The sequence below is a fragment of the Lampris incognitus genome, chromosome 5, assembly GCF_029633865.1.
Source record: "Lampris incognitus isolate fLamInc1 chromosome 5, fLamInc1.hap2, whole genome shotgun sequence".
Classification (NCBI taxonomy): Eukaryota; Metazoa; Chordata; class Actinopteri; order Lampriformes; family Lampridae; genus Lampris; species Lampris incognitus.
In genome coordinates this window covers 40505821-40577909 of record NC_079215.1, presented here as the reverse complement: position 1 = coordinate 40577909, position 72089 = coordinate 40505821, and the positions used below count along the sequence as shown (strand labels likewise).

The following is a 72089-nucleotide window of genomic DNA, read 5'->3' as shown; positions in this document are numbered from 1 at the left end:
AGTTGTTTATGGTCTTCTGTCGTCTCTCTTGGGTTACTAATGAGAGAAGATAACACACAAGACAATAAGAGGCCAATTATGGAGACACAAAAAATAATAAACACAATACACGGTTAAAAATTACAACAATTTCTCTTTAACTTTGTCTCTGTCTTTGTCATCCTCTCCCTTGAATTTATTTTTTTTTAATTTATTTACATTGCTTAGGTTTGTCTTGCTTTCTTTCTCTAACCAACTCAGCTTTAATGGGTGGGGGACATATGAAGGGAATCTTTGGCTGTTGCTGTATTGTTGCATCTTGAGTAATCAGAACAGTGATGGAGCTCTTTGATGGGTTCTCAGAAGTTGTGATATGTCATATGCCATGAGGCTATATTCTATATGGCGGAGAAGCACAGTTTTGATGGCCATACTAAATTTTGACCTTGCGAGCCTTGACCTCAGCTAATCTTACAGTCACTAATTCCATATCCAGTGACTTCCTGACTTCATGCTTGATGGAGAGAACAGCAAGTGCAGACAGCCTGTCCTGTGACATAGTGGACCTGGTGTATGTTTTAATGAGTTTTAGCGATGAGAAACTTCTCTCACCTGAAGCTACTGTCACAGGGAGAGTGAAGTAGTTTGACAGCTATACTCAATTTTGGATGGATGTCAAAGATATTCTCCTTATATACACTCACCGGCCACTTTATTAGGCACACCCGTCCAACTGCTCGTTAACGCAAATTTCTAATCAGCCAATCACATGGCAGCAACTCAATGCATTTAGGCATATAGACATGGTCACGACGATCTGCTGCAGTTCAAACCGAGCATCAGAATGGGGAAGAAAGGTGATTTAAGTGACTTTGAACGTGGCATGGTTGTTGGTGCCAGACGGGCTGGTCTGAGTATTTCAGAAACTGCTGATCTACTGGGATTTGCACGCACAACCATCTCTAGGGTTTACAGAGAATGGTCCGAAAAAGAGAAAATATCCAGTGAGCGGCAGTTCTGTGGGCGAAAATGCCTTGTTGATGCCAGAGGTCAGAGGAGAATGGCCAGACTGGTTCGAGCTGATAGAAAGGCAACCGTAACTCAAATAACCACTCATTACAACCGAGGTATGCAGAAGAGCATCTCTGAACGCACAACACGTCGAACCTTGAGGCAGATGGGCTACAGCAGCAGAAGACCACACCGGGGGCCACTCCTGTCAGCTAAGAACAGGAAACTGAGGCTACAATTCGCACAGGCTCACCAAAATCGGACAATAGAAGATTGGAAAAACGTTGCCTGGTCTGATGGGTCTCGATTTCTGCTGCGACATTTGGATGGTAGGGTCAGAATTTGGCGTCAACAACATGAAAACATGGATCCATCCTGCCTTGTATCAACGGTTCAGGCTGGTGGTGGTGGTGTAATGGTGTGGGGGATATTTTCTTGGCACACTTTGGGCCCCTTAGTACCAATTGAGCATCGTGTCAACGCCACAGCCTACCTGAGTATTGTTGCTGACCATGTCCATCCCTTTATGACCACAGCGTTCCCATCTTCTGATGGCTACTTCCAGCAGGATAACGCGCCATGTCATAAAGCTCGAATCATCTCAGACTGGTTTCTTGAACATGACAATGAGTTCACTGTACTCAAATGGCCTCCACAGTCACCAGATCTCAATCCAATAGAGCACCTTTGGGATGTGGTGGACCGGGAGATTCGCATCATGGATGTGCAGCCGACAAATCTGCAACAACTGCGTGATGTTATCATGTCAATATGGACCAAAGTCTCTGAGGAATGTTTCCAGTACCTTGTTGAATCTATGCCACGAAGGATTAAGGCAGTTCTGAAGGCAAAAGGGGGTCCAACCCGGTACTAGCAAGGTGTACCTAATAAAGTGGCCAGTGAGTGTATAAAATCAAGCATCCCAGATGGTGATGAAATATGTGTGGGGAAGGATCTAACTGCACCCTTTACCTCAAGCTTCAGGTCCTCTGCATCAATAACATCCATTCTCTGCTCCAATCTGTGGCAGCATTCATCTAGCTTCCGTCCTTTCTCAGTGCTTTCTCATTATGTCAGTGGAGTAGAGAAATCCGTACAGTGTCTTTACGTATGCTCAATAATCCAGGTAAAAAAAATCAAAGAAAGTTGAATCAGTTCATCTGGACACAACGTTTATTGAGAGAGAAACGTTTCATCACTCATCTAAGTGACCTCTTCAGTCTCATCTGACTGCAGGTATCCCCACCCTTATGAACAATACAGTGGCATAATGACCGAAACCGACGATTGGTTTCATATGCAAATTGACATGAGCATTAACCAGAGTTTTAATGGCAATGGATTTGGGAATGGTTGCAATCACAGCACAGAAGGACAACCGCTGCCTAGGTGTAAACCAGTGGGGATTCCATATGTGGCGAGAGTGTTGGAAGAGTTGAGATGTGTATTTTCCAAACACTGCATCTCAGTTGCTTTCAAACCCCAAAACACGCTGCACCAGAAATTTGTCTACCCCCAAGGATCGGGTCCCCCGGCACAAACGGAGCAACATAGTGTATGCTGTTAAGTGCCAGGAGGATTGCCGTAACTTGTACATCGGGGAAACCAGACAGATGCTAGCCAAGAGAGTGGTACAACACAGAAGAGCTAACATGTCAGGCAGGCCAGGACTCCACAGTCTACATTCATCTATAGGCCAGTGGCCACTCTTTCAAGGATGAGGATGTGCACATCTTTGATAGGGAGGAACCATGGTTTGAATGGGGAGTCAAAGAGGCCATCTATGTGAAGAGGTAATGACCACCCCTTCATCCAAGATAACAGATTTCATTCTTAAATAAGAAGGAGACTGAAGGGTGTCCGGGCAGCGTAGTGGTCTATTCCGTTATCTACCAACATGGGCATTGCTGGTTCGAATCCCCGTGTTAGCTCCGGCTTGGTTGGGCGTCCCTACAGACACAATTGGCCGTGTCTGCAGGTGGGCCGGATGTGGACATGTGTCCTGGTCACTGCACTAGCGCCTCCTCTGGTTGGTCAGGGCGCCTGTTTGGGGGGGAGAGGGGGAACTGGGGGAATAGCGTGATCCTTCCACATGCTACGTCCCCCTGGCAAAACTCCTCACTGTCAGGTGAAAAGAAGCGGCTGGCAACTCCACATGTATCGGAGGAGGCATGTGGTAGTCTGCAGCCCTCCCCGGATCGGCAGAGGGGGTGGGGCAGAGACCTAGACAGTTTGGAAGAGTGGGGTAATTGGCCAAGTACAACTGGGGAGAAAAAGAGAGAAAAACTCCAAAACAGAAAAAAAGAAGGAGACCAACTGTTCGTGAGGATACTGCGTGCTACAACAATGACCTCCACCATTCAGCTAAAAACAAGTACAGACTCAGAAAGCTGCAAGTTATCGGAAAGGCCCAAACCACCCCCTCAATCACTCCTTCACATCCTTGCCTACATTACCCCAAAATATGTGGCTCTAGGATCGGCCTCTACACCCACCTGAAGAACCAGAAGGACCCAGAAGGAGGACAGTCATACTCGATCGACCCCAACTGACCACCAACAATGATGGTGTGTGTGCGTGTGTGTGTGTGTGAGAGAGAGAGAGAGAGAGCGAGAGAGAGAGAGAGAGAGAGAGAGAGAGAGAGAGAGAGAGAGAGAGAGGGAGAGAGAGAGAATGAAAGAAAGAGAGAGAGAGAGAGATAAAGGGAGTTTTTTTTTTAGCATCAGGCCAGTCTTGTGGGTACTTTTCTATAGTATTGTTGTAGAGCACTTGCTAGAACAAGGTATACAGTGTTGTTGCTGTAACTTGGTATCTCAGATGTAATGCTGCTGTTGCTGCAGCGTGGACTATTGATGGGTATAATGCATTTTGTTGGTCCACCAACCCAGTATCACCTCAGTCCTCATTGTGTGCTATTTTAAGCAAATTGGAAGTTATTGATCTTGACCCTGATGGTGGCAGATCCCATCGATATAAGTACAGTGGCTTACCACACCCTAATTGTACATATAAACCTGGGAGCTTTGATACTCTAGTACATTTAATTCCTTCCTCTGTGCAATGCAATATTAAGCCCAACATACAAATTTAATGTCTGGCTGACAGATATACAGAGCAACATTTGGAAAAGAGGAAAGAGTGTTTTATTCTGTCACCAGCTTCCGTGACAACTGGCAATGGTGTGGTGTATAATTCTCTTACTTCAATGCCTGATGTTCCAACAGTGTTAACATATCTACCATTCAATTTTGGGGGAATTTGAAACTCGTTTTGTTTTATTACTGAAACTTTACCTCCGGAGTCAACTGGAAATGTATCGTTTTTCCCTGCCACTTCTAAAATAATTTCAGGTAAAAGCTCAAATCTGCTAATTTTTGTCGTGTTGAATGCATCTTGGCTGTCATATTTTGGTGTGCATGTGTGTGTAATGTTGGGGGTCCATCCACCAGACTCCGGCATCTCCCCCCTTCCCACCACCAGCCATGCTTCATCTTCAGTGTACATACCGTGTGTATTCCCAATGGGTCCCCGCTTCTTTCTTAGTTCAGTACAATCTTTTGCCCAATGGTCAGGGACCTCACAGTTCCAACATCCCCTGTCTTGAGGGCCTGCATTGCGGGTCCTCTACTCGGAGCTCGACCTCTGCTCTGAGGTGGGCCACCTCTTCTTCTCCTTCTGCCTCTGTTGGTGCTCTGCTGAGTCTGGAGCTGTGCCAACTGTGCCATTTGAAGCTTGTTAGTCAACCGACTGTTGGATCGTTGTGCTTTTGTCTCTGAGAGTTTCATATTCTTTTCAACATGGATGGCATGATCTTGAATGGCTGCCAAATGTCATCTGTCCCAGCCCACAGTGTTTGCATACCTGGTGGCTGATTTAATACCTATGCTATCCAGGAAACAGTTCTTGAGCTGCTGTTCATATGGTGAGTCTTTTTGTTCATCCGGTGGTGCCGGTGGTGCTAGATCACTGTTTCTCTGAAAACTTTGGTCAATATGACTAAAAAAGTCAGCCACAGTGTCTTCAGGCAGCTGTTTGCAGTCTTTTATTGTTCCCCATCTCATGTTGGCTGGGACGTTGTCTCTCATTCTGCCACAGAGTCCCTCCAGATGGTGCCGATAATCACCATTGTCTGCCCAGTTATAATGGTCATCCTTTTCTGGCCAGCCTCCTTGCATTCTGCTCCATTTCAATTTCATGCTTGTGGGGAGGAGGATATAGCCTTGGCTGTATCCACCTGGTATGGAGGTGGGGCAGTTGCTGGGCTCCATACAACGGGCTCTGCTGCTGCAGCCAGCTGTTCTCTGGCTTCTTGATATAGACGGGAAGGCTGCTGTCAGTCTGCGGCAGGTTGTTGCTGGTCTGCAAGTCTCTGATGAGCAGCTGAGACAGGAAGGGGATCCAGGTCTTTCTGTGAAAGCTGAGGACAGTGTTTAATTGTCCCCCTCCCCCTTATATGTCCTTTATTATTCTTTTTTCTATTTCTTTTCTCTGCCTCCTCTTTTCACATCATAACTCCTTTCTAATCTATCTCACCTTTCCATTTTCCCCTTAAAATTTCCACCTTATTCTGCAGTTTTCGTAGCTGATTTACACTAAAATTACCACTTTCAGGAAATCCGAATTTCTTTTCCCCCATTAGAAGCTGTTTACAGGAGTCATCACCATGTTTTTCCACACATAATTTTCACACAGCCTGTCAGACAAGACTTGTCAATGAAAGGTTTGCTTTTGTTTTTCCCCATTCTGTTATCTTGCAGTCACTATCCAACCCGGAAAATTCCTAATCATGACATTTGACATTATTCATTATTTCCCTTGTCAATGGATCATCATCTCCAAGTGAATGCCATTACCTTCAGACATCTTTCTGGGGTGTTTAATACCATATCCTCATTTAAATAAAATGCCATTCCCTTTCCCACAATCTCACAAACAGTCTCTTCTCACCCTGGAAGTCAATTACAAGCTGTCCTCAGGGTAACAGATCTTGCATATGGTTCAAAGAGTTCATAGGTCAAGTCTCCTCTTGTCCTTATCTTCCAGCTTGTAATTCTCCAGGGCCATTTCTCTAGACCTTGCTACACTCAGTGAGTATCCCATCCATTCCTGTACTATCAGCTAACAGTTAACAACAGGCCTTTATTTGTTCATATGGAGTAGACACTTTATAACACTCCCTTTATTCTGTTACACATGAGCTTTAAGCATCTATCTAAGTAATACTGACTAAAGTTAAACATAGTATAGGTCATACATGGTCAAATATTAAAAGGACGCAAACATCATATATGATTATATGGCAGACAAATTGCATTCACGCTGTCTGTGTCACTCACGCTTTGCGGATTGCATCTGTCAAGTCTGTTGAGGGTTCTCTGGTCCCAGGCAGGCCGACACCATCATGCACTTGCTGGGAGTGGTGTGGCCCAAAGTAGTGGTCCTGGGTCCCAGTCAGGGACATTCTTGATCTTCACCTTATAAAATACTTCCATCACCACCATCCAGAGAAGCCCAGAGGTCATCAGGAGCCACCCCTAGAAGGGTGGGATGGGTTCTTTTACGTAGGCACCCACACTGTTTCTTGTTTCTATGTGCTCAGTCAAAGTAGTGTATGTCTACTTAGTCAGCTGTGTCTACTTTCTAATCAGTATATCTTTCTAGAGTGCCAGTCTCTGTGATCTTTGTCAGTTTATATGAGATCTTGCCTCGCTACGTTTTGGCCAAGTAACTAAAGTTTTGAAACTATCCTGCTTTTGCTTTCCTTGGTTTGCTATTTTGGTCCTGCGTATTGCTACATGGTTATCACACATGTAACAATAAAGTATAGGTTACAGGTGAATTAAATGTGAAATCATCATTGCCAAAGCTACTGAAATCTGATTCTTCTAGCATGTGGCCATTCAATAGACATAAGTGACTGTTACAACACGGGTTTTGGGCTAAGGATGGAACATCTAGTCTGGTTTAGATCTAGAATTAGAGGTGGAGCTAGTAGTCAAGGAAAGGCTGATTGTACCACAGGGGTGTGTGTCACTTAGCCTTTTAAGTACACCAACTTGACAGCTGGGCAAGGGAAGGAACACCTGAGACACCACAGCACGGAGCAGCAGCTTGGGAAGCATGGTAACCACGACCACGCCAGGGACTACGTGAGACATCGAAGGTCTCTGGAGATGGTAAAACCATAGTCTGGACTTTGTGCTGCACATCTCACTATGCACAGGGATTTCACCTGCACTTCTGAACTAAGAGTCTGAGCTGGCTGTGCCTGGAACTAAGACAAAGGCAAACAGGGGACACCCTGAAAGCTAGCCGAAACCTCAGAGGCCACTAACTAAGAGAGGTGAGTGATCCAGATACCCCCTAGGCAGAAAAGTGTAAATACACATAAGTAAAAGAGGCTTACATACTAAAGTTCACCTGAGGGAAAGAACTAACTGTTGCAGATGGTAATGTGAAGGGACTAGCCAGAAAGAGGTTAGGCCTAGCTTCCAGGATTAGCGAGCCAAACGCATTCATTGTCGTGTAACAGTGACATTGCCATGTATGACAATAACCAATATTGTCATATATGCTATGCTTACATCACAGAGTACCAAGGCCAGCCTACCATGTTTTTAACCTTTACATGGTTTTTAACCTGTAGATGCCAGTAAAGTCACTAAAATTGTCTAGGGTTGAGTCACTCTTCAAAGAAAAAGCATATTTGTCCTATAGGTCGAGATAATTCTTTCTGTGTGGAATGCTGTATTGTGAGTGAAGAAATTGACATTTCAAATGTTTGAGTAAAACGTGCATTAACTTGTATTATTCAACCCCATTTTTCTTATACCATTCCTATTCTTGTTATGGTTCTACCTTTCCAGACCTTAAGACTGTCAAAACAAAAATTTCAGTGCTCAAATTCAATGAGCGAACATGAAGAGAAGCTTCTGAATGACCTGAAAAGTGAGAGGCTACTAAAAGAATAATAAAGAACAAACCTTGACATTGTTTTTATTGGTGGGAGATGATTACAAAGCAAGAGCAAACTTCATCATTCAGTCATTCTCAGATACCGCCTAGGCAGGAAAGTGTACATACACATAAGTAAGAGAGGCTTACATACTCAAGTTCGAATGCATTCACCTGAGGGAAAGAACTTACTGCAGCAGACGCTAACATGTATAGACTAGCTGGAAAAAGGTTAGGCCTAGTTTCCAGGATTAGCGAGCCGAACACGTTCACTGTCGTGTAACAGTGATGTTGCCATGTATGACAATATAATAATATTGTCATACATGCTATGCTTACATCACAGAGTACCAAGACCAGCCTACCATGCTTTTAACCTTTACATGGTTTTTAAACTGTAGATGTCAGCAAAGTCACTTAAAATGGTCTAGGGTTAAGTCACTGTTTAAAGACAAAGTATATTTGTCCTACAGGTCGGGAGAATTCTTTCTGTGTGGAAAGCTGTATTGTGAGTAAAGAAATTGTTAATTTAAATGTTTGAGTAAAACATGCATTAAATATTACTTGTATTATTCAACTCCCTTTTTGTTATGCTAGTCCTATTCTTTGTTTTATAGTTCTACCTTTCAAGACCTTAAGCTTGTCAAAACAAAAATTTCAGTGCTCAATTTAATTACTGAACACGAAGACAAGGCTCTGAACGACCTGAAAAGTGAGAAGCTACTAAGAGAATAAGGAACAAACCTTGACATTGTTTTTAATAGTGGGAGATGATGATTACAAAGCAAGAGCAGACTTCATTCAGTCATTCACAGATAAAATCCCTGATTAAACAATGATGCATTTTATGGCTTATTATTATGGCATGCTTTGTGAGCACAGATGTTACAGATTTTCCAGCCTTTCTTTGGGGTAAATTCTTCATGGAGATCAACGTGAACAACAATTTATTTTCACTGAAAACTGGGAATGCAGTACAGAAACTATATTAGATGTGATCATGGAGCGCAAAACATGTAAATAGTAAAACATGAAGAATAAAGTATACATAGAAATATTGTAATGAGTAGCTCTTAACTGATGAGTGGTGAATTTTTTTTTGGCTTAATTTAATTTCTCCAGTGAGCATGCATGTCCAATGAGTGTCAATTTGATCTCATTTAAAAGACATTCAAAGCGAAAAGGGCGCAATGCAACAGCATACCTACAATAATAAGCTCAAGGGGAAGTCTTCAAATAGTGACAGTGTTGTAATCCTCGTTGTGACAGGTTGTGTTTGTGGTTTTTTTTTTTTTTTGTCAATGAGTTCACCTCAATTCTAATGATTGGCTGTCCACCAATGATTGTTTCAGTTTGGATTGGTGGATATTCTCCGAGACACTCCCACAAATTGCCATTTAAAGACTGAGAAAGCATCAACAGGTAACACGTAGAATTTTGTGAAATTAATCAATATGTACAGTATTCCAGAGTTATCTGGCTAGCTCTACCCATAAGCAGTATACCTTTATTCATAAGACCATCCGGGAAAAGTGTCAATTTTATGTATTAATTTTAATTAAGAGTCCTTCTGCTGGAATGTCCTTCAAGTTCACACACGCACACGCACGCACGCGCGCGCGCACACACACACACACACACACACCCCAACTGTCTGCATTCAATAAACACGGACTTGGCTAGGAGTTGTTTGTTGTTGACTGACGTCCTGCAACCCAGAGATTTACTCCCAGTCCTCAGCAAACTAAGCAGCAGTCGAAGCAAATTATATTGCCTACTGACGATGTCCTAAATTGGCAGATGTCAGCAAACGTGTTAGGAAAAAACTACCTAGCAATTTGAATTTGTTTTTCTTGCTTGCTTTGATTTCATTGTCACTAGTCACATCATAAATGATAGAGATCAGGATTCAAGTGGAATAGCACATATTTCCTTTACAAAGAGATTGTAGGGATTGTGGGAGATGTATCCAATGCAAAACTGAACCAATGACTTTTGTTATTTAAAAATGTAACCCATATCTCCCTCTCACCCTTTTTTCGGGTGGTGTGTGTCTTCTTCAAGCTCGGATCCTCTACCAGAGGTCTGGGAGTTTGAGTGTTCTGCACAGTATCTTAGCTGTTCCTAGGACTGCACTCTTCTGAACAGACACCTAAGATGTTGTTCCTGGACTCTGCTGGAGCCACTCTCCCAGTCTGGGGGTCACAGCCCCTAGTGCTCCTATTACAACTGGGACTGCTGTGGATTTAATCTTCCACATCCGATCTAGTTCTTCCTTCAGCCCTATTTCTTTAGCTTCTCGTGCTCTTTCTTCCTGATGCTGCCATCATTCGGGATTGCTAGATCGATCACTACTGCTGTCTTCTGTTCCTTGTCGACCACCACAATGTCTGGTTGGTTAGCCAGCACCTGCTTGTCAGTCTGGAACTTGAATTCCCACAGGATCTTGTATATATATTTGCAGATATTTTCTTATGAAGAAGTCTTTGGATGGAGTAGCTTTGTAATACAAACAGAAAAAGATTAAAAGCAACAACAAAAAAAAACCAAAACAATGGTTGACAGCCATGTCATTATAAGATGGTGGTTTCATGAGGATGCAATGTTCAAACTGAGCAATGATCGGTGTAAGTGCTGAAAAACTAGCACTATAAAAAAAACAGTGAATGCCTTGCGTTTTCATAAACTGTACCAAATGCCTGTGCAAATCACAAGAAAAGCAGGACTATACCTCAGTGCTTTAGCTGTCGTTTCAGAAATGCATTAGTTGGGATTCTGTTTCTAGACTCTAGAGCTACAAAATAAAATGAACAGCTTCAGGCCTCTGTAATCTTTATACTATCTAATAAAATCAAGTCAAATCAAACAATATTTACTCTGTATTCTCAACTTTCCACACTATTAGTGTGTCAGAAATACATAAAAAATAGTCTTACTTGATTTGATAAACTCAATTCTCAAATCTCCTTTGCCTTTCTGGTTTTGTGCATGATTAATAACATTCAGATCACTCCTTGTTGTCGGCTTGGGGAATGTCTGGATGCACGAGAAAGACCAAAACATAGGGAATCAGTCATGTCTTATATCCGCAGATGTCAAGTGGTGCTATGATTTAAGTCAGCTTAGATTTTTTTAGCCATTCAAGCAACAGACCTAGCACAAAAACCCCAGGAAAATTAAAATACTAACACGCTGTATGTGTGCGCGTGTGTGTATGTGTATTTGTGAGGGCTTGTGACTCAAACACATCCCTTTAATCAGGTTAAAACTATGCCCGTAAACAACCCCAAATTCCTTCATTCCATGTTTTTACATTCCGCTCTTGCACGTGAACTGCCATAACAGTAAATCATCAAGCTCACATTTAAGAAATGATAAATAAAACAAAATAAATAACAATGAATACATTCAAGTACATAATTTCTTCCCGAAAACTGGATTGCAGGAAGGTTTGTTGTCAGTCTTAATGATTGTGAGGTTCCTCTTCTTTTGCAGCATGTGACATTATGCCATTTAACAGTCCAGTGGTTGCCTTCTTGAATGACCTGTGGGCTACAGTAAGTGTACAGCATACAGTAGGTAGCCACATGCACCCTTGCCATTCTTCGCCTAGCGACAGTACGTAAATTGTAACCTCACAAAAGACATTTGAAGTCTCTCTGGTGATCTATGACTCCATGGGTTTACTCTTTGATGGACACAAAAGAGTGATAATGTAAGCTATCATAGAGCGCTGTCACATAAGTGTCTCTCAGGCAATCTCACCTCATTGCCTCTCTAAACTGCTGTCTAAGGTGACACTATGTCCCTATCTCCAGCAGCTCGAGGCACACTGGCACTCCCATTGATCTGGGTTAATAAATCTAAGACCAGAGGTCAAACTAAGGGTTGTATGAAGGTCATTTGAAGAGTGTGTGGTCTACTCATAGTGCAGTGAGGGTGCGGAACAGCTGTGTGAGGCAGAAGACAGAGGCAGTTAGCGCTGTGCACTGTTTAGCCAGCAGCTTAATGCTCAGGTCCTGGCAGCTCCGTTTGCTGCTTGCTCGCTCTGCAGCAAGGCAGAAGTCCCTGAATGACCGTGCTACATCTGCCAAACCTGCAACTGCATCTGCATTCCTGCGATCGCACCGGTCACAACCAGAGAACCACAGGCACACACCAGCCAGCTCTACCAGGGTCCGGAAACTGTCAGCCAATGAGAGGAGCATCTCATCTGGGCTTTGCCCCACCCCAACCACCTTCTGGCAGCCTGCCATCAGTCGCCGTGCTCCTATATTGAGCACCCGTTTGTTCTCTGTGAAGTGAGCAGGGCAGGTGTCCCTGGAGTGGTGGCCTCCACGACCTCCCAAAGACCGGTCAGCCCCACTCCCTTCCAGGATGGAGAGGAGTTCGTCCACATCACCACGTAGTGTTTGGAAACCAGCAGGAGGTGCTGGGTAGCACTGTTGCTGTAGTCTGCTTATGGTGTCCTTGTGCGTTTGAGACAGGAAACATTCAGCGGCATTAGCCAGCGGGGACAGGAGTGGGCTGAGCTCTGAGGCAGAAGAGGTAACGAGGTCAGAGCGTGGGAAGGAAGGAGAGTGGGAAGAAGAGGAAAAGGATGGGGGAGAGGTAGAGAGGAAAGACGGGATAGGGGGTGTTGTCATGAGAGGAAGCCCTAACCCAGATGTTTGGGTCCCACCACTGCTCTGTGTGCGGCAAGAAAACTCATACACAGTCAGCTCATCATCGAAGCTGTCCCCCCCACTGAAGCAGTTTGCATACACCACTGGACAGCCACAAGCATCAAGTGGCATTTGCAACCCTTCCACAACTGACTCACACCCAGATGCCAGCACAGAGCTGCAGCCAAAATCAGGCTTCGGGGGAGGAGTGAAACTCAAATTGGCTGTGGTCTTTGTGTGTGATGTCTTTTCACAGAATGTAAACATCCCACAGTCTGAGGAAATAGTTTTTAATGAAACTGGCTTCTCTCCTGCAGGTCTACAGAGACCCACTAAGGGCCTGTCACTACTGGTCCTTTTTAGTTTCTCTGACTGGTTATGAAATGCGAGACCAGGCCCATTTAAATTCTGTGTGGTAACTACCATTGGCGGGGACAAAGAAGGCAAAGCGATGTCCATGTTTGCCCTGGGAAATTCTGTGCTTGAGGTTGTGGCATTTACCTTCAAATCAGCAGCCACTTGCATGACACCAGAAATATCTATCTTCAGGTGTGAAGTATCTATTTGGAAGTCTAGGGTGCTCATTGTAGAGATGGGAGGCTCAGTTATTGGTCCTGGTAACTCTGTGATAGTTCCAGGGGACAGAAAGTGAGTTCTCGGCTCAGGTTTGGGCTCAGTCCGAATAGGCAGTGGTGAGCTTTCATAGACCATCAACACTCGCTCCACCACTTCTTTCACCTCTGACACTGTATTACTAGTAATCTGACCTGAGGATGTTTCCATAACAACCTCACTGTCCACCTCTGACTCTGTAATGGTGGTATCTGAATCATCTGACTCTGTTGCTTCTATTGTTGTGATGTCCTCCATTGTTTTGGTAACATCATCAATATCTGTTATTTTCATGGTGATCTCAGGGTCATCCCTGCTGTCCAGAGTGGGTCCCTGAGCTATATTCTCCACTCCAGCTTCATTGATGAATTCCTGGGAGCGAGATAAATACATGGGCAGCCTTTGAATCTTTCCCCTGAGGGTGGAAGCCGATAAGCGACCCAGGATGCTGGGTGAGCAAGCCTGGAATAGGAAATGTGTTGGAGAAGAAGGTTCTTTGGAAAGATCATGATTTGTGGCAACATCAGTGTTTGTCAAACTAACTCTAGGACTAGAAACGTTACCTTTAGGTGTAGCGTCAAGTTCAGCCTTATCTGAACTTATCTTAAGACTATTTTCTATAGTTGGTAATTTGGTGGAATCGCCTCTGGTTTTATGTATTTTCTGACTGGTGCATGAGACAATTTCTCTTGTACCCTCTATCCGCATTTGAGTACCAGCATTAAATGTAGGAGATGTGATCGTTGTTGCAGCTCCGAGCTTTGCTGTGATAGAATTTATTGTACTTGCATGATCAGACGTCAAAGGACGGCTGCTTTTAACAGAATGTAAGCTGGTATGAGGTTCAGTATTTGTAGTTAAAGGAAATAGAATACTAGCTGGGGCCTCAACCTTTCCTACAATGTTTGCGCTAGCAACAAACCTGTTTGTAGCAGTGGTAAAAACACTGCTCTCTGGGATTCTGTTATCACAAAAACTAGGATATAAGGAACTACTACTATCATCATCTTCAAAAACATTGTCCGAATTTATGCTACCAGTAACATCATCGCTGTTTGTTGTGGCAGAACTAACAATGCTACAGACTTCATCCTCAGTAGCACTTGGTTTAACATTAAAATCTATTTTCTCTTTGTTGATATAGTGGTGCTTACTAATTAGCTGTTCATGACTGTGAACTTCAAGACCATCGCTGAGAGTGGAAGAAGACATTTTTGTTGAGGTTTCCATGTCTATGCTACCCCCCTCTGCCCACTCTGAGTAGTTATTTGGGGTTTTGTAAACAACTGGCAGTGAAGGTAAAGGAGAAGTGGGTGGAGGGGGTGGTGGTGCGTAAGATGGAGGCTTTAGGTCGTCACTCACACCTTCATCATAAATATAGTCATTTCCATATGAATTTTGATCTGTAAAACTCAATGTGGGTCTGAGAAAGGCATTACCCTCCTTGGCATCTAGATCCATCAAACATGTAGGTGATGCATTTAATTCTGTCCATCTTTCATCATCTATGAGTGGTCTCCCTGAACTGGGAGAGTCCCCTTTCACTGCCTCTCCTCTACTCATTTCATTCTCTCCTGTTTCGTCACCCTTTTCCTCCTCCTCGATGATTTCTGATAACATATGAGTGATGAGTAGTCCATTCCCAGTCACTCCTGTAAGTTCCTCTTTTTCTCCATCCTTCTCTCCATTCCCTTTTCTCTCTTCTATCTTCTCTTCACCTTCCTCTTCCTCCTTTCCATCTCCTCTCCGGTCAGCACTCTCCTTCCCATCTGGTTCCACTCTGCAGCGGACGACAATAATGGAAGGACTAGCTGTCTTCACCAGATCTGTGACTGATTTGGATTCCATGGTATCAGGCTCCATCTCCATCTCCTGCTTCTTGGTCCTGGAAGGGGCCCTTGGTTCTCCATCCTGGTCAGGAGACCCAGGCCCATGGGAGCATGACTTTGATGGGATGGGTTTGGACTCAAGCTGGGCTGGTTCTGCCTCAGAGTATGTCAAGGAAAAGACAGTAGGACAAGGGTTCTGGGATTGTTTTGAAGGTTCTGTATCCAAGCTCAGCATCTGGTCAACATTGGCTTTTGTGAGGAGGTTCTTCTGAATCCTGTTTGAGATATGGTCCTGGTTTGAATTTACATCTTGTTCTGGAAATGACACTGTGGAAGTAAAATTTGTTTCCATGAAAGAACGCCGCTTACGGGATCTCCTCCTGAGCTGGTGCAATGTTTCCCTTCCCCCTCCAGCCTCTTCTTCTCTGGCCTTCTCTCCCTCTTCTCCTCCTCCCCCTCCTTCTGCCTCTGTCAAAGAGATTCCAATGTCACTAAGGCTGAGGGTGCGTACTAACGCAGGCCTTATTTCTATGGAAAAATCTGTAAAATGAAATGAAAATGTCTTAGCCAAGCCTGTTTTAAATATATAATTATCAAAATTATTTTTTAACTATTTTAAGAAAATTAAGCAAAAACCACAAGAAGAAGTATGAGAGGTATTATATGACAATGAGAACAAGCCAGAAACAAACCTTCATTATGAATAGCCCATTGAACAATGCTAAATTGAAGAAGCTATCTCTTGAAGATCATGGTTTTCAATTCACCTACTGACACTTATGGTGTCACTGGTAACTGCTTTGGTGCTTGACCACTTGAAATGCCAGATATATATTCAAAATGAAACAGTGCTGCCAGTGCTAATCTGTCAGCACCTTCTCTACTGAGGGACAAAAAAACATGGTTGAACCTGAGATTTAGCTATGAACCATTTAGGCTATTTAAATGGTAAATTGATTGCATTTATATAGCATTTTTCTACCTGCAACAGCCATTCAAAGCACTTTACAATCAATAAATGCCTCAGCCCCCCCCCCCCTCCCACACACACACTCGTATACCGATAGCTGTGTCAGCCATGCAAAACACCACCACACTGCTACCAAGACACCTAACCAGCAGTTAGGGGTTAGGTGTCTTGTTCAAGGACACCTCGGCATTTTTGCAAGTAGGAGCTGAGGATTGAATCGGCAACCCTCCAGTTACCAGACGACCTGCTCTACCTCCGAGCCACTGTTGACCCTTTAAATGACTATTGGAAGTCCTACCCGACAGTAACCATTAAAGTGAGCAACAACAAAAAGTTTTCATGGTTTGGTTTTTTGCAGATTAGCTATGGTCTTTAATACACAAGGACATTTTGTATGCACATAAAACTTCAGGATAAAAGCATTGAATTTCACATTATTTTTGTGTTGACACTCAATGACATTTGAACTTACATGTTTATTCATTATTTCATAAATGAGCATTTTGTTTACTCTAGCTTTACTACTAAATGATGCATTGTGAATTTGAAAGAGGGCATATTTAAATGAGAAATATCCTAATCAGACATCAAAGCTAAAGATACCACACTAAGCGAATACAATATGACCATATTGATGAATAGGAGGCCCCAAGGCCACCTCACAGTTAAAGTAAAATATTTATTACCTCTTCGAACAGCTCCAGAGGTTGGGTCTTCAGGTGAAGCGAAGCGGTCTCTTGCATCAAAGAACTCCTCATCAGAACTGCTGTCCCCAAACCCAGGCGGCGGCTGAAGAATGGGGACAGGCTCCATATCTACAGCCTTGATGACTTCTCCCACCGACTTTGCTGCTTGTTCTTCCTCTCCTACAGGGTGAGACAGAGGGTGCGTAAGGCTCCAAGCACTGTCAGGGGTCACGTTAGGGCAGAGTTTGTAGTAGCACTGTGCGTCACTTTCCTCAAAGTTAAACACAAATTCCGTATGGCTGGAGGGTGAGGATGGGGTCGGGGTCAAGAGGTTGTGTTGTACCAAGCTACTGTTCCCACCTGCTCCTCCCCCCTCACCATCTTGTTCCGCTGAATCAAAAATATCATCCAACTTCCTCTTCCTCTTCATTTCCTCCTCCTCCTCATCCTCACTGGCTTCCGGAGGGCTGGGCAGGTAATCCACCAGGCGGGAGAGCTCAGCAAAACAAAGAAAGCTTTCATCAGAACAGGGGTTGATGGAAGGTTTTTCTACATGGTCAAACAAGGCGCCATGAATGGAGACTGAAGGGAGGAGGTAGAGGTCCGCTCCATCCTCTTCCCTCCTATCGCCTTCTCCTCTTCTATCCCCTCTGTGTCCAAGCCTGTCGTGTGTTGGGGGCTGGACTGTGTGGTGGATGAGGGGATGGCTGTGAGCAGGTGGTGGAGCAAGGAGGTGGGGGTGAGGGTGTGTTTTGGGGTAAGGATGGAGCTGCTGGGGAGAAGAAACCAGAGGGTGTGGACTGGGCCTAGGATGAATCAAGAACGAAGAACAGGAAATGAGATCATCCTCTTCCAGGGCATCAAGGGAGTCACTGGACTGGCTGGTTAGGAAACGAGAGTCGGTGCGGCAGGAATCTGATGTCTCTGACACAGATGGTTGCTCCTCCTCTCCACCCACTTGCTGGTCTTCTCCTCCCCCCTTTCCTCTTGTCCCCTCTTTCTGTTCACCTTCACCTTCGCTGTCATCTGTTATCTCCATCTGTATGTCTCCACTGTGTCGTGCTGTCTCCTTTTTCGCTCCTGATTTTGCGTCCTCTTTCTCGTTTCCCTCAGTGTCCTCTTCCTTATCCTTCTTTCCATTCTTAAGAAATGTTCCTTTCTTGGTGTCAGTATCATTTTCTTCTTTGGTTTTTATAATCCTCCAAGGCCTAACTCCCTTTTCCTGGCCATCTCTCTCTCTCCCCTTCCCTCTGTCTTTTCTCTTTCTGCCATCTGGATCGGACGAGGATCTGATACGGGGTTGTGGCTTGTCATCATGGGATATGGCAGTGACCAGTGGATCCATGTCCAGATCTGAGGAGGCATCTGAATCGCTGTCACACCGGGATACATAACCTGTGAGCACACATACGTACACACATACCCACAAAGAAACACATGCACGCACAAACAGATTGTAAGATGATGGAGTGTCAGGATCTTCTATCCAATTCTCCTCCAATGTGCAAACATAGGTTGAAAAATATTTTACACGGCAACACAACTGTGTGCCTAACATATTAGCGCACGCGCGCACACACACACACACTCACACACACACACACACATTCATGTCAGCAGCACATCACAAACACATAGGGAAACTTTAAATTGAAGAAACTACGATATTGTCCTAAATAAATGTTATTTAGTACAATCAGAGTTGGGGGTGTTACTTCAAAACTGTATTATTAGTTTCTGATTAAAAAAAAATGTGTTGCAGGATGAGGAAAAACACAGGAGATGAAGGTGAGTTTGATGTTTATTCCTCAACTCCAAAAACCAAAACTCCAGCAGGAACAACCCTCCACCAGCGAGCCCGGGAACGTAAACCACGCCCCCAGCTCACAGTCCTGCTGGGTGAGAGGCATAGCCCCTAGTGTCCGCCACACAGCCCCCCCGAACACCCAGAAGGGACTCCTGGAAAGAAAATTAGTGTCTCACTGGAGGCTTAAGCAGTCTGCCATAACGGCTGCGCCGTCCCTCAGCCAAAACAGTAGGTGAAACACAGTCCAAAGCTGGCTGAGAAGCAGAATGCTGAACCCGTGAAGACACTGCCGGGGTCCTGGAAGGAGGACGACCCCGACGGGGAACCTGGGCCGGAAACACAACTTCGCCTACCACCCTGTGCGCCGGTTTAAGCCTATCAAGCGTGACACGCTCCCTACGCCCACCCATATCCAGCGCAAAACCCTTAGGACCCATCTCAAGAACCCGAAATGGGCCATCATCTGGGGGTTGGAGGGGCGAGCGGTGAGCATCATGCCGTACAAAAACAAAACGAGCCGACATGAGCTCCGCAGGCACGAATGACCGCGAAAAACAGTGGTGAACGGGGCCTGGAACCCGAGTGCTGTCGGACAAAAAAGGATAAACGGCCGGACGGGGTCGAGGAGCGGAACTCCCAGGCAAAAATTCCCCAGGGACGCGGAGCGGCTGACCGAGCACCAGCTCAGCGGGCGAAGCGTTGAGGTCCTCCTTAGGAGCCGAACGCAACCCGAGCATAACCCAAGGCAAACGATCCACCCAGTTACCCTCCGAGAGTGCAGCGCTGCCTTGAGCAACTGGTGAAAACGTTCACACAAGCCGTTAGCCTGAGGGTGATACGCGGTAGTGCGGTATACCTGCACACCCAAGGATCGCGCAAGTGCCGACCAGAGCTCTGGCACGAACTGGGGACCCCTGTTTGAGGTGATATCTGACGGAGTGCCGAAATGGGTGACCCAGGAGGAAAGAAAAGCGCGTGCAACGTCCGAGGATGTTGTGGAGGACAGAAGGACAGCCTCTGGCCACCTGGTGGGCCGATCTACCATTGTGAGCAGGTGTGTAAAACCCTGTGAAGAAGGTAGAGGGCCCACCAGGTCCACATGCACGTGGTCAAAAAGTCTGGCCGGGATCGGAAATGGTTCGAGGGGTGACCTAGTGTGCTGGTGGACCTTAGCGCGCTGGCACGCTACACATGCAGCTGCCCACCCGTTGACGTCCTTGCGGAGGCCAGGCCAGACGAACTTGGAACCGACCAACTTCACAGATGCCCGAACTCCAGGGTGCGAGAGGGAGTGAATCGAATCGAAAACTCGACGGTGCCAGGCCACTGGAACAAGGGGGCGGGGATGGCCGGTGGAGACATCGCAGAGGAGGGCAGGACTGCCTTCCTGCATCACAGCGTCCTCTAGCTTGAGGCCGGTATGCGTTGACCTAAGGGCAAGGACGTCTGGGTCGCTGGGCTGGTCGGCAGCCATAGCAGAGAAATCCACACCGAGGTGCACAGGACACACAAGCACACGCGACAGACAATCAGCAACAGGGTCGGACTTCCCGGCCACATGCTGAATGTCCGTTGTGAACTCGGAGATTGCCGCTAGGTGGCGCTGTTGACGAGCAGACCACGGCTCAGCCACCTTGGACATGGTGAAAGTCAGCGGTTTATGATCCACATAAGCCGTGAATGGGCGACCCTCCAGCAGGAAGCGGAAATGCCGGGTTGCAAGGTGCAGTGCCAGGAACTCCCGGTCAAAAACTCTGTACTTGCGCTCGCTATCTCGCAGTTTGCGGCTAAAAAATGCGAGTGGCTGCCACGCATTCGCCACAGGCTGTTCAACCACAACCCCCACGGCTATGTCAGATGCATCAGTTGTTAAAGCTATGGACGCCGTGGGTGTGGGATGGGCGAGGAGGGCAGCGTTAGCCAGGGCGCACTTAGCTCCATCAAAGGCCTGGACCCGTTCGGGTGTCCAGTCGACAGGGTCGTTAGCCTTCCTAAGCCGCAGGGCTTCGTAAAATGGCTGAAGGAGGTGGGCAGCGCGAGGGAGGAAACGGTTATAGAAATTCACCATTCCCAAGAATTCCTGCAATGCCTTAACAGAGACTGGGCGGGGAAATTCCGCCACCGCTTGCAGCTTAGAAGGCAACGGGACTGCGCCTTGTGGCAAAATGCGGTGACCCAAGAAGTCAATCACTGGCAGTCCAAACTGACACTTGGCCGGGTTGACTATCAGGCTGTGTTCGTCCAGACGACGGAAAACCTGTTTCAGGTGCGCCAGGTGCTCTTCAGCTGACGGACTGGCCACTAATATGTCATCGAGATAAACGAACACGAAAGCAAGGTCACGCAACACCGAGTCTATCAGCCTCTGAAAGGTTTGCGCTGCCCACTTCAAGCCAAAAGGCATGCGCATGAACTCAAAAAGCCCAAATGGGGTGATCACTGTGGTCTTGGGCACGTCCTCTGCGCGCACGGGAACCTGATGATAGCCTCCCACCAGGTCTACCTTAGAGAAAATAGTGGTACCTGCCAGGCGTATGGAAAAGTCCTGTATGTGTGGGATGGGATAGCGGTCATTGGTGGTGACATTGTTCAGGTGGCGAAAGTTGCCGCAAGGCCGCCACGACCCATGCGCCTTGGGCACCATGTGAAGCGGTGAGGCCCACGGGCTGTTGGAACGCCTCACTATACCCAGACGCTCCATGATGGCGAACTCCTCCTTAGCTGTAGCCAATTTACCGTGTTGAGGCGCGCGCAAAAACCGGCGGCCCCACAGTGGGAATGAAATGTTCTACCCCGTGTTTAGTAACCGCGGTGGAAAAGGCAGGCGTAGTCACCGATGGAAAATCCACCAGCAAACGCTGAAAAACATCTCCTAATGCTAAAAAGTTAGCATGTGTTAAGGGCCCGGCTCCCCGTCTCGCACGGAAAAGTGGCGAAAGACGCAGCATCAATTAAACGGCGGTTTGCAACATCAACAAGCAGACCATTAGCACACAGAAAATCCGCGCCGATAATAGGAACAGTAATGGCGGCGACTACAAAGTCCCACTCAAAATGGCGCCCGTGGAAGCAAACAGTCACCAACCTTGTGCCAAACGTCGCAATGGACGAACAGTTAGCTGCACTTAACTGTGGGCCGCCGCCTTCGGCCGACCTGTCTGTCTTAGCAGGAGGGAGTAGGCTCTTTTGCGAGCCTGAGTCCACCAGAAACCGTCTTCCTGACATCGTGTCCTTAATGAAGAGCAGCTCACTACGACCGCCAGCGCCCACAGCTGCTACTGAGCGCTGGCCCTGGAGTTTCCTGGCGCCTCAAGCGTGCACGGAGGGACGCAGCGCCTCGCCTTGCCGCCGAACCGCTGGTGGAAGAAACAGAGGCCTCTCCCGCGCCGTCTCCGGGCAGTCACTCCAGTCACCACTGCCGGGTCCGCATCCTCCGACGCCGGCTGCAGAGGCTCCAATGCCACACTCTGCAGAGAGAACCGTCTGGTAGCCAGCAGGACCCGATCGGCCTCCTCAGCCAAACCTCGGCAGTCACCATCGGCCAGACACAGGGAGTTAGCCAAAGCCGCGCGCACAGGAGACGGGAGCTGGCGCAGGAAAACGTGCGGGAAAAAGGAACCCACCTTCGTCCGAGCCTAGCAGCGACAGCATATTGTCCATGAGATCCACAGCCGTCCCGTCGCCCAAGCCGGACAGGGAAAGGATTCTATCTGCCCTCTCTGCGGCAGATAGGCTGTACCTCCGGAGCAGAAGATGTTTGAGGGCGACGTATTTATCGTGTTGCGGAGGGGCGCGCAACAGCTGCATGGCCCGGCGTGTGGACTGCTGGTCCAGCGCAGCGACGACCAAATAGTATCTGGACTCGTCCGCGGAGATTCCACGCAGGTGGAACAGCGCCTCGACATGCTGGAACCACGAGGCCGGGTCGCTCTGCCAGAACTCTGGGAGCTTCACAGCCGTGGCGATAACGTCCGGCTGTGAGAGTTGGGGCGGCGTGGCCGAAGTGGATTCACACTCCTCTTCTGCTCCAAACATGTTCAATTCGGGGTCACCAATGTGGCAGGATGAGGAAAAACACAGGAGACGAAGGCGAGTTTGATGTTTATTCCTCAACTCCAAAAACCAAAACTCCAGCAGGAACAGCCCTGCACCGGCGAGCCCGGGAACGTAAACCACGCCCCCAGCTCACAGTCCTGCTGGGTGAGAGGCATAGCCCCTAGTGTCCGCCACACATGCATTAAATTACTATATCATTAATCACTTCTTAAAACTTACTTTTACAGGAAAGCTTTCTTATAGTAAATCCATTGTTGCCCAACTTTTATTTATTTATTTATTTATGTATTTATATTGTTTATATCTTATACTTTTATAATTTTACATTTCTAATCCTTTATTTTTATATTTTCTTCATTACCCTATTTCAATTGTTTTCATCATAACCCCTGTTTTAATGGCTCTAATTCTCTACGTATTAATTATGCTTTTGTGACTTTATCCTGATCGTGTTTTACCTTGTTCTGTGGAGCGGATCTTGCATTATGTCCTATATTTGTATTGTATTTTGTTGTTTTATTTTGGCTGTATGCATTCTTTTTTCCTGTTGTGTGAGGCACCTTGTAACATTGTTTAGAAAGGTGCGATATGAATAAAGTTTATTATTTATTATTATTATATTACTATACAATACCGGTAATGCATCATATTACTCGGCATATTACTTTGTGTTATTCCGACACTATACTGGGGCTGGAACACATCAGATCAGAGCTAGATTATTCCAGTTTCAGAAACATGATTATTGAACCCATTTGAGCTTACTTAGTAGTTAAAACTGGGTCCAATACACTTGGAGCCAGTTTTAGACAGACAAACAATCCAGACAAGGATTTTTTGTCTATACCACTTTGGAAACTTAGCAACTTTTTAGTAGCTGATATTCAGTCTATTTGCTATTATATTATTACTATGTGGACTACGTGTGCAATAACAATAATGTGCAATGATAGTGGACATGGTGCCATTTATTCCAAAGATCATATAATCATATTATTTGTTATATCTCTTATTATCTTTTGATGAGTATATGTCAGTGAGTATTTTTAGAATCTGTCTTTTATTCGTGATATAAAGGGCTATACAAATAAAATTGACTTGACTTTACTGGTATTTGACCTTTCTCCTAGATTCTTTCTTAGCTTGTTTATCAGCACTTTTGGAGTTTGGCACATGAAATTGTCCTGAACAATGACAAGGAAGTTTTGCTGATGAAACCAACAAATCCTCAAGGCGGCAAACAATGGCACCATTGACAGACAAGACAAAAGACACATGGCAAAATAGTTCCAATACATCTAACAGTCATCAGGGCTGCTTCATCAGTATAGACCAACAAGGCAGTTTTCTATAGCAGCACATAGGCAAAGGCAGCTAAATTTGTGAACCATTTAAACTGCACAGATCCACATCTACTCATATTAGCCATGACATTTCAGACAACTGCATGTGCTATTACATGATGCTGACTTAATTTTGATTTGAATGGTGGAATAGCTGACTGATGGAATACATATATTTATTTATCTATTTATTTATATTTATTTTATTTTTTTGGGGGGGACCCCCCCCTTTTTCTCCCCAGTTGTACTTGGCCGATTACCTCACTCTTCCGAGCCATTCCGGTCGCTGCTCCACCCCCTCTGCCAATCCAGGGAGGGCTGCAGACTATCACATGCCTCCTCCGATACATGTGTAGTTGCCAGCCGCTTCTTTTCACCTGACAGTGAGGAGTTTCACAAGGGGGACGGATGGGAGGATCACGCTATTCCCCCCAGTTCCCCCTCCCCCCAAACAGTCACCCCGCTCAACCAGAGGAGGCACTAGTGCAGCGACCAGGACACATACCCACATCTGTCTTCTCACCTGCAGACACGGCCAATTGCGTCTGTAGGGATGCCCAACCAAGCCGGAGGTAACACGGGGATTTGAACCGGCGATCCCCATGTTGGTAGGCAATGGAATAGACTGCTATGCTACCCGGACGCCCCATTATAGTCATATTTATTACACACAGCACGTTTTATTACTGCATTACCAGAAATTTAGTGTCATCACCGTAATGCTTTACTTTAGTCACACATTACCCGCCAGCAACTCCGAGTATAACAGTTCTAATGCTTCCTAACGCTACATTTTGATACAGCTGGGGTTTTTTTTCTTGATGGTTAGCACTTGCTCTTGTGTTTCGAGTAAATTTTCCTGATGGTGTGCACATTTGTGTCTGTCTGTTAGTCCACACCTTCCTCTGCGGAGACTTTGTGCTTCTTAGAGTCTTCTGTCCAGGGAAAGATGTTGAGGTTGGGGTCAACAAACACACGACAGTAGCCAGCTATCAGACAGGACATGTCTTTGGCTGCTACTGACTCCAGCAGTAGTGTTATGGGCTTGGTGATGGACAGAAGAGGAGAGGAGATAAGGAAAGAGCAAAGAAAAGAACAAAAAGACAGTTTTATTTTTTAAGAATCACCACACCTCCCTTCAGCATTGATGTACCTTGTAGGAACATGATTTTGGAAATGCGGACATATGGACTTTGATGTGAAGGTCTGTAAATGAGGGGCCGTACGAGGCATAATATATTCTATATTTCATTCTATATTCTATATCCATAATATATGTGAAAGGAGAATGTATGTGTGAGAGTGAAAATATATGTATGTGAAAGGAGAATGTATGAGAGGGCCAGAATATGGGCCATACAAGTCATACATTTACTATATGCAGTATTTCTATGCATGCTTGCAATCAAATGAGTCCTTCAGTGCCATTAAAGAATTCTGGAAGAGCTGTGTGTGTGTGTGTGTGTGTGTGTGTGTGTGTGTGTGTGTGTGTATCTTTGATCTTTGTCAGTGTATGCAAACGTGTTTGTGCCTGCATGTATCTACGTATTCGTCAGTGTGTGTGTGTGTGTGTGTGTTCATTCTCTTACTTTAATGTCCTGCAGGTATATCTTGACAAGGCTGATTCTGTCTGATTCTGGAAGCAGCTCGATACGGGTGATGCTGTTGAACTCCGTGAGCGTGGTCATGATGCTTAACTTGTGGTTAACCAACTGACTCACCCCATAGCGGGCCCCAACCAACAGGGTCACCATGGACTCCCTATCCTGCAACTGGGGTGAGGAATGGTACAGAGGAGGCAGAGGGTTGCGGGCATTGGTGATGAGAAATTGACAGTAGAGACTGATTCAAACAGGATAGAGACCTCTTTCGTGTACACACACACACACACACACACACACACGTATGGTCAGAACTAAATCCTACCATCATGGTGGCACTGAAGGACTTCCCTCCAAATGACTTCAGATCACACAGCTCCTCTAGGTAGTTTATGCGGGCCTGGTTGACTGATAGGCCCTTCTGCTTGGGATCCTGCTGGGACTGGTTCTTCTTCATGTGGTAGTTTATGGCTTTCCGGAGATCTTTCTCCCTCATATTCCTCAGCAGGGTGGATGAAACAAAGTTCTCAATTCCCCAAGTCTTCCTACAGCAAACAAACATGATGAAATAAAAAAGTGCAATAAAGTTGCACATGTGAAGATGCTAGTGTGTGTATGTGTTTGTATGTTTGTGTTTCTCACGTGATGATCTTCAGGTTGGTTTTGGATGACTGTCCACAGCTGGCCAGCCTCTCCTGGATGTGCAAGGCAGCCAGGCGAAGCGCAGTGTTACACCTCATCTCCACTGCAAAGCGCTCCTGCAGAACATCGTTCACCCCCTGACAACCCAGCACAAATGCACACACATGTGCGCGTGCACACACACACACACACACACACACACACACACACACACACACACACACACACACACAACCACTGAGTAAGAAAGAGCACTGAAAAAAATCCAATTAAGATGAAGAATTGTTTGCTTCCTTAAAGTTCCATGCATAGTCAGGGGTTAAAAGTAATGTTTTGTGTTTTAAAATAACTTGTAGTTACACTTGAAATAACATGTCAATTATTTATGAATATTTTTTTCAGATTTTAGTGACTTTAATTATATTTCCATGCAGGTAGCTGCTGTGACAGAGGAAGATGCAGAGGACGGGAAGAAATGGAAACGGATGATCCGCTGTGGTGACCCCCAACGGGAGCAGCTGAAATTAGTAGTAGTAATAGTAATTATATTTCCACTCTGTTTCATTTCATGGAGTTGAGAAATATTTGGGTGGGCTATTATATAGAGTTTTTCTAGTATACCGACTGCTAAAGGCGCTTTACAATGTATGCCTCACATTCACCCATTTACACACATTCACACACTGATAGCAGGGAAGGGAAGGAAGTAAAAGATTACTTTGACATTTTAAACAAACAAGCAATAAACAAACAAGAACAGGGCTGAATTCTTTAAAAAAAATGTGTTTTAAGATTATTAGATTATCAGTGACCCAAATCTGACTTGAATCTTGTTTCATATTATTAGTGAAAAGTCAAGTCAAGTCAATTTTATTTGTATAGCTCAATATCAAAAATTACAAATTTGCCTCAGTGGGCTTTACAGCAATACAACATACCCTTAGACCCTAACATCAGATAAGGAACAACTCCCTAAAAAAACCCTTTTACAGGGAGAAAAAAATAGGAAGAGAGGCTGCAGTCAATTGCAATCCTTTGCAATTGTGTACGGCTTTTTGTTCCGAGCGATCCGAAGAGCAACTTGATAAAAGGCTTTCAAAGCTAGCTCACCAACTTCAGCTGATTGTCTCATCCATGTCTGTTGGCATTTAAGAGATTTGAGACAGGTCTGAAAGTATTCCACTGTTTTTTTCTTTCAGGTGAGTATGGGTTATCTCCAAGTGGCGCTGAAGCTTTGACGGCTTCATACTTTCATTTGACAGCATGACAGAGCAGATGACACACAACTCCCTCAATCTCTTTAAAAGTAAATCCAAATTTGAGATAATTCTCTGAATATTTTCGGGTCTTCTCTCGTTTGCACTTAGCAGCAGTTGTAGCATGGCTGCTAGCAGGTGCGTTAGCCACATCCTCTGAACTTTCACGATTGGTTCATAATGAAGTGCAGGGTTGCAGGGTCTGTCAGAGTTTCTTGGTTGACAAGTTACAAAATGATCCATTGTTGATCACATTAATGTAAGAATGGCCGTATACTTAGACTAATACCAGGTACCTATTTGGCTAGTATGGCATGCAATTATTTCCAGTGTTTTATTGGTGCCGCACATAAAATGGTTTAGCTAAGGATAGCTAGCTGGTGCTTGGCTTTCAGGGCGATCACATTATTGCACGAGGATTCATGGGTATCTTCAATGTTTTGTGATTTTTTTAAATGAACAGGAAGATTTATCTTTGCTTATTATAGGTTGTATTCATGTTAATGTGTATTTTCAGACATATTTTTGGAAGAAAAAAAGTTTGGCATCAAATTTTGCGGACACCCTGCAGTAACTCTGAGGACCCCCTAGGGGTCACGGACCCCCTGTTGAAGATCTCTTTGCTAGGCAATTTAAAACATTTTTAAAAAATGTGATAGGGAGAGGATCCAAGCAGCAGGTGGAGGACCTGAGCTGCCCAACAATATTGTGTAGACTTTTAAGGTCTAGGGTCAAAGTGAGACATGGCGCCAGTGATATTTCTGGAGAACTGGAGGGTAGGTTCATTACTTGATCTTGAAGCACTATTGTTCTGTGTAATGGCAATAATTTTGTTATTGAAGAATGTAGCGAATTGCTCACATTTTTCAGTGGACGGCATCTCTGATGGGTTTGGAGATGGTGGATTAATAAGTTGATCAATAGTAGAGAAAATCACTTTACTATTGTTAATAGTTTCATTAATGATTTTAGAGAAAAAAGACTATCTGGCCTGTTTAATTTCTTTGCTATATTAGTTCAGTCTATCCTTGTAAATTTCATGGTGAACTTAAAGTTTAGTCTTTCTCCACTGTCATTCTGCCTAGCGACACTATCTCTTAAACTGCCTAACAACCACTCCATTTCTCCAGGGGGCTTTTTGTTTTTCTATATTTTTGATTTTAACAGGTGCAACATTGTCAATCCTTGGCAATCCATGCCGAAATGAGTCAAATTGTCTTTATGCATGTCCAATAATCCAGGTAAGGAAATCACAGAAAGGTGAATAAGTTCATCTGGACACAACATTTATTGGGAGAAACATTTCATCACTCATCCAAATGACTTCTTCAGTCTCAACTGACAGCAGGTATGCCCCAACCTTATAAATAGCACAGTTGCATAACGACCGAAACCAATGATTGTTTTCATATGCAAACAGGCGTGACGATTAACTAGAGTTTTAATGGCCATGTGTACGATTTACAAAGGATTGGATACTTCACATACAGGAGGCAGTACTATAGGACCTGAGAGAGGCCCCCACACTGGACACATTTAAAAGCAGGTTAAAAACCTTACTTTTCAAAATAGCCTACAGCTAAATTCATAGTGCGTGTGTGTGTGTGTGTGTGTGTGTGTGTGTGTGTGTGTGTGTGTGTGTGTTTTATATATTTTGCTATTTTCATATATTCTGCTCAGTTGTTACTTTTAATTAATCAGTGTTTATGGCACTTTTACTTATTTAGTTCACTAGCTCAGTTTTGAACTTGTTTGTACTTTTCTAGAATTTGCCTGTACTTTTATTTATTTATTTTTTGTGGGGGGGGATTTTATTGATTTTATTGTGTGAAGCACTTTGTGTTACATTTGTTTGTATGAAAAGTGCTATACAAATAAAATCTGATTGATTGATTGATATAGACAGATACATGGCTGTACTATGGGTTCCCCAATTTCACCTATAGTGGCCAACTTGTATATGGAGGCAGTGGAAAAGAGGGCTCTGATGTCCTCTCCAGGGACACCACCTAGCCATCGGTTCAGATTTGTGGATGACACCTGTGTTAAAATTAAATCTCAGGACACACACTTCACTGACCACATTAACTCTGTGGCAACCACATCAAGTTCACCAGGGAGGATGAAAAAAAATGTCAGATTAGCCTTCATAAACTATAAAATTGCAATTGGTAATGGGATACATTTGCTTGTTGATGTTCGGTGTAAACCAATGCATACTGATCAGTACTTTAAGTTTGACTCTCATCATCCACTGGAGCAAAAACTAGGAGTCATCAGTACGCTGTACCACTGAGCTGACAATGTCCCCGCTGCCACAGTAGCTGGGGAAGGGGAGATATCCCACATTAAACAGGTCTTGGTTAAGTACTATATTTCTGTGTGCCATACAGCCTTTCCTAGAAGAATCATGCCCAGTGGCAGACAAAATCTCTAGGGCAGTGGGACTCATTGTGTTTCAGCCTCAGAGCCACAGACAGACAGTCTCTTCTCTTCAAAGAGATGAAATCTGAAAACTGCGAAAACCGTGGTCACTTTTACAAATAATCTAGTTGTTAGCATTGAGTACTGCTCGTGGAGAAGTAAAAAGGTAACAAAAAAGTAAGAAAACTTGGAAAAACAAAGAGCAAAGTGGAGAGCAAAAGCAGAAGTGTCTGCACTGTAGCTTGGGCGGGAGCAAAATGTAAAAGTAACCTTGGAGGAACATCAACCTACCTGTAGGTAAAGGTACTCAAAGGCGGTGGGGTCATCCAACAATAGGTCTTTGGGGTCTTTGGGCATAAAGCACACACGAAAGAGACACCTGTAGTCATGGGCCTCTCTCTTCTGAACCACCTGAAAGTGCATACAAATGCACATACAAGAAAGCGAGTGAGCGAGCGAGAGAGAGGGAAAGAGATGGAGAGAGACAGAGAGAGACACGGAGAGAGACAGAGAGAGAGAGTGTGAGAGAGAAGTGGGGGGTCAGCTTTGTACAATAAGTGTACAGATATCACAGCACTTGATCTTTTCATTAATTATATAGGCCAGGTGAAAGCCACAGGAAAGCTTTGATCTCCAGAACAAAATGAGGGGGGATATATAAAGACGTAGATGAAGGGAACAAGAAAGGTTAAAAAAGATAATTTTAAGACTCAAGCTTGTTACACACAGTGCAAAAGTGGATAGCAAGCCAATCTCAGTGGGATAAGCCTAATGTTTTGCACGTACAGTGATTTGATGCGATTTTTTTGCATGCAAGTATCTGCGTGTCTGCGTTGTGTTTTGTGCAGGGAAATGTGACTTAGCATGATTTTTTTTTGTATATTTGTACAGTGAAACAGAACAGGAAAGAAAGCATTGCACTTAAACACACCATTATTGTTCAATCTGTTTGCATGTGTATGCATGTGTATGCATGTATGTGATTGAGGTATGTGTTTTTTACATGTGGCAATGGAGTTGGGATTGTAAGTTGGTCAGGATTCAGCAAGCCCTATATCCACTGTAAAATGCCAGCAGTCTAGTGAGGCACATGTGTGCCCACCTAATCCACCTAAGAGTCTAGAGCCAACAGAGTAATGTCCAGCAGCTGTGTTACACTGTTTACTAGACTTTATCAGTAAACTGTGGATTACCTTTAAAAAGGGGCACCAGAAAAAAAGAATTAAACATTGGATTTGAAGAGTCTGGCAATTTTTTGTGTATCTAATGACTCTCCCTCAGACTCTACAGTATATATGCATTAGTGTAAATGTATTGTAGCGAATTCATGGGGCAGCAGGAATCTGCCGCAGCAGGGACGCGGACCTGGGTTGCCTGCACCACGGGCGGCTGCGCTAACCAGTCAACTAAAGGGTCCAACCCTTTAGCCAAAAGCAAGCAAGTCTAGTCATTTGTGATCATTACTCTACCCCCATCCTTCAGGAAGCGTGTCCCTGTGCTTAGGCAAATCAGCTCCCTCACACATCTGGGTGAACATGCTTCTGATGGCCTCACCATCCCACTTCTGACACCAATGTAGCGAATTCAGGGGAAGCCGGGAAGCGAACCCAGGTCGTTCGCACCATGGGCGACTGCGCTAACCAGTCAACTAAAGGGTCCAACCCATTAGCCGAGGACTAGCGAGTCTACTCATTTGTGGTCATTACATTACCCCCCTCCTTCGGGAAGCACAGCCACGCGCTCCAGCATATCAGCTCCAGTGGCGGCTAATGCTAAACATTTTTTTTGGGGGGGGGGGCGCAATTTACCTTAGCGCAGCCCACCAGATAGCTGCGTTAATGTCCACACAGTCACAGAGTTATTAAGAAGGACAATGTAGCCTGTAGATTTTATCAAAGTTCGTAGACAGTGGATGATTGACAATCGAGACAAGGTGTCGTGGTGGGTGTGAACATGATTGACAGCCATGAGAATTGACCAATCACATTAGATAAAAAAACCATTAAACAATACCAATTCATTGCCAATAAAAGTGGGAGTGCCTGGGGTGCACAGAACTGCACCCGATGGAAAATCTGAAGAAACCAATTAGACAGCAGCCTCAGGTCACCTGCTCACCAAAAGTTTGAGGGTTTACATAAGGTATCGTTTGGCACCGGCCAAACGATACCTTAGTATATGTATTCAGACAGAAATCTACCAAATGCCATTTGGAACCAATATTTAATGGCTGCTGACAGGAGCTCACAGACTGAAAAACACTTTTATTTCATAATTATTTGCGTTATACAACTAAATTATATTTAACATGTTTAAGTAGATTTTCATCTCTTGATATTTGATGGAGGCAGTGCCCCAGCACCCTGTACTCACCAGCCACCAATCAGCTCCCTCACACCGCTGGGTGCACGTGCTTCCTAGGGCCTCACGGTCTCACCTGACACCAATGTAGCGAATTCAGGGGGCAGCCGGGAACTACCGCAGCTGGGACGCGAACCCGGCTGCCCCCTGAATTCGCTACAGTATGTATGTGAATGTTTATGTCTCTATTTGAATGTATACGTGTGTGTGTGTGTGTGTGTGTGTACATATGTATGTAGTGTGTATTTGCATGTGTATCTGGGTGTGTGAGTATACATGTTGTATCTTCTCAATGTGCTCAATGTGGAGCAGTTGGTGTGTGTGTGTGTGTGTGTGTGTGTGTGTGTGTGTGTACCTGCTGTATCCTCTCCTCATCTTGCAGCAGTAGTAGTTTGGTGATACTGTACTGCTGCTCCAACACCAGGGAGAAGTGCTCGATTCGGGACAGAGAAAGCTTCTCCTTCAGAGTCATCACAATATCCTTATTGAATAAAACACATAAACATAAACACATGCACAAAATCAAGATTTTGTCTTTGCTCATCAATCTACACTCAATAACACACACTCATGTGTGTTTTTATCTTTTGTGTCACACTGCTGTGGGCTTGGTGAAACAAAATTTAATTTCTTTTGTGTACGCAAGTACATGAAAGAAATGACAATAAATTGTTCCTGATTCCTGATAACCTATAATGACAAGGTGAAAATATGTTTTTAGATTGTTTTGCAAATTTATTAAAAAACAAAACTGAAATATCTTATTTGCATAAATATTGAGACTCTTTGCTGTGGCACTCCAAATTGTGATCAGGTACATTCTGTTTGCTTTATTTATCCTTGAGATGGGTCTAGAACTTGATTGAGTCCACCTGTGGCAGATTGAATTGATTGGACACAGTTTAGAAAGGCACACACCTGTGTATATAAGGCCCCATAATTCACTCTACATATCATACCAAAAACCATGCTATGAAGTCCAAGGAACTCTGTAGACCTCTGTGATAAAATTGTGATGAGGCATAGATCAGGGCAAGGGTATGAAACCCTTTCTAAAGCTTTGAGTGTTCCCAGGAGCACAGTGGCCTCAATAATTGTGAAATAGAAGACATTTGGAACCATTACATTACAGTCATTTAGCCGATGCTTTTATCCGAAACAACTTACAATAAGTGCATTTACCGTAGGAAATCAGGAGAACTACTAGTCATCAGAGGTCATAAGTGCATCTTCTCTCTAAACAAGCATCTAAGAGCAAAACCAGTGCTAAAGTAAAAGCACCAGGACTCTTCCCAGAGTTGGCCGTCTGGACTCTTCCAGTGCTAAAGAAAAACCATCAGGACTCTTCCCAGAGTTGGCCGTCTGGCAAAACTGAGTAACCAGGCAAGAAGAGCCTTGGTCAGGGAGGTGACCAAGAACCCAACGGTCACTCTCACAGAGTAGTTCAGAAGTCCTTTGCAGGAATGGGAGAACCTACTGGGAGGACAACCTTCTCAGCATCACTCCATCAATCAGGCATTTATGGAGGAGTGGCTAGATGGAAGCCACTCTTGAGTGAAAGGCATGTGACAGCCTACTTGGAGTTTGCCAAACGGCATTTAAAGGACTCTAAGAGCATGAGGAAAAAGACTCTCTGGTCGGATGAGACCGAAATTGAACTCTTTGGGCAGGACTCCAAGCACTATGTCTGGTGGACACCAGGCACTGCTCATCATCTGACTAATACCTGCCGCCACCATGGTGAAGCATGGTGATGGCAGCATCATGTTATGAGGGTGCTTCTCAGTGGCAGGGACAGGGAAACTGGTCAGAACTGAGGGAAGCATGAATGCAGCCAAGAGAGGTCCTTGAAGAAAACCTACAGAGTGCATGTGACCTCAGACTGGGGTGATGGTTCACCTTTCAGCATGAGAATGACCTGAAACATACAACCAAGACAATGCCGGAGTAGCTTCAGGACAAGTCTCCGACTGTCCTTGAGTGGCCCAGCCAATGGCCAGACTGAAACCCCATAGAACATCTGTGGCGAGACCTGAGGATGCTTCCCATCTGTGAATGTTCTCATTCATCCAGGTCATAGTTATCCAAAGGAGTTGAATCAAGAGCAACTGGACTTGGCATATATCTATGAAGACGTTTCGCCTCTCATCACCACCTATCTCCCACTTACAATGCCATCCTTTCATCTCTACCCAGGAGACTCAAGAAGCCTAGCCTCCAAGAACAACAGTCAGTCACTAACGGCTCCAACGACTCTCATGACCACTGAACAATGAAGTCGAAACTAACACCCCCAATGACCGTCACTGCTAAACAAATGCAAATCAATAGCTCCGATGGCGACGGGCCCGGCTGGACATCAGAGCAAAGGAGAGCCACGCATATCATAGCTCCGATAACGACGGGCGCCGCCATAACATCGGTACACAAAAGAGCCACTCATATCTATGGCTCTGTTAGCGACGGGCGTTGGTAAACATCGGATCACAAAGAGCCACGCATATCAATACCTCTGACAACGACTCCTAGAGGATAAATTCTGAGTCTCATCACCATCCAGTCAGACTAGCTTGGTCTAGTCAGAAAGGCACGAACTGAGGAAGCCTCTTGGATGAGAGGCGAAACGTCTTCATGGATATATACCAAGTCCAGTTGAGCTTGATTCAACTCCTCTGGATTTCCATCCAATCTGATGGAGCTCGAAACGATCTGCTGGGAAGAATGGGATAAACTGCCCACATCAGGTATGCAAAGCTTGTAGAGATTTACCGAAGCAGATGAAGCTGTAATTGCTGCCAAAGGGGCTTTTAAGTACCAAATTAAGGGTTTGAATACTTGTATAAATGAAATGTTTATGCTTTTGATTTTTAATAAATTTGAAAAAAATTCCAAATACTTTATGTGTTATTGAATGAAGCTTGATGGGTAAAAATGGCAATTTTATCCATTTTAAATTGAATCTACAACACACACAAGTGTGCAAAAGGTGAAGGGGTCTGAATACATTCTGAAGCCACTGTACAGCAGGAGGAAACAGGAAGGACAGTTGGGTAATTGAAGCCAAATTCTAATGAAGACAGCAAATGCTACAGTAGTGGGCTGACCTAACATGCTTATGAAAATCTCATTCCAGTAAAAGGGCTAACTGAGATGACTGTTTTTTTTAAATCTTTTTATAAAATTCGGTGGTTCCAAACTGGGTAGCAAAAGTCAGTAGGTTTTGCTGGCACGTTGCTATCTTGACTCCAAGCCATTGACTGTATACATAAGTGGACAGTGTGACACCTTTCACTCTCATTGTGCCATTTTGAAGCCAAACTATTGCCCTTTGGTCACCACCATCTTGTTTGCATTTGTGCAGTAGATACAACTCTGGAAACCAGAGTTTGAGTGTGTGTGTGTGTGTGTGCTTAGTGACTGACCTGCCTGCTTTGAGTAGAGCTGTCAGTGAGCTCGGGCCCAAACACACTCTTTTCGATATTGTAGTGAATTCGGGGGGCAACCACAGGAACTGCCGCGGCGCGAACCCGTATCACCCGCACTGCAGGAGACATCGCTGACCGCTCGACTGAAGGGTCAGACCCGTTAGCCAGCGGCCAACATGTCTACTTATCCTTGCATGTTACACTACTCCCCCCATTCAGGAAAGCGTGTCCGTGCGTATCCCACTTCTGATACCAATGTAGCGAATTTGGGTGGCAACCACAGGAACTGCCGTGGCCGGGACGCAAACCCGTAACGCCCGCACCGAAGGAGACATCGCTGACCGCTCGGCTAAAGGGTCAGACCCATTAGCCAAGGGCCAACGTGTCTACTTATCCATGCTCGTTACACTACCCCCCTTCCTCGGGAAGCGCATCCCCGCATTTAAGCATATCAGCTCCTTCACGCCTCTGGGCGCATACGCTTCCGATGGCCTTACGGTCTCACCATCCCACTTCTGACACCAATGTAGCGAATTCGGGGGGCAACCACAGGAACTGCCGCGGCCGGGACGTGAACCCGTATCGCCCGCACCACGGGAGACATCGCTGACCGCTCGACTAATGGGTCAGACCCGTTAGCCAGTGGCCAACGTGTCTACTTATCCTTGCACGTTACAATATCTTTTTCAATAACTTCCATAAATAAGTTATTTGAAAGATAAATACGGAGAGAGATCCTCTTTCCTCACTCCTTTCCTCATCCCCCCTCAGAGTGTCAGACACTCTGAGTCAGTAGTTATTAGACTGGCCCTTCGACTTATTTTACCCTGTCAGTGTTTGTGCTGTTTGTTTCATGCTGCAGTAAAACAGTATAGATAGGGTGTTATATGCTGGAGCATGGTGCACATATGTTTATATATTTTATTCTTATTTCTATTTCTTATTTTATTTTCTATTTCTGTTTTTCTTATTTCTATTTATTTTTATTTTCTTGTTATCTTGTACCCTATTAGTTTTTAGTTTTTCTTTACTAGAGCGCGAGTGTCTGTAATAGGACCCAATTTCCTCTTGGGGATGAATGAAGTATTCTGATTCTGATGTTAACATCAAGGGAACCAGTTGAAATGACTGAAAACACGAGGGAAAAATGTATTGACCATATATTTTGATTCTTTAATTTAGTCCGTGGTCTGTTCACTTGCATGAGTGTGGAAAGGGTTAAAAGTTGTTGTGTAAAGTGCTGCTAGAAAGCAGCAGGGATATTTGGCTTTGCTTTACAAACCCAGTTTTTGGCCCAAATCGTTTGTGGCTCATTATCTAACTGGATTTCTTTTTATTTTCTCTTCTATGTTTTCCAACTTTGGCACAGGTAATTCCATGTCTAGCCCTCCTTAGGCCCAGCCACTGCACGGCCCCTACAGTTGGTAGGAGAGGACACAGACTGGCCACGTGCTTCCTCCGCTACATGCAGAGCCAGCCAACTGTTGCTTTTCACCTGCCAGCTACAGGTTTCTGTTGGGCAATGTAATGCATGTGGAGGCTCATGCTGTTTTGCCCAAATCCCCCCGCAGTTGTACAGACACCCCACCACCTGTAGGAGTACCGATTTCAAATGGCTGGACACAGCACCCCAGCATTATAGCATGCCCCATGAGGCACAGATGAATGAGGTAATATACCATGATTTGAAATATGAATCTTGCTGTTGGGACACTAAGTATTATGAGTTGAATACAGGCTTGATGATAGTGTTAGATTACCTTTGGCTGATTAAGGTGATTATATTATCTTGCCTGGCATACCCAAAAGGTCAACACTGAGACATGAATAAGCTACGGTAGAATCGTTTTAAAGACAAGACAGTAGCAATAAAAGAAAACAGGCTTCACACTCAAGGAACTGTTCAATGAGGAATGATGAAGCATGAACTCATCAGGGAAGCATGAACACTGGTTATGAAGGTATCAAAGTAGCTACAACAGTGAACAGCATGAGTATAGTATTGCACTGAGCCCCGCTGTGAAACAACTAAGTGGATGATGAACTGTAGCAGATGGGGATACAGTCGATGTTTGACTAGTTATGACTGCTACGTACCTTCACTGTGGTGTTGGGTTCAAACTTGAAGGCCTTTGTCTGGCCATTCTCCAGATACACCTTCAGGACGTTGGGGAGGAAGAGAAGCGAGTTGCCCTGGAAACCACACACAGGTCAAAGGAAGAGTCAGATGAGATTTATGACGACTGTAAAATGTGTCTTTATGGATGCTCAGTAATCCAGGTAAGGACATCACAGAAACATTGTGTCCAGATCAACCGATAAGATTTTCCGTGACTGTAAAATGTGTTTGTTACACTGAGATATGACTATAGCCTGCTAACAAAGAGATGTTTTTTTAATGCGTGTGTGCGTGTGTGACCGTGCTTTACTGTAGGCATACCAACTTCTCTTTCTCTGTTCTGTTTAATAGATACCCTTGCAACTGTCTATGCTCAGTCTTTATTGACAAGTTTCAGCTCTTAATGTGCACATCCTCTCTTCATCTCTCTCTACCCCCCCCTCTCTCTTTGAACTTTTTTTTTAAATGTCCCCTTTTTTTCTCCCCAATTCACACAGCGCATAACTGTAGTCCACTGACTTCCCGTTTCTACTGCAGCGGTCATACCAGGTTCTTGTTTGTTGACATTTGCCATTGACAATGGCATATTTCCCACGATGTCTACAAGATTTACCATGGATAAATGTCAATGACACGCACAGAATGGTCGACAAACTTCCACCCGCGCCTACCAGCAAATGGGTGGAAAGTTTCAAGTTGTACATATCAAGTTACGTTCGGATGGACGGACAGATGCAACTTGATATGTAAGACTTGAAACTTTTCATCCGTTTGTTGGTAGGTGGACGTGAAAGTTCGTCAACAATTACCCCTGGACAATTACCCCACTCTTCCAAGCCATCCCGGTCACTGCTCCACCCCCTCTGCTGATCTGGGAAGGGCTGCAGACTACCACATGCCTCCTCTGATACATGTGGAGTCACCAGCCACTTCTTTTCACCTGACAGTGAGGCGTTTCATCAGGGGGACATAGCACATGGGAGGATCACCCTATTCCCCAGTTCCCCCTCCCCCATGAACAGGCACCCCCACCAACCAGAGGAGGCGCTATTGCAGCGATCAGGACACATACTCGCATCCGGCTTCCCACCCACAGGCACAGCCAATTGTGTCTGTAGGGAAGCTCAACCAAGACAGAGCTAACACGGGGATTCAAGCCGGCGAGCCCCATGTTGGTAGGCAACGGAATAGACTGCTACACCACCCGGATGCCCCAATTTCAGCTCTTAAAGTGCACATCCTCCCTTCATTTCTTCCTCACTCTGGTCACTCACAGATCGATCTCTCTCTCTCTCGCTCTCTCTCTCCTTTAATGATATTAGGAAGTGTTGCAGTTGTGATATAATGCAGCATTAATGCCTATACACTGTGAATTGCAAATGGATTACTTTCAAAGTTTAGAGAACCGCCTCTATGTCTCTCCCCTCCTCTATTTTGCTCATTTTCTCTCTTATAGAAATGGGGAACACAACAGTGTTACTCTCACCTGTTTCTCTCTCTCTCTCTGTTTCTTCCTCTCTCACCCATCTACCTAATCTGTTTTTACTGCCTTATCATCTTAGACGTTAAGAGAGGAAGATGAGGCAGATATTGAGCCATCGAGGCCCTGTGACTGGCTGCAGCCTCTGTGGTTTCCTCATCCGACCACCTCAACATCCGCAGGCAGGATGGGGAACTCTAAACCAATAAAAGCTGTGCTTTCAAAAGGAAGACTACACCGGGGGGATGCTGAGCAATCAAAAACTATAGCAGCATGTCCTATTTTCTATGCTATTCACAATGTAAATAACATAGACTTTCTGTGTCAAAAGCTTCTCTATTGGTAGTTTGAAAATATAATTTTTATTTTCAAAATACAACCTAATAATGATGGTGCTGTATTGCTGTGTAGGCCTATTTCTCTATCTACATTCTGTGGTGTAGTGAGGAGTAGAGTTAGTCTAATTAATTTAGGACATATTAAATAGAGTCCACACCCAAAAGAACCAGGCAGAGAACTAAAGCTGCTGCATGTCCTGTCGTGATCTGCAGAGTGGACCCGAGCACAGACACAGACTTGGGGATAAATAAATGAGATGGGTTTATTAACACAAGGAAGTGGGGAATGCTGACAAAATAAAGAGGGGAGATGGCTAGCAAAGGCGGGCAGATAGGCAGATAAGCAGGGTGAGAGATGATCCTGGGTGCAGAAGGGGAGACAGCGATTAGGACAGGATAACACCAGAAAAATAGGTAAACAAAGCATGAGGAATAATCTCTAAAATGATTAGAGAGGCCTTAAGCTTCTCCAGAAAGACAAAGAAAGAAAGCCACTTCATTTCGATATTGTACAGTTACAATGAAATTTGTTCTCTGCATGTAACCCATCCTATAGTATAGGAGCAGTGGGCAGCTGCAGCACCCGGGGACCAACTCCAGTTCTTCTTTCCATTGCCTTGCTCAGGGGCACAGGCAGGAGTATTAACCCTAACATGCATATCTTTTTGATGGTGGGAGGAAACCAGAGCACTCAGAGGAAACCCACGAAGAGAACATGCAAACTCCACACAGAAAGGACTTGGGATGGCCTGGGTTTGAAACCAGGATCTTCTTGCTGTGAGGCAACAGTGCTGACCACTGGGCTACCATGCTGCCCAACTGGCTCAGTTTCAGTACCAACTGTAGCTGAGACAATGATCTAGTGATGAGTGGGTGAAGAGCCGGAGTAGACATACTGCAGGAATACAGGGAAACATAGGGAAAACTGGGTGGCACGGACCCAGTAGCCATGACATGCCCTCAGCTACAGACTCTACAGACATCCTGATGGTTTTAAATGTTTTAACCCCTTAATGTCTTTGGTTCTAATAAATCAAATGTTGAGTCCTCAACTACCATCTTCATCCATGTCTCTGTGCTGGAGAGCCCCGGGTGTGGTGCAGCTTTGCTACACCTTCATCGAGGCTTGAATGTGTTCTATGTTCTCCAGTTTTTTCTCTCCAAATTTTGGTATTTGTGTAGTAATGGGATACATACATTTACTTACAAGCTGTAGCTCAAAAGACTGTCACTGAAGAAGAGGAGCTTTGTTCACAGACAAGATGAAGTAAAACTGCTATATTTATGTGTGCCACACAGCCTTTCCCAGGAGGCTCATCCCCAGTGGCAGACACAATGCACAATGAAAAGCAATAACACTATGGCAGCAAAATGAATTTAATTACATGCTAAAGAAAAAAGGTTACCTGGTGCCACTTTAAATTGTTCTCACATCATCTTTAAGAACAGATCGGTGCAGCTTGAACAAAAATTTGACTCAGTGGTGTGAGCAATCTATTTTGGGATAAAGTCACTGTTTGGTTTCTCATCAACTGGGACATCTTTCCTCCCATCTGAAAATACTTGTCCCAGCTTTATGGTATTTAGCCACTGGGAGAATAAGTTACTTACTTTTCTTTTTTTTTTGCCCCCTTTTTCTGCTAAATTGTATCCTATTACCCCGGCCATCCAAGCTGTCCCAGTTGCTGCTCCACCCGAGCAGCTGCTTGCTGCTCTGCTGAGGGCTGCAGACTACCACATGCCTCCTCTGACACATGTGGAGTCACCAGCCGCTTTTTTTCACCTGACAGTGAGGAGTTTCGCCAGGGGGATGTAGCACGAGGGAGGATCACGCTATTCCCCTTCCCCCCTGAACAGGTGCCCCAACCAACCAGAGGAGGCACTAGTGCAGCGACCAGGACACATACCCACATCCGGCTTCCCACCCACAGACATTGTCAATTGTGTCTGTAGGGATGCCCGACCAAGCTGGAGGTAACACGGGGATTAGAACCGGCAATCCCCATGTTGGTAGGCAACGGAATAGACCACTGTGCTACCCAGATGCCATTGGTCACTTTAATTAGTAACGCTAGACACAGACAATGAACCCAAGAAGTGATTTTTTATGGACTGTAATCTGGGGGAAGTAAGCGAGTCAGTCCCCAACCATTAACGATGACTCTGAAGGCCTCTGGAATCAGAATCTAAAGTGGTCTATAGTGGAAGTTTGTGGTTTTACACAGCAGCTATACTGCATATAGAATACATGCATCTTGTCTTGGCTGAAATAAGCTTAAGAAATAAAACAATCAAGTTTCCTAATTCATTAAGTTAAATATAATGAAGCAGTTCAGAGGACGGTAACTCTGATTTTCAAATACATAGCTTCTTGTCCTACTGACATCCACAGACATGCTAACAAATGCTGCTTTCTTTCAAATATAAGGCTGATGAGTCAAATTTCTTTTTGACAGAATGATGAGATGAAAAGACTTCTAAGGTACATTAACTATCCTTTTTACTATAATTCCCACTCCCACCTGAGAGTGTCCATTGACTTCCACCTCCTCAGCAAAGCGGACCTTCACAGGGTTGGTCTTCAGCTTGGCCCGTTTCTCTGGTGTGATGAAAGATGACTTTGGGCCCTGAGGGGAAATAAGTGAAAAGTTAGTTATGCCACATAATAAATACGGTTGTATAAAGAGTCGGTTGTATAAAGAGTCATATTTTCAAAGAAAATTGAAGTATATGTGAAAGTTAAATGATACACCCGCTCCCAAACACTTTATCACCACCCTGCTTTGTACCTAATGCTTGTCGACTCCACCAAACATGCCATTTCCATGAGTGAACATTTAACACATGTGAACATATACAATTAATAATCAGTGTTCAAGAAATACAAATGAATATAATTATTCTTTATTATCATCTCCACTCATCGAAAAAGTGCAATTTTTTTTTCTTTCATCATCACCAGAGTTGAGAGGCTTCAGGTTATATTTAAATATATATATACACACTCACTGGCCACTTTATTAGGTACACCTTGCTAGTACCGGGTTGGACCCCCTTTTGCCTTCAGAACTGCCTTAATCCTTCGTGGCATAGATTCAACAAGGTACTGGAAACATTCCTCAGAGAGTTTGGTCCATATTGACATGATAGCATCACGCAGTTGCTGCAGATTTGTTGGCTGCACATCCATGATGCGAATCTCCCGGTCCACCACATCCCAAAGGTGCTCTATTGGATTGAGATCTGGTGACTGTGGAGGCCATTTGAGTACAGTGAACTCATTGTCATGTTCAAGAAACCAGTCTGAGATGATTCGAGCTTTATGACACGGCGCGTTACCCTGCTGGAAGTAGCCATCAGAAGATGGGAACACTGTGGTCATAAAGGGATGGACATGGTCAGCAACAATACTCAGGTAGGCTGTGGCGTTGACATGATGCTCAATTGGTACTAAGGGGCCCAAAGTGTGCCAAGAAAATATCCCCCACACCATTACACCACCACCAACAGCCTGAACCGTTGATACAAGGCAGGATGGATCCATGCTTTCATGTTGTTGACGCCAAATTCTGACCCTACCATCCGAATGTCGCAGCAGAAATTGAGACTCATCAGACCAGGCAACGTTTTTCCAATCTTCTATTGTCCAATTTTGGTGAGCCTGTGCGAATTGTAGCCTCAGTTTCCTGTTCTTAGCTGACAGGAGTGGCACCCGGTGTGGTCTTCTGCTGCTGTAGCCCATCTGCCTCAAGGTTCGACGTGTTGTGTGTTCAGAGATGCTCTTCTGCATACCTCGGTTGTAATGAGTGGTTATTTGAGTTACTGTTGCCTTTCTGTCAGCTCGAACCAGTCTGGCCATTCTCCTCTGACCTCTGGCATCAACAAGGCATTTTCGCCCACAGAACTGCCGCTCACTGGATATTTTCTCTTTTTCGGACCATTCTCTGTAAACCCTAGAGATGGTTGTGTGTGAAAATCCCAGTAGATCAGCAATTTCTGAAATACTCAGACCAGCCCGTCTGGCACCAACAACCATGCCACGTTCAAAGTCACTTAAATCACCTTTCTACCCCATTCTGATGCTCGGTTTGAACTGCAGCAGATCGTCTTGACCATGTCTACATGCCTAAATGCATTGAGTTGCTGCCATGTGATTGGCTGATTAGAAATTTGCGTTAACGAGCAGTTGGACAGGTGTGCCTAATAAAGCTGCCGGTGAGTGTATATATATATATATATAGTCAGATTGAAATATTTTTTTAGGACAGAAATCTTCTGAGATTTTAAGCAACAAGGATGAGGAAACAAGTGTTGGTGGAAAATCTGATCATTCGTTTTGAGAAGGAAAACTATTACCAGCAGAGACCTTCAAGAAACTAACAAAGACATTTTGTAGTGAACTATGAATCTGACATCTATGGTGGTCTTCATTGTGCTGATGACAGGAATCGCTGGAGAAAAGCCAGTAGACTTACCCATCTGCTGCTGCATGTTGCTAACACATTAATCAACTCTATTGATAGAGATCAGCTGTGTGACCCTGTGATGCAAGTCTATATCATTCTGTACACACACACACACACGAAGTGCATACACACTCATGCAGATATATACAGATATGCACTCAAATATTCACCACACACACACACACACACACACACACACACACACACACACACACACACACACACACACACACTAACTGAACAAATGTGTGAACACACACACATACTATATATATAGCGTTTTTTCCGAAACCATTAATGGTGTTGCGTGCTCGACTAATGAGGAGCGGAATATCAACACGGATACAGGAAAAATATTTGAGTGCGAGACGCACGAAACAGGCCTGTACTGCTTTGCATTAAAATCTTTTTTCCTGTATCCGTGTTGATATATATATATATATACACACACACACACACACACACACACACACACACACACACACACACACACACATACATACATACAGTGTGCACACATACCCAAACACTCTCACATAGGAAAACAACCACATACACAAATTGGGAGATGATGGAGTGTGTGCTCAGGTGTATGACCATGACATGGTAAAAAGCTGTGATGTTTAGATGTGTGTTTCATAATCCATCTATCTATCCATCTATCTATCTATCAATAAATCAATCAATCACATAGAATGTCCACAATCAAGCCAAACTGGCAACATTGGAGCATAATCATTCCCTTATTGGACAGTCATAAGAGTGTCAAATCCAGCAGCCTGACTGGTTAATGTTGATAATTGTCCACTGTTTATGTGAGCGTCAATGTATATGTGGAAGAGAACATTGATATAATTTGTTAATGATTGTGCATTGCCATCAACTAACAGTTGGGATGGCAGTTTTTTGTTTTCAACTGATAACAGAAAAACATACATATAAGCATGCACCTACATTGATTAAGATCCCAATAAAGATTCCGCTTCCGCTGTGGGAAGATGGTGGTACGAATTCACGTTTGCGGCGGCCTCACCCAGTAACATCCATGCAGTGTCTTTCTCCACATCTGCATCTAAATTTTTTGTCTTCGTTTGATGGCTGGAAGAGCTGGCACTGGATCGGCTGGGAGAGCTTGGTCTGCTGAGTCCTGTGGGCTCAGGGACCACAGCCCTGCCTGGAGCTGTGCCCGAAGAGGTAACACCAAGGGCGGTCTGACAGGACGCGGAAGTGGGGCAGGCTAAGTTAACTGCTAGCCCATACAGACCGGCAGTTCCGATAACACCAAGGGCGGTCTGACGGCGGCCTCGCCTAGCCTTGACTGTGTTTTTAGTGTCGTCGTGTGGATTGCAGGGAGGTGTGTTGAAGGTGTCTGGCTGGGAGAGCTGGCGTAGAATCGGCTGAGAGAGCTTGGTCTGCTGTGTCTTGTGGGTCCAAGGTCCATGGCCCTGACAAGAGCTGCACCCGAAGAGGAAACACCGAGGGCGGTCTGACAGGATGCAGAAGCAGGGCAGGCTAAGCTAACTGCTAGCCCATGCAGACTGACAGTTCTGACAGTCATCCTGGCTGGTGTTTGATTTCCTGGACAGTGATTTTTTTTTTTTTTTTTTTAGTGTTGCACATATTTGTTCTTGTAGTTCTTGTAGCACTGCTGTGGGCTGGGGGAAACTGATGTTTTGTTTCATTTCATGTGCGCAAGCGCATGAAATGAAATGACAAAGTGTTTCCGATTCTGATTTCTGATTCTGTATATGATGCCATGCAGGTGCAGTGCTATCCATCCAGTAGTGTGGAGGGAGTTTAGGAGGGTTTCTGTAGGCTGTCAACATTACCGGTGATAGAGTACTGTGACCTTGGTGACAAGCTTGTTTGTTGAACCCCTGAGCTTCTCTGGCACACTAGATAAATGGGTTTGTTGACAGCAGCCGTCCAGAATCCTGTATCTGTGTGTATGTGTATGTTGTGTGTGTGTGTGTGTGTGTGTGTGTGTGTGTGTGTGTGTGTGTGTGTGTGTGTGTGTGTGTGTGTGTGTGTGTGTGTGTGTGTGCATGTGCGTTTATTCACATTATGCACACTGGACATGGCTTTGTTTACCATGTGAAATGTGCTGACCGGGTACATTTTGTGCATATGTGTTTGAGATTTTACCTGTGCAATAGCACGTGTGCATGTGTGTGTGTGTGTGTGTGGTCCACAGCTACATGAAATACGAAATGGTGACAGTACAGACTTTGCTGTTCATCTCTAACCCATTTGTCATCATAGACCTCAACATTGTGGACAGCCAACAAGGTGTGTGCGTGCGTGTGTGTATGTGTGTGTGTGTGTTACATTATTGTTAGTAGACTCACCATCATTGTTCTGAGGACAGTCATTGTCAGTGTGTCCTGACACTCTCTGGAGAGACAACAAAGGATGCATGATGAGGTTATGGCGATAAAGACAGGTGATATGGTTTCAGTCTCGCTGTATTTTCTGTTTGATAGTCTATCCGTTTGCATCTGCACGTACGTGTTTGTGTTTGTACACATCATGTGTCCATGCATTACTCTGTGTGTGTGTCCATGCGTTACTCTGTGTGCGCGTGTGAGAGAATTTTTGAATTTTTAAAACAAGTCTTTATTTAACAAAAAAAAAATAATCAAAAAACAGACTTGATATCTTTTCAACAATATAAAAAGCACTTGTCAAATTACAAATAAACATGTAACATGCATCTTTTAACAATCCCAAAAATAATCATTCAACAACCACACAAAACATAAAAAAACAGGTAATACCCTTTTTATCCAAGCCCTGCAGCAAAAACCAGCTCATCCTCTATTGTTGAACACACACCCCTTTATAACACCACATGGTTGTGATTTTGTCCAGATCCTTCATTGCTTTGTAATAATTAAAATCTACCCTGATAAACAACAGTTCAACATCAAATTGTACAGACTCTTGAGAGACAGAGAGAGAGAGAGAGAGAGAGAGAGAGAGAGAGAGAGAGAGAGAGAGAGAGAGAGAGAGAGAGAGCGAGAGAGAGAGAGAGAATATGATGTATGTATGTGTGTGTGTGTGTGTGTGTGTGTGTGTGTGTGTGTGTGTGTGTGTGTGTGTGTGTGTGTGTGTACCTGATTATTTCAGCAGCTTGCTCAGGGGTCAGGTCCTCGACAGCAACATTATTGATTTTTACAAGCTGGTCGCCAGGGACAAGCCGACCCTCTGCAGGACCACCTGGACACACCAAAATCATTGTGTTGATATTCTTGAAGACAATTCTGCTGACCTACATTCATATTTCTTCTGGAATAATAACAAAAGTCAAAGGGAAGATATTGTCTTTTCTCTATAATCTAGATTTTCTAAATTAACTTCTTCCTCTGTACTTTTACACAGCAGGAAATTCATCTGTCTTGTCTTCAAACCATCTGATCATTGCGCATTCTGTTCAGTTCTTATAAATTAACTATGACCCCATTTCTACTGCTGCCCCATGCTGTACTGTCCAAAGCTGAAAAATCTGCACTCATGGGTTTACAAAGTGTTTCCATTACGAGCAGAATGGTTCTCAAATAGATCCAGGAACTCATATTTAGTACCATCTTAGGAGGCGCTACAGTGCTTGAAGTGGAAGAAAATAAGTGCTCTTTTTTTTTTTTTTTTTTTTTGCCATTTTAGCCTACATATTGGTCAACCCTTTGGTACTAAGTTTAGAATTTTTACCGTAAATAAAAGATAGGCTTCTAATTATTGTTGTTCACAACATGTATTTGCAGTAAAAATGAATTTCAATTTCAGTTGTGATTAGCAAATTACAAGTAACGACATCATTGTTTGGCCTTGATGCAGCCTGGGTGGTCTGACAGGACGCAGAAGTGGGGCAGGCTAAGCTAACTGCTAGCCCATGCAGACCAGCAGTTCCGACAGTCATCCTGGCTGGCGTTCGTTCTCCTGGAGAGTGATTTATTTATTTTTATTTTTATTTTTTTAGTTTAGATATATATGTTAATTTTGGATATGTGGTCTTGTAGTTTTTGGATGTTTGTCTTTGTGTTGCACTGCTGTGGGTTGGGGGAAATTATGTATCGTTTCATTTCATGTGTGCGAGTGCATGAAATGAAATGACAAAGTGTTTCTGATGTCTGATTTCTGGTACGTAAGACTATCATGGCATCATTTACTTCGCTCTTGTGTATGGTAGTTTTTAGAGAATTATGCCAGTAAGCAATGTTAGTTGCAGTTCAGGTTGGGAATAATCTGGTTCGCTAATGCATAGCTCTACCAACCATTCTGAAAACACTCCAGTACAATATAACACTGAGAATAATCACAACAATTTCCATGGAATGGCATCATAATTGTAACCGGTTATTTTCTTGCCCGGTGCGGGATTCGATACGGGGTATATTGCACCACAAGGCGACATCACTAACCGCTCGGCTAAAGGGTCAGACCCGTTAGCTAGGGACTAACGTGTCTAATTAGTAGTTTACAGTCGTCACCCTCCCCGGAAGCGCGCCCTCGCGCTTTGTTATTCCCGCGCTCCGAAGAGACTTCTGAGGATCTGCACACTTCCGGATCCCACCGCTGCCACCAATGTAACCGGTTATTTTCTTGCCCGGTGCGGGATTCGATACGGGGTGTACTGCACCACAAGGCGACATCACTAACCGCTTGGCTAAAGGGTCAGACCCGTTAGCTAGGGACTAACGTGTCTAATTAGTAGTTTACATAATTGTTGCAAACAGAGTAAGACTTAATACCATTCTGTACAGTTCCAGTAATTTTTAGCCATTTAAAACTAATTTCCTGCACTTCCACACAACCTAATATGACTCATGGTGCCCTGGTGGTCTTCATGGACAAGAAATAATGACTAGACAGTAACATTTTAGCATATTATTGGACAAAAAAAAAACAACTAAGTAATTATAATTTGAGTAAATTGTGTAAGAGCTTTAAAAGGTGTACTAAGTGAATTGTGACGGCTAGATGACATATGGAAGAGCTGTGGAGATGCCAAAACACACAGTCAGCTAAATCAGAGGTGGCCGTACAGCAGAGTTGGGGGTAAGGCATTGGTAAAGTAAGGCATAACTGTAATAATAATAATTTTTCCAGCAATGCAGTAATATAACATGCTAGTTTCTAAATGTGCATAGTAAATAAAAATAATAAATTCCTCATGGTGACAGAGATTGTCTTTGTTGATCCGAACCAACTATGCAATCAACTGAGAAATAACGGTTTCAAGAATATGGAATATCTGTTCCTGAAGGAATACTTCACTGCCACTCTCTGACTGGCTGATCCTATTATAGACAATGAGCAATAATACTTGATCTCATCATAAGACTTAGCTTAGCAGTACTAGTCTTCATACAGCTTTCTTGCTATATTCAGACTAGGCAACCCATCTATTATGCTACATACTTTATTTGGCCATAAGATACTGGTCATTGATTTGATTAATTCCTACTACTGGCACAAGCTTATTTGAGTAAAGAACATTGATGACATGATTCTTTAGACTATAGCAAGACAGCTGTAGGTGTAGCTCATTTTAGCAAGCTAACTGCTAGACATTTCCTCTACCAATCGCTCAAAAGTGACCCAATGCCTGTTTTGGATTTCCTGGCAGCTGATGGTTTCATCTTGAATGGCTTTTGATGTACCTCTGAAAGGGGGGAAAAATACACTACATGGCCAAAAGTATGTGGACACCCCTTCTAATAAGTGTGTTTGGCTATTTCAGCCATACCCCTTGCTAAAAGGTGCATATGATCAAGCATACAGCCATTCAATCTCCATCGACAAACACTGGCAGTGGAATGGGGTGTACTGAAGAGCTCAGTGACTTTTAATACGGCACTGTCATAGGATGCCACCTTTCCAACAAATCAGTTGGTCAAATTTCTGCCCTGCTAGATTTGGCCCGATTAACTGTAAGTGCTTTTATTGTGAAATAGAAACGTCTCAGAACAACAACAGCTCAGCCACGAAGCGATAGGCCACACAAGACCACAGAACAGGACCACCGAGTGCTTAAGCGTATCGCATAAAAATCATCTGTTCTCGCTTGCAACACACTACTGAGGTACAAACTGCCTCTGGAAGCAATGTCAGCACAAGAACTGTTCATCGGGAGCTTCATAAAATGGGTTTCCATGGCCAAGCAGCCTCACATAAGCCTAAGATTATCATATGCAATGCCAAGTGTCGTCTGGAGTGCTTTATATACTGCTGGAGCAGTGGAAACATGTTCACTGGAGTGACAAATCATGCCTCAATATATGGCAGTCTGATGGACCACTCTGGGTTTGCGGATGCCAGGAGAACGCTACCTGCCTGAACGCATAGTGCCAACTGTAAAGTTTGGTGGAGGAGGAATAATGATCTGGGGCTGTTTTTCATGGTTTGGGCTAGGCTCTTTTGTTCCAGTGAAGAGAACTCTGAATGCTGCAGCATACACTGATATTCCAGAGAATTGTGTGCTTCCAACTTTGTGGCAACAGTTCCCTGTTTCAGCATGCCAGTGCCCCCGTGCACAAAGCGAGGTCCATAAAGACATGGTTTGTGGAGTTTGGTGTGGAATAACTTGACTAGCCTGCACAGAGCCCTAACCTCAATTCCAACCAACACCTTTTGGATGAATTGGAAAGCTGTCTGTGAGCCAGGCCTTCTCTAGTGCCTGACCTCACTAATTCTTGTGTCTAATGTTGTTGTGGCTGAATGGGAGCAAATCCCCACAGCCATGTTCCAAAATTTAGTGGAAAGCATTTCTATAAGAGTGGAGGCTGTTTTTGCAGCAAAGGGGGTGGTGACAACTCCATATTAATGCCTATAGTTTTGGAATGGTCCAACAAGGACATATTGGCGTGATGTTTGGGTGTCCACATACTTTTGGCCATGTAGTATAGAAATGACTCTAAAGGACACAAAACCTATATTCACTGTCAATTTAGTAATGTTTAAATTCAAAATACATTCCTTTTATATTGTTCTCATCAATTACCATCTCATATCATAACAGCAAATTATGCTTTTACAATTCTTACTCTAAATCTGGCTTTATCCTATTGTGAAAGTAAAGAAATATGACTAAGTGCACTTATATAAATGCTCAATATTAACATAACAATGCAAAAATCTTCATATTCAACATTACTATAACTTCTTCAGCTCCACCACAAATCACAGCTCTCTCTCTCTCTCTCGCGCCCCCTCTCTCTCAAATAACCTACACATTCCTAACATTCCAATCCTCTTGTGCAGTATGTAGTTAACATTACTTGGTGATGCTAGCTAGCAATCATTAAACTAATTCTTGATTACAATAATCATTTATAAATATCATTCTCAAGCTGAAAATAGGCTTGATATCAAACACATTTCATAAACAAACATTATTTACAATTCCTCATTTTAACTTAACGTTCTTACTTGAAAGCGAAAGGGACAGAAAAAAAACTAAAATACACAGCTTGTCTTTGGTCACTTTAGTAATGAAGGACGATAGCGCAGCGCTCCCCCTACAGGGGTCTGCAGACATTACTAGTAAAATGGGAATCAGCAGTCATCGCTAATGTACACAGATGGCAACTTCAAGAGAGTTGATGAATGCAAATGATATTTATAGAAATGTAGAAATGTTTTTTATAGTAAATATAGGTTATTTTCTCTATTGACATACTTTATTTCCTCAAATAAAAGCTGGTACTCAGTTTAAAGCCGGGTCTCGAACAATGGCTGGGGGTGTGGTCGACACGAACAAATAGAGGCCGGCCCCAAATACAGACTGTGGTGGATAAACTTATGGTGCCTGTTATATAATGTGTCATAATGTACAAGTTCCACAAGATGGCAGTGGCTACATTTGAAGTACCATATGGAACGTGTGCAAGTGACAGAATTTTCCACAACACAGTAGAGAGCAAACTTGAGCAGCATGGCACTCAGACGGAAATTTCATGTCAAATTCAAAGAGAGAGCTTTGCAGTATGTGGATGAAATTTTAGGAGAGAAAGCTGCGAGGCACTTTGAAATTGCCTCGAAAAGAATCAAGTACTGAAAAAAACAGACGAGTGAGCTACTGTTAGCTGGCAAGAGGAGAGCACGGATAGCTGGAGGTGGGAGGAAGAAAGTCAGCTTGGAGCTAGACAGGCTTTCAGAGTGGATTTACTCTTAACAGAGCAAATGGAATCAGATTAGGAAAGAATGAGGCTTCATACTAAAATATGAGCAAATATACTTGTCAAACAGACGAAATTAGAAAAAGGTGTCCCTTAATAAAAATCTGACTCCAATAAAGGCCTGGTACACTCTGCAGTTGAGGTAAATAAAGGCCCCGGTCACTATTCGAAGAAATACAGTATATTTAAAATTTCAACCACTGAGAAATGTGTGTAGTGGATAAAATAGCAACTTCCAAAAGTGGGGTAGGGCAAATCCCCCCTATCCCTAATGGAAACTATGCCCATTGACTAATCTCAGATGACGTCATTTTCACATTTTGAAATAAATTTCACAATTTATAATCCAACTCCTCTGATGTTACCATGGAAGATGCTAGAGCATCTTCCATGGTAACATTTCAGTATGCTGAAATCAAAAACTCTCAGTACTTTCTGAGCTGTGACTTAGATCTTATTCAGAATTTGTGATGAAAAGGGACTGTTCTATTTTTGGAGAACAACTGAGGGACTGTGAAGACTTTTGCATCATCACTGCTTGTTTTTCCGATATGCTGACACTCAAAAGATATTATTTGTGGTGCTGCGCTAAGGCTTACTTACATTGTGTGCCTTAGATGACTGTTAGAGCTATTTCCTGCCTTTCTGCAATTCCTGTTATAGCCAGAATCACTTTCACAAGCTCATTAACATTTATCTCCCCTCTCTTTTTTATCTAACATCAGACACGTTAATGGATGGTACACACACACAGATCCCACTAAGGAGTAGCCATTTACTTTCCAGTATCTCTGCTTGTCATGCATAAGATTTTGACATGATAGTAGGAGTCTATGTTCCCAGTCAAAGACTATCTGTTATAATATGGATTCTTCCTTTATTTGCTTTTGAGACAATTTTGGATCAATGTCTTTCTCATGTATGTGCGCTGTTCAAAGAGTTTGAAGTGAACACAGGATGTTGTGTTGCCGTAAAGCCCACTGAGGCAAATTTGTAATTTGTGATATTGGGCTATACAAATAAAACTGACTTGACTTGACTAGCTCGGCCATGGGAAATGTTTTGACATGATTTCCAGCTGTGACTGTAATTGATCCTACTCTTGAAATTGTATTTTTGTAGCGACATTTTAACATTGGAGACTATGGCACTTTCGCGCGGTGGTGAGGTGAATAAAGTGTATTATTTTTGGCTCATCCAGTGTTCCTCCAGTTCTCCTGTGCTAAGATCAGCAGTGAATTGAATGATCTGCTGACTTGCGGAATATGATCGACTTCTCGTTTACTTTCAAGACTCATGCCCGAACACATTATGTTTTGGTTTTGACACTATCACTGCCTGATCTGACTAAACTGTAGATGTGAGTCATGCATGCAAATGAACGTTTTTCTTTTCTTTTCTTTCTTTTTTTTGTTGGATTTTCCACCCTTTTCTCCCCAATTGTACCCGGCCAATTACCCCACTCTTCCGAGCCATCCAAGTCGCTGCTCAACCTCCTTCAGAGAGGGCTGCAGACTACCACATGTCTCCTCCAATACATGTGGAGTCGCCAGCCGCTTCTTTTCACCTGACAGGGAGGAGTTTCACCAGGGGGACATGGATCCTCCCACGATCACATTATTCCCCCTAGTTCCCCCTCCCTCCCAAACAGGTGCCCCGACCAACCAGAGGATGCGCTATTGTAGCGACCAGAACACATACCCACAACCGGTTTCCCACCCGCAGACACGGCAAATTATGTCTGTAGGGGCGCCCGACCAAGTCGGAGGTAACACGCGGAATTGAACCGAACAAATGTTTTTTGAAGATTTTTAATCAATAAGAAAGACATTTAGGCTGGTAGGTCCAGTAGTTTGCGAGATTAGCTGCACACACACACACACACACACACACACACACACACACACACACACACACGACCAAATGCATAATCACTCCTGGCAGAGATAACAACTATTTGTGAAGTCTATTTGACCTGAGTGCTATCTTCAAAACCTTCTTAATTAACGTAGATATGTGTCTATGAGATAAATCTACCTGCAATGACATCCTGCACAAGGATGGGGGTCTGTTGGGACAGAGTGAGACCATGAGAGCTGAGGCTCGGGTCTCGCTGGATCTGAACAGTGAAGCGGAAGGGATAATTCCTCTGGTCAGAGCAACTGGCATCGCCTGCTTTCCAATCCACCAGGACCCTCTCTCTGGGGAGGAGCAGGGGTAAGTCAACCAGCCAGCCAGCAAATTAGTAATTTCATTAGAAACAAAAGGTAAATTTAATATGGCATCTTGCTGTTTGCAACTGTGCTCTTACAGTTGACTCAATGCTATGGCACAGTTCTTGTGGTTATAGATGATGTATTACTGCAGGGTGGTGTGAGGGAGAAAAAGATGGAGAGAGAAACTTAGAGCAGTGTACCTCAATCAAGTCCTCAGGTACCACCTGTATTGCTGGTTTTCTATTCTACCAGGTAGGTCATTACATTCACCTAGTTTCCAGGTCAGAGCAGAGGTGGATCAACTGGCGGCGAGGTGCAAAAACAACAACCTCTCCCTAAATATAGAGAAAACTAAGGAGGTTATTATTGACTTTAGAAAGAACAGCGCCCAGCATACCCCTCTGACCATCAATGGTATGGACGTGGAGAGTGTCAGCAGTGTTAAGTTCCTGGGCGTTCACATCACAGAGGACCTCTCCTGGTCCTCACATGTCACTGCGCTCTCCAAGAAGGCCCAGCAGCGTCTTCATTTCCTGCGGTGTCTGAAGAGGGTGAGTCTCCCCCACCCACCCTCATCACATTCTACAGAGGCACCATAGAGAGCATTCTGACCAGCTGTATCACTGTCCAGCATGGGAACTGCAATACCCCCGACTGCAAATCCCTACAGCAGATAGTGAAGACAGCTGGAAAGATCATAGGAACTGCTCTCCCATCCATCCAGGCCATCTATGATGCACGGTACACCTGGAAGACTAACAGCATCGTGACGGACCCTACCCACTCTTCCCACATCCACTTTACCCTCCTACCCTCTGGCAGGAGGTACCGGAGCACCTGTGCTGCCTCCACCAGACAGTTTCATTCCTCAGGCTGTGACGTTCCTCAACAGCCTGAACACTTAGACCTTCCACAAAATGACTTTTTGACCTTCTTACTCACTGTTCATGTCAGGTGTGCTTGTGATGTTTAGGTCTGTGAAGTAATTTTTGTTTTTAATGCACTTTTTGTTTTTAATATTTATTGCATTATTTTTTTTATGTGGCACTGTGGTCCATATGAAATTTAATTTCATTCCCGTGTATGTATGATACATGCATATAAGGCAATGACAAATAAAAGCAGTCTAAGTCTAAAACCTCTCAAATTGGAGGCTGGAATAACCAGAACAACAGGTGAATATAATGAACAAACTGGTGCAACAGAAAACCAGCAATATGGATGGTACCTGAGGACCTGATTGAGAACCACTGACTTAAGAGGAAAGGAAGAAATGTGGAGACTGTGAACAGTAATGAAATATTGTATAAATTATGAGTTGTTATTGAGAGGGGGACAAGAGAGGAATTGAGGAAGACTGTTGCAGAGACAATAAGAGAGAAGTACCTGCTAAGAGAGTGAGACCTGCTGCCCAAGTCTCGAGAGCGTCTCAGCCATCTCCCCACCACCTGCTCCACCCGGCTAGTCCGGCGGGACGGAGAGCGGCTCCTATCCTGCTCCTCCATTTACCTGGCAGGGAATAAAGGTCACAATGTCATTACATGGGACAGCCAGTGGAAGGTCAAAAGTCAAGGGCCTCTGTTGCTCCACCATCTAGTCAAGAATCTCTGACATAGATGAAATACATGTGGTACATTACAAAGTATGTGAATAATTCAATGTGTTAAATGACTATAATACACAATTGCTTGCACACACATGCACAGACACACACAGACACACAACCTTAATAAGAACAGCAGTGAGGTCTCTGCCCCCAGGATGATGTAATTTGCGGTCATTGCCTAAAATGCTCTTAGCCAGACTTATTAGCCCACTGCCTACACGTGGTGTTCACAGTAATGTCTCCTAATCTTTTCAGGATCATTATGTCAATAATGATTGCTCCCAATACTCTACACTGTGGTGCCGACTTTAAATTGGTTCTTGGCTTTGCTGTGATTGCTGCAGTGATGGTTAGTTTTTGAACTGGCTGAAATGGATGCGGTTTGCTTCTGCTATGCATGGGGTTTGGGTTTGCGCAGGCTGTGCAGTGTTACTGTTTTAATTACATTTGTGTCAAAGTTATGAGTAACTTTAGTTTACTGAGTTTTCAAATCGTCATTAAGCAAGAGTTTTTTCACCTAAAATATAAGATGATGGTATGATATGCGGCACGGTGGTGCAGTGATTAGTGCGGCCGCCTCACAGCAAGAAGGTCCTGGGTTCGAACCCCGGGGTTGTCCAACCTTGGGGGTCATCCCAGGTTGTCCTCTGCATGGAGTTTGCATGTTCTCATGTCTGTGTGGGTTTCCTCCGGGTGCTCTGGTTTCCTACCACAGTCCAAAGACATGTAGGTCAGATGAATCAGCCATACTAAATTGTCCCTAACTGTGTGCGTGTGGGCCCTGTGATAGTCTGGCGGCCGGTCCAGGGTGTCTCCCCACCTGCCACCCAATGACTGTTGGAATAGGCTCCAGTATCCCCGCGACCCTGCATATGATAAGTGGAATGGATGAATGGATACGATATGATGCCTACCTATCAGTGGGATATATGAGCATTTGAATGCTCTACATGGTTGTCACTCTTTGTCATGGTTTCTCTCTCTGTCTCTCACTCTCTCTCACACACTAACTCACACAAACTTCCTACCACCCTGAAGACTGAGGCACTGAGACTTCAGTAATAAGCAGTAAGCTAATACCATCCTCACATCAACGACTGACAGGGAAATGGATACTCTGCTTGTGGGTATTCATGCAGCCTGGCCTTGCCATTAATGATTGATGGGGTAGGTAGCTAATATATGGATGAACAATGAAAGAATGGATACATGGATAGAGGGGTGGAAGGATAATTGAATAAATGAATGAATGAATGCATGCATGGATTTATGGATGAATGAATAAATAATATAGTAAATGAGTAAAAGGCTTAAGTAAATAAACGATTACATGGGTAGAAACAAAGCCTGTAACGAGAGAAAGCTGAACCAATGCTGTTGACTGCAATGAGAAAAATAAAATGATGCAGTACCATGCTTTGAGCATCAGGGGCAGTGCTGAGCGTCTGCTAAATAGAGTAGACTGCATGACAGTAAATGGAGCTAAGTGCTATAAAATTATCATCACCGTCTATTTCAAAGATTTATGACTTACTTGACTATTACGGTCTTTGCCACAAGGTCTAATATTTATATTGAACACTGCTGCAAATCTGCATCACAGTCAGGGCTCCCGGGCACAGACACTGATGAGGGGACAACAGCCCATTTATTAGAACAAAGAAATTAAAACCATCAGAGTTAAAAACTTTTTAAAAAGATGAAAAATGGACGTCGATTTAAAGGTCTACACAACACTAAAAAAAAAATCATTTTAACTGAATATTGATGTACCTTTACACGTCAGAGACATCGACCCAAGTCAGAGACCATCTCGACATTTTAGCGTAATCCATACGATCTATATGCAATCAATGAATTTCAGCTAAGTGCCACTTCTGTGGTTGTAACTGCATTATTACAGCCACGGATTGTCATAGGCTTGGCTATGTGATGCAATATGAGTCACAACCTATGCCCTTCTACCTTCGACTATAAATAATAATTTAAAAAAATCACATTCTTCCATTGCAGAGCGAAGCATTTGAGTGAGGACAGAGAGAGAGAGAGAGAGAGAGAGAGAGAGAGAGAGAGAGAGAGAGAGAGAGAGAGAGAGAGAGAGAGAGAGAGAGAGAGAGAAAGATACTTTTGACTTTTTTAAAAACACAACTTCAACAAATTGTCACACATTTACAGCAGCTTTGAAACAAAGACTCAGAGAAACATTATCTGAAAAAGTCACTAAAATTAAATTCATCACTGAACAAATGACATCATTACAACAACACTGATTTACAAACACAACCATGCTATTCGTTAATTTATGAAATTTAAAATCAATTACAACTCTGGCTTTTATGAGAGGTGAACACAGGGACTATTTCTTCAAACAGTTTTTCTTCTACCTTTTTCTTTCTGGTGATACGTCAATGGTGTTGTTATAACTGCTCAACTAATGAGGAGCGGAATATCAATACAGGTTTTTTGCATGCTCATTTCTGAAGCTACTCATATGGGCGTTAAACCTAATTTTAAAAGGGCCCTCTGTTAATCCTATATAAGTGTCCACATTGCGGTTGTCTTCTCTTGTCACCGATGCCTGGTAGATGACTCCCTCTATCTGGCATTTTCCTTCAAGAGGACATGATGCCTTAACACGGCATTTGCAGTTGAAGGTGCTTGGATGCGGTGAGGGGGTCTGTGCCCCCTTCACTGCAAGCATCATGGCTAAGGCACAGACCCCTTCACCGCAACCAAGCACCTCCATATAGTAGCTTCAAAATTAGCATGCAAAAAACGCAACTGCCTTAAGCAACCACATTTGGTCATTGGAAGACAAGAATATCAGTTATTCTGTCTCATGGAAAATCCTTGCAAAGAGTAGTGCATATTCAGTTAGAGGTAAAATATGTAACCTGTGCTTGGCAGGAAAGTATTTTATTATTTTCAGACCTGATATGTCCACCTTGAATAATAGAAACGAATTGGCCACCAGCTGTAGACACCGAAAAAATATCTCCTTTGCTTTGTAACGATAAGTAAAACGTCATTACCCCCCCCCCCATTTGATTATACACATATGACACTTATGGGCGTTTTTAAAAAAAAATATTTTAACTGCCTGTCCTTCCAACTGTGCCCCAACACCACCCCACTATATGATTTGCATAAATTACCTTGTTATATTTTTCATGTACACAAATTCAACGGTGCCCTGGTTCCTAAATGATTTTCAAAACAAGCCTCAGTCCCTTAACCCACTGATTGTAATGTTTTCTACTCCTCCTTTGGTTACTGTGCATCATAAATACCTACCCCATTGATTGTTATAGTTTAAATGTTTCCTCATCTGATTGGTTGCTGTCCAACTGAAATTAGGGGTGTGACGCTGGGCAACATAAACTGTATGATTCTTTGTTTAACCACATTAGCAGCTGATGAGTGCACGGCGCACGAAACAGGCCTGTACTGCAATGTATTAAGAAAGAGACGACGGGGGTGGGGGGGGATTACGGTTATGGAAAGAGACCAAAATTCCTTTTTTTTTTCTTCAGTAATTCTAAATTGATATATTTTTTTACATCGTTTTTGTTTTGTTTTCTATCGTTTTCTATGTATCTACATACTATATATAGTTAACAGTCCTTGGGGATTCTTGACAGCGTCTCGTCTAAGCAGGTGTACAAGGTCTCTTTTACTTCCTCTTCTGTCTAAAGTAGGTACTCACAACTGTTGCCATCTGGTTTGTTGGCAGGCACCAGACGGATGGTCATGAGATGCTCACTGATCCCCTCAGGAAGTTCAGACAGGTGGCTGATGATCTGATTCCTGATGGCAAATCCAATGCCATGGATCCTGGATTCATCAGCAGATTTTCCTTTCCAAAAGAAAGTGTCGCCACCCTTCTCCTCCTTGAGTTGTCCTTCGTCTACCCATTGGGTTTGAGAAAGGGCAGTTATGTCAATCCAGCATCTCTTCAGTTCTCTAGTGATGATCGTAGTTCTCCTCACTGGTCTGCAACTGGTTGCACTATCCATCGGTGTGCACACATTCCAGGCTCCAAAGTTCATGTTTCTATGCTTCTGACCGCATGTGGTGGAGGGCTTCCAGACCTCACAATTCTGCCCCCATTGCCACCTGCTGGTTAGGGCTTAATCTGGGATGTTAGGGTGGATTCCCTTTATGAGAGACGCCTGTGCGTGACTTTTTTTTAACGTGGGGAGACTGGTGCACAGACAGCCACCACACAGTCCTGGGTCAGGATCCAGTGGCATGGAGTCCAAGATTACTGGGGGCCCATTTCTGCAGCAGCTTTCATCTGCCTTCCCAGCAGTTGTGATGCTTCCCTAAAGTCAGCCATCATCCTCTGCCTGTTCCACTGTTGAGGTCTTGGTTGGATTGTTCTTTGTCAGGGACCTCCCCCTTGACCATACCACCATGGGTAACCCTACAGCAACATAGCTCCAGACGGCATAGCTCTCAGGACCACGCAAACTTCTCCACCATGACAAGGTGACAATCCAAGGAGAACAGCCCCCATCACACCTCTGGCAACCCCTCATACTCTCCGCCCCCCCCCCCCCACACACACACACACAGGCTGTACTCAAACTGCATGTAGAGGATGTGATCTGGCTTTTCCAGGGACAGAAGACCAGGAAAGCGCCAGGTCCAGATGGTGTCTCCCCATCCCGTCTTAAAGTCTGTGCTGACCAACTGGCTCCAATCTTCATGCAGATCTTCAACAGATCAATGAAGCTGTGTGATGTCCCCTCCTGCTTCAAATGCTGCACCATCATCCTGTTCCCAAAAAATCCTCCATTACAAGGACCAAATGACTACAGGCCTGTCGCTCTGATATCTTTGGCCATGAAGACTTTCGAATGACTGGTGTTGGCCCACCTGAAGAACATCACAGGACACCTGCAGTTTCCCTACTGGGCAAACAGGTCAGTGGATGATGTAGTCAACACATGATGATATTACATCCTGCAACACCTTGACTGCCCAGTAAAATATGCAAGGATCCCGTTTGTGGGTTTCAGCTCAGCATTCAACACCATCATTCCAGAAATCCTCTCCTCCAACCTCTCCCAGCTCACTGTAACCCCTGCCATCTGTCAGTGGATCACCAGCTTCCTGACAGGCAGGAAACAGGTGAGGCTGGGGTAAGTCACTTCTGGTATATGGACAGTCAGCACTGATGCCCCCCAGGGATGTGTCCTCTCCCAACTGCTCCTCTCCCTCTACACCAATGACTGCACCTCCAAGGACACAGCTGGTAAACTACTGAAGTTTGCAGACAACAAACACTACAATCATCAGAATCATCCAGGATGGTGATGAGTCTGTTATGCTCGCGCACCAGAACCCGACCTGTGTGGCGAAACCCAAGGCAGACAGACACAGGATGACTTCAAAATCCAAAAAGGTGGTTTTATTGTGGGAGGGGAATGTATGGTTCGAAAAACATTCCGTTAGTGGGATGTGTGGTGCCCCGTGGTTTGCGTGTATAACTATGTGTGAGTGTTTTTAGCCTATGTGTGGTGCGGTATGTAAATGACCAGGAGGTGTTGAAATAATGTGCGTGCACCTGGCAAGAAAGTCCAGTCCGTGATCCAAGAGAGGTTGTCCGAGGAAGTCCGGGTCCGAGATCCGGGAAGTCGAGTCCGAAAGGAGGGGTCCAAGTAGAGGGACAAGGGGGGAGATCGCAGGAGAGGTCCGGGGAAAAACGTGAAGGTCGCTGGGGACGAGGGAGACGCGGGGAGCCATGGAAGTCGCGGAGGGAGAGTCTTGGGAGGAAACAGAGACATGAAGATAAGACACTGGGGAATAAACAGAATGCAAGGAACGCTGGAGGGCTTGTCAGAGCTTTACCGCAGGGTTCAGTACGTCGAAGCACGGAGTGGTGTTCTGGGAGACTTCTTGTAGAGGGCTGACTGATTGCAACAGGTGTGCCTGATGGATGATGGCAAACACCTGGTGCAGTGCAGCGCTCAGATGTTTCCGGCACGTCCGAGCTGGGGGAGTGGCTTGAACGTGCCGGGGAGGCAGCTCGGGCGGTGTAACCACAACAGAGTCTGCATATCGGCGGGAGGTTAAGCAGCTGGTGCTCTGGTGTAGTCAGAACAACTTGGAGATGAATATGCTCAAGACTGTGGAGATGACAGTGGACTTTAGGAGACACCCCTTAGCACTTAGCACTCCCCTCACAATATCCAAAAGCCCTGTGTCAACGGTGGAGACCTTCAAGTTTCTGGAAACTACCATTTCCAAAGACCTAAAGTGGGAGATCAACATCAACTCCATACTCAAAAAGGCCCAGCAGAGGCTGTTCTTTCTGTGACAATTGAGGAAATTTGGTCTGAGCCAACCAATCAGATGAGGAAACATTTAAACTATAACAATCAATGGGGTAGGTATTTATGATGCACAGTAACCAATGGAGGAGTAGAAAACATTACAATCAGTGGGTTGAGCCACTTCTACACCGCAGTCATTGAATCTGTCCTGGGCATATCCATTAGTCTAGTTCGGAGCATCAACAAAACAGAATAGGAACAGAGTGCAACAAACATTAAGCACAGCAGGAAAAAAAAATCAATGGCGCTCCCCTGCCCACCCTGCAGACTTGTAAACCTCTAGAACCTGGAAACAGGTGGGCAGAATCAGCACAGACCCTCCCACATCCAGGTCACAGTCTGTTTGAAGTCCTACCCACTGGCAAGCAATACAGAGCAATGTGCACCAAAACCACCAGACATAGGAAGTGTCCCCCCCCCTCCCCACAGGCCATCTCTCTCATGAACAATTAACAGCCTGGTGCAATAATGGAAACTTATGTAAATATGACACTTTGTAAACAGCCCGCTTTTGTCAAGATATCTCACCTACATATCTATGATGTGCACTACCTCTTTAAACCAGATGTGCAATACAAATGTACAGTTGTAAATACATATTCAATTGCTGTACACTGGTTACAATTATTGCTGTTATTGTTGTGATTGTAACATAGGTATATAATATAGTATGTAGTTGTGAGGTGGATGGCAGGTGATTATATAGTGTATACTTATGGTACATAAGATGATATAGTGTAATATTGTAGGCGTATATAGCCTTGTATATATGAGCATGACGGGTTGTGGAGTTGTGGTATGGTATGTTATAGTGTATGGGTAATATAGTATATAAGCAATATTGTATAATATGTGGGCATAGGTTGTTGATTATTCAACCATAATAAAACTCTGTATAGTACTGACATTCCTGTTGTGCATACATGCTTGCCTCCAATGTCCTGTTGTTGTTCCATTTATTTCTTCTGTTTTTCTTTTTTTGTGTGAGTGATATCTGCAAGTGCAAGAAGCTGCTATGTACAGGGGTCAAATTCCTCATGTGCAAGGCACACTTGGCCAATAAAGTTGATTCTGAATCTGAACTATGAAGAGGGAGAGCGTCAAGAGAAACAGGTCAGATATCTGCAGCTTTTTTATTTCCCTAATGGAAAAGTAAATTATGACATTTAATGGCTCTAGCATCATCATCCAGATTGAGTTACTTAGAGACCATGAACATGTGCTTTTATAGGAGTGTAATTGCTGCTCTCATAATTTAACATTGCTCTCTCTCTCTCTCTCTCTCTCTCTCTCACTCTCGTTCTCTCTCTCGCTCTCACTCTCTTTCTCGCTCTCTCTGTCTCTCTCTCTCTGTGTCTTCATTAATATTATTGAAATTTCAGAGCTTTCATGGTAAATAGTGGCTAAAAATGCAGGAAAATGTTGGTGGGGAATGCAAAATTTTTCTGAGAGGCTCAGCCAATTTGTCCACAAGCAATGTAGGCAATAAAACTATACTCAAATATAATCTGCATGACTATAATTAATTATTTCAGACTTTAGGTAACTTCAACGGGTCAACCTTTGAGATGATTAGTGTAGCATATCAGGAGTATCCTATTGAATATCAATATTTCCATTTCTGTCTTAATAGGCACTTGGAGATGTATACAGGGGATGTAAATGACAATAATATTTAGAGGATAATGGTTAAATGATTTATGGATTATGTAAAATTTCCATACATGTACCTTCCATTACCAGCTATATGGTAAACACCAGCAATTGCAAGGGGGTTTATAGATCAACACTAGAACGACCAAGACAGTCATTATGACCGTTTTGGATTTTCAAAGTTTAATTGTGAATTAAAAAGATACAGACTTGCTGCTCCCTGAATGCTCCTGAAACTGCATATGAACTTAGCACAGAAAGTAAGGAAATTTATGTTTGGTAGATTATTTCTTTGTTGTAACAATGCTTCTTGGCAATAAATCTTATATCAGGCACCTGATTGTCAGCACCTGGGGTACCAGAAGCTCAAAATAAGAGTCAATAACAACAGCAAAATAAGCTGCTTGGCATTGGCAGAGAAGATCTGGCAAATTTTTCATGGGCACAACCCTCATACTCAGCTCTGCTGCTCATCCCACAAATGCATGTTCTTTACAAATGTGGCACCATTTAAAAGGGAACTAAACAGGCTTTCCAATGGTATAAGATTTATTGCCAAGAAGCATTGTTACAACAAAGAAATAATCTACCAAACACAAATTTCCTTACTTTTTGTGCTAAGTATATTTGTATTAAAATGAGTTTTAAAGCAATTGCACAAAAAAAAGTTATGATAAGATCTACCTAAAACAACCATGAGCAATTAAAATGTCCGCTTGTAATTTGCGCGTGATCGTACGCCTCATGTCACTATTTATGACGTGTGTTGGTCGCATCATTTCCTTCGCAAAGTTCATTGCTCTGTCTGAGAAACAAACTAGCTTTCTCCAGTGCAGAGTAATAGTCCAAACTTGATTTTTGATTATTGCCAACATGTCTGGGTACAGACACCGTTTCAGATGCATCATGACTACCACCGACATGTTGGACAGCGGCAATTTTCAATTGTTTGAAAAATAGCATTAAAGTTGTCAAAATGTTAATTTTGGTGACAGACGTTTCTTAACAAACGTACTAACATATGTAATGCATTAATATCTCAATTGGGTATTTATCTTGACAGGATATAGTGTTTAAAAACCAGCGGTCATATTGACCGCCCATGGTGGTTTTAGGTGGGAGGGAAATCTCAGTCATTCCAGTGTTAAATCAAAGGAGGATTGGAATTAATTAATCTCTTTTAAATCTCCTCTTAAAACATACTTTTATCAGAGACTTTTCTTATTTTACGAGTTTTGATTTTCTAAAAACTGTTTTTTATTGTCTTTTGTTTTTATACACCAAATTGTTTTTATTGTATTATATTTTGCTGTCTTTGTGAAGTGTTTTGTAATATGGTAATATGTATTTTGAAACGTGCTCTATAAAGATTATTATATTATTATTATTATTATTATTATTAATAATATCATGTTAAGTGTTGTTGATGTAGTAAGGAGTGATATTCATCACAGCTAATAGCGCCAATGAATAGCCCCAATGCGACATTCTACAATAGTCCTAAATGTTTCTTAAGAAACTGTCACAGCGATCGCCCTTGACACCTGCTGACCCCCCCCCCCCCCTTCACCCCGGTACACCAGCTGGCCACGCCCTCTCTCCCTTGACATCCAAGCAATCAGCCTCTCGCCCTTGACATCAAAGCGATCGCCCTTGACACCTGCTGACCCCCCCCTTCACCCCGGTACACCAGCTGGCCATCAAAGCAATCGCCGCTCTCCCTTGTCATCAAAGCGATCGCCACCATCCTTAAAAAGCCTCCACTGTGGACCAGTCTTCGCTGGAACGTCGCCTTTCATGGACTTCTGCCTGTCTGTCTACCTGCCACTGAGCCAACTCCTGCTCTACCCCTGAGATCGGTCACTTCAATAAAGACTTGATTCTTCCCTTACCTGGTTGTCCCGTCTGCTTTTGGGTTCTTTCCTGATACGTGACAGTACGTTCCAGCCACTATGGACCCAGCAGACCATTCCACCACAGACCTGGCCACGGTCTGCCAGGCTGTAGCCAACCAGGAATCGGTCCTCAGCCAGCACAGCCAGGTGCTACACGGGATGGCTGACGCCCTCCGTGGGCTCAGCTCAAAGATCTCCGGAATCCAGACCCAACTTAGTGCCTCTGCTAGCCCGGGATCCACCCCTCCAGCTCCGCCACCCTCAGCGCCATCAACTTTGGCTAAGGAACCATGGGTTGCGCCGCCCGATAAGTATGATGGAGATTTTGGACTTTGTCGCCCTTTTTTGATGCAGTGTGAGATTGTGTTTAACCAGCAGCCCCAGTCATATTCCACGGATGGAGCCAAAGTCGCTTACATCATGGGTCTTCTCCGGGGAAGCACCCTGGATTGGGCTACAGCGGTGTGGGAGATGCGGGCCTCCACTTCCTCATCCTACGCTGAGTTCACCACTGCTTTTCGCCAGGTTTTTGATCATCCCGTGCGGGGAAAGGATGCTTGAAAAAGACTGATCTCTCTCCGCCAGGGTTCCCGCAGCGTCGCCGACTACTCAGTTGAGTTCCGTACGCTATCAGCGGAGAGCGAATGGAACAACGAGTCCCTCCAGGCCGGGTTTTCCAACGGTCTAAGCGAATCCATAAAGGACGAATTGGTTTCCTACCCCGAGCCTGGAGGGCTGGAGGAATTGGTTACCCTGGCCATTCGTGTGGACAACCATCTCTGGGAGCGGAGGAGAGAGAGGATGCGCCGCTTTCCTGGTCACTACAACTTTCCACGGGCCACACCTCCAAACTCTGGGGGCCGAGCTCGCTCGACTGAGGCTGACGTACTCCGAGAAAGCCCGAGGCGTGACTCTTCCCCAGCTTCGGAGCCAATGCAACTCGGCCGCTTCCGGCTCAACCCAGAGGAGCGTCAACACCGCATCACCGAGAACAGCTGCTTGTATTGTGGTCAGCCTGGTCACTTTCTCGCCTCCTGCCCTCATCGTTCCGTCAAACTAGAAAGCTCACGAGGGAGGGGGAGGATCCTCGTGAGCCCAACTGTCTGCCCTCTGTCTCCTCGTCCACGTACCCAGTTGCAAGCTACCATCAGTTTTAAAGGTCAGTTCACTAAACTTTTGGCTTTAATTGACTCTGGAGCTGATGAAAGCTTTTTGGATGCAAGTGTTGTGAAGCAGTTAGGTCTTGCCACTGTGAGTCTGGACCAGCCTCTTGAAGCTCATGCCCTGGATGGACGTCTCCTGGCCCGGATAACCTCTAAGACCGAGCCTGTGCGCCTCCTGTTGTCGGGGAACCATCAAGAGGAGTTAAGGTTTTCGTTATCAATTCTCCATTTGTTCCCATTATACTTGGTCATCCCTGGCTGGTTAAGCATAGTCCCCATATTGATTGGTCATCGGCCAGAATTTCAAGTTGGAGTCCCGTCTGTCATACCATATGCCTCCAGTCTGCTCTGCTTCAGTCTGTCCCCTGTCAGGTTTCAAGCTCTGAGATCTCTGACCTGTCACTGGTGCCTCCAGAGTACCATGACCTCCAAGCCGTGTTCAACAAACAGCAAGCTCTCTCCCTGCCTCCTCATCGCCCCTATGATTGCGCTATTGACCTGCTGCCGGGCGCACCCCTCCCCAGCAATCGTCTATATAGCCTCTCCAAGCCTGAGCGGGAGTCCATGGAGAGGTACATCAAGCACTCCTTGGCGGCTGGTCTTATTCGCCCATCATCATCACCCCTTGGTGCGGGGTTCTTTTTTGTGGCCAAGAAGGACAAAACCCTCCGGCCGTGTATTGACTATGGAGGCCTCAATAACATCACAGTCAAGAATAAGTACCCTCTGCCCCTCATGACTTCTGCTTTTGATTCTCTCCAGGGAGCCACAGTGTTCACTAAACTAGACCTCCACAATGCTTACCACCTGGTCCGGGTTCGAGACGGAGATGAATGGAAGACTGCCTTCAACACCCCCCTGGGGCATTTTGAATATCTGGTGATGCCTTTTGGTCTCACTAATGCCCCAGATGTCTTCCAGAGTCTGGTCAATGACGTCCTATGTGACATGTTGGATCGTTTCGTTTTTGTTTACCTGGATGATATCCTGATTTTTTCCAGAGACCTGTCAGAGCATGTCATGCACGTCCGCCAAGTCCTTCAACGGCTACTGGAGAACCGCCTTTTCGTAAAAGCAGAGAAGTGCGAATTCCATGCCCCTTCAGTCACCTTCCTGAGCTACATCGTGGCCGATGGGCAGGTGAGAATGGACCCCGCCAAGGTCAGAGCAGTTCTTGAGTGGCCAAGCCCGACCAGTCGTAAGCAGCTTCAGAGGTTCCTCAGGTTTGCCAACATCTACAGACGGTTCATCCGCAATTACAGCCGCGTTGCGGCCCCACTAACCGCTCTTACCTCCACCTCCAGACAGTTCCTGTGGACCCCTGTAGCAGAGGCAGCTTTCCAAGCCCTCAAGCACCGCTTCACCACAGCTCCTATCCTCATCCAGCCAGACCCAACCAAGCAGTTCGTTGTAGAAGTGGACGCCTCTGAGATTGGGGTGGGGGTGGTCCTTTCTCAGCGCTCCAGTGAGGATGGCAAGACACACCCCTGTGCTTTCCTGTCTCGCCGTCTCTCCCCAGCTGAAACGAACTATGATGTGGGGAATTGTGAGCTCCTGGCGGTGAAATTGGCACTGGAGGAATGGCGACATTTTCTGGAGGGGTCTGAGCTTCCTTTTATAGTGTGGACTGACCATAAGAACCTGGAATACATCCAGTCAGCAAAGCGACTCACCGCGCGCCAAGCCAGGTGGGCGCTCTTTTTTGGTCGTTTTAATTTTTCTTTGACGTACAGACCTGGCTCCAGGAATGCCAAGCCCGATGCTCTGTCTCGTGTGCATGGGGAGGAGTCTGAGCCCAAGCTCCAACCTGACACCATCGTTCCCTCTACCTGTGTGGTTGCGACTGTGGCTGTCATCTGGAACATTGAAAGGGAGGTCATGGCAGCACAACAGACTCAGCCTGACCCAGGTAACGGTCCCCCCGGGCGCTTGTTTGTTCCAGATGCTGTTAAATCTAGTGTGTTGCAGTGGGCTCACGCTTCCAAACTCACCTGCCAACCTGGAGTAACCCGTACCCTAGCCTTCCTCTGTAGGCGGTTCTGGTGGCCTTCCATGACGGAGGATACTGGGTCTTTTGTTTCTGCCTGTCCTGTTTGTGCCCAGAATAAGCCCTCCACTCGGGCCAGTGCCGGCCTGCTGCGCCCCCTGCCTGTTCCACACCGTCCCTGGTCGCATCTGTCCTTGGATTTCGTCTCTGCTCTGCCCGCCTCCGACGGTAACACCGTTGTACTGACTGTTGTTGATCGCTTCAGTAAATTTGTTCACTTTTTGCCCTTGTCTAAACTGCCTTCGGCCCGAGAGACTGCGGATCTGCTGGTCAGGGAGGTTTTCCGGGTCCACGGTCTTCCCCGTGATATAGTGTCTGACTGTGGCCCCCAGTTCGCTTCTGCTGCCTGGAAGGCTTTCTGCTCTGCCATCGGTGCCACCGTCAGCCTGTCATCGGGGTTCCATCCTCAGACCAACGGCCAGGCCGAGAGGGCCAACCAGGCATTGGAGACTGTTCTCCGCTGTCTGGTGTCTGCCAACCCATCCTCTTGGTCCTCACAACTTCCCTGGGTAGAATATGCCCATAACACTCTGCCATCGTCTGCTACTGGATTGTCCCCTTTTCAATGCCTTTACGGCTATCAGCCTCCCCTTTTTCCTTCTCAAGAGGTAGACATTCCGGTTCCGTCTGTCCAGGCCCATTTCCGTCGGTGCCGTCGGACCTGGCGGCGAGCCCGTGCTGCACTGCTCAGGGCCTCCGGCCGTTACCAGCGCTTGGCGGATCGTCATCGCACCCCTGCTCCGGACTACTCCCCCGGTGACCAGGTACTGCTCTCTACCAAGGATCTACCTTTGAAATCGGACGCTAAAAAACTGTCCCCCAGGTATATTGGTCCCTTTCCCATTGTCAAAGTCATTAACCCCTCTGTGGTCCGTCTGAAGCTGCCCCGCACTCTCCGGGTTCACCCTTCCTTCCATGTGTCCTGCCTCAAACCTGTCTCTACCAGCCCTCTAGTTCCTCAGGCCCCCCCGCCCCCACCTCCTCATATGATCAACGATCATCCGGCTTACACCGTTCGTCGTCTCCTGGACTCTCGTCGCCATGGTCGCGGCCTGCAGTATCTCGTGGACTGGGAGGGATATGGCCCGGAGGAGAGGTGTTGGGTCCCTCGTCGCCTTGTCCTGGACGCGACCCTCATCCGGGACTTCCACAGGACGCACCCTGACGGGCCTGGTAGGTCGCCCGGTGGCGCCCCTCGGAGGGGGGTACTGTCACAGCCTCTCGCCCTTGACATCAAAGCGATCGCCCTTGACACCTGCTGACCCCCCCCCCTTCACCCCGGTACACCAGCTGGCCATCAAAGCAATCGCCGCACTCCCTTGACATCAAAGCGATCGCCATCACCCTTAAAAAGCCTCCACTGTGGACCAGTCTTCGCTGGAACGTCGCCTTTCATGGACTTCTGCCTGCCTGTCTATCTGCCACTGAGCCAACACCTGCTCTAACCCTGAGATCGGTCACTTCAATAAAGACTTGATTCTTTCCTTACATGGTTGTCCCGTCTGCTTTTGGGTTCTTTCCTGATACATGACAGAAACATCCTTTTCTTCAGTTGAGTCCTTAATCTGGGCTATGCAGCCAACAGATTGCCAGAGATACAAAATCAGTGATGTACCGACGGTACTGCCTAGTGGCTGCATTGACCATGAAGCTGTTCATGACAGCGGTCATGAAAGTTGATGATCAAATTTGCATACTCAGTGGAAAAATAATTGTCCCACTTAAATCGTTCAAAATTTCATTAATATAAAAGCAAAGAAAGGTGTATCTTCTCCACCATCTCACAATATGCTCCAAACCACAGTAAAAATGATCTCTAACAGAGTGATTTAACAGAAGTCTCAATGACCTCGATTCATTGTACTCTGTTTAGTCCAGGTTTAGCCCTTTAATTCACTCCCTGGAGGTGGCTTCAGATATTAGTGTCGGTGGAACATCTCCGTTCCAGAGAATCTCTGGTAGAAGCGTGAATAAACACATTTAATGGATGGATGTTTGATGAATGAATGAGCAATGGATAGATAGGTCGATAGATGAATTTTTCATCTATCAAATGGTTTTATCCAAAGGGACTTACAAGTAATTAGCAAATAGATTTGAGTGTTACCAGCTGGCATCACAGGGCACTAAAGAGTAATCATATCATACTCAAGTGTGCATGTCATGTCTGGTGCATTAGTGTAAGTGCACCTTAGATCATCCAGAGGGAATGATGGAAGAATCAAGTTACAAAGTAAATGGACAATGACAAATCCCAGGATCACAACATATCACAGCCATCAGAGTGCATATTGTGTCAAGTGCACATAGTAGAAGGGCACAACCGACACCGGTAATAATACTAAGTGATTTATATTGGGTGGAAAGTGCCCCAAGTCACTTTAAGAGTCACAAACATTTAAGAATTAAGGTAGGTCTGGACGAATAATGTTTTTAAGCCTTTCTTGAAGGAAATTAGTGAGTCAGTAGCTGTGATGGAGACTGCCATTTTGGCGCCAGCTGAGAGAAAAATCTGAACGGATAGCCTATAGTAAATGAGACATAGTAGCCTACCAGAAGTAGAATAAAAAGGTCAAGCAGTGGAATGCCAACAGCAAGATTTTGAACTATGATGACGGACTATTAAGATAATGGATGGATAAGGAAATGGATGACTTAAGGCTATGAACAGACAGCAGGCCGTAATGGTCATTCCAATTTTTTGCTCTGTTTGTTTTCATTTTTATTTAATCTTCACAGGTACCTCACAGCAAAAAGTTTCTGGGTTCGAGCCTCAAAGTTGGGTTAGTCCAACTTTGAGGGTCGTCCTCTGTGTGGAGTTTGCATGTTCTCCTCATGTCTGAGTGGGTTTCCTCTGGGTGCTCCGGTTTCCTCCCAGAGTCTAAAGACATGTAGATCAGGTGAGTCAGCCATACTAAATTGTCCCTAGGTGTGTGTATGTGTGTGTGCCCTGTGATGGCCTCGCGAC

General features: G+C 44.7%; 1 protein-coding gene across 1 annotated transcript; it reads right to left on the bottom strand.

Moving 5' to 3' along the window:
- Window positions 1–11867: 11867 nt before the first annotated feature.
- LOC130112992 (FERM and PDZ domain-containing protein 1) lies at window positions 11868–55921 on the bottom strand. Its single transcript, XM_056280512.1, has 18 exons — window positions 55803–55921; window positions 54238–54401; window positions 47140–47242; window positions 46372–46417; window positions 42080–42184; window positions 37718–37813; window positions 32551–32676; window positions 30126–30245; window positions 26155–26291; window positions 25838–26057; window positions 25501–25683; window positions 24811–24955; window positions 17136–18100; window positions 16706–17057; window positions 15299–15517; window positions 13835–15238; window positions 13132–13789; window positions 11868–13089 (listed from the first exon to the last, which is right to left on the bottom strand). Exons 1-18 carry the CDS (start codon window positions 55919–55921, stop codon window positions 11868–11870), a joined length of 6384 nt encoding a protein of 2127 aa, XP_056136487.1.
- Between the last annotated feature and the right edge of the window lie 16168 nt (window positions 55922–72089).

What these genes read in the sequence shown, in the direction of transcription:
- LOC130112992 (XM_056280512.1), bottom strand. Translation starts at nt 55,921, where the DNA reads ATGGAGGAGCAGGATAGGAGCCGCTCTCCGTCCCGCCGGACTAGCCGG. An exon ending in CAAGCTGCTGAAATAATCAG is followed by an intron (nt 46,418 to 47,139) that starts GTACACACACAC and finishes TTGTCTCTCCAG; the next exon opens with AGAGTGTCAGGACACACTGA. An exon ending in ATAGATATTTCTGGTGTCAT is followed by an intron (nt 13,090 to 13,131) that starts GCAAGTGGCTGC and finishes CACAACCTCAAG; the next exon opens with CACAGAATTTCCCAGGGCAA.